Here is a 72,089-nt window from a genome sequence, read left to right on the forward strand (position 1 = left end):
GTGGTGAGGTGGTGACAGGAAAGTTTTATGAAACAAGCTCAGAACTGAAGTACTTCTTAGCAGGTATCTGAGGGGGGCACTCGTGTGAGTGCGTGTGTATGTGTATGTGTGTGTTCAGTGAATTTTGTATATTCCCTCAGGTCTTGATTCATGTAACTAGGTGGAGTCTTCTGCATTCACCTGGTGTTTTTCATGAACAGAGTAACACATAAGCAACATGAAATTTGCATTATGCTCAAATCATCCCTAATATACCAATCACGCTAGAACAAAACCATGTTTTTTTAAAACACATTATAGCTGAACTCTACACCCAGAAACATCATTTGAAACTCTTATTATATTTCTTAAGCACATACTTCATTTCCCCTGGTAGACTATATATACCTAGAAGATAATTTATTTATCATTCATAATTTTACTTCCTATGGCCTTTAGATTTTTAGGTAACTACATAGGTTCCTTTAATTAAAGCTGCTTACCTTTGTTCTGTGAGCCCTAATCTGGGTTGTAATAATTTCTTACTCTATATTTAATTATTCCTAAAATAATTACTTAACTAAATATTTCTAGATAAATAAGTAAATGAAAATGACAAATCCTACCTATATGAATCTTTTGGGGGGGGTTAAAAACATAAAAAAGCAGAGAGAATCCAAATAAAGTTATTATATAAATTCCCAAATTTCTTCACCTTAGATATCTAAGAACACTTAGGTAAAGATGTCTTTCATAGGGGTGCCTGGGTGACTCTGTGGTTTAGGCCTCTGCCTTCAGGTCAGGTCAAGATCTCAGGGTCCTGGGATTGAGCCCTGCATCGGGCTCTCTGCTCAGCAAGGAGTCTGCTTCCTCCTCTCTCTCTCTGCCTGCCTCTCTGTCTACCTGTGATCTCTATCTGTCAAATAAATAAATAAAATCTTTTAAAAAAAAGTCTTTTATATTACACTTTGACCTCCTTTTGTTCATTCTCATTCTAAGGATCTTCTTCAGTAAAACTTGTGCTGCCTTTATCCCAAACCATTCCCTGTGTCACTTCCTTAGACTAAATGCTTGCTAAAAATTGGAAGAAAAAAAAAAAAGTCTTAATCTATGCATGAAATCAAGTCAAAGTTTATTTTCTCTAAAACTTCTATTAAGGACCAAGTTCCTGAGGAAGTTTGTTATCTTCCCAACATAGGATTCTAGGTCTTTACAACCTGCGGATCTCTTCTCCCTCTATTTTCTTGGTAGGCCTGATTATTATTATTATTATTATTATTAAGATTTTATTTATTTATTTGACAGACAGATCACAAGTAGGCAGAGAGGCAGGCAGAGACAGAGGAGGAAGCAGGTTCCCTGCTGAGCAGAGAGCCCAATGAGGGGCTCGATCCCAGGACCCTGAGGACCCTACCCGAAGGCAGAGGCCTAAACCACGGAGCCACCCAGGAGCCTTTGATCATTATTTTAATAACATAAAATGATATACCATTTAATTTCCTCTTACAATTTTATTTTATGTAAACTTTACTTGAATAATGTGAGTTATAGTGGTTCTGTTCTAGAAAACAGTGAAAACTCAAAAAATTTATTAGGAAGAATATTTTTTAATAAAATTGACTTTTGTGTAATAATGTAATAACATATAGATGATTTCTAACGTTCTGCTTTTTTTCTGAGTTCTAAAGAACTTGATTATTAATATGATTGAACTAATTTGTTTGAGAAAACAGTATGAGAAAGCAAAAAGATTAATGTATTTTTTAAAGATTTCATTTATTTGACAGAGAGAAAGATCACAAGTAGACAGAGAGGCAGGCAGAGAGAGATAGGGAAGTGGGCTCCCTGCTGAGGGAGAGAGTGAGTATGGGCATATTGCTGAGCAGGGAGCCCAATGCAGGACTAGATCCCAGGACCCTGAGATCATGACCTGAGCCAAAGGCAGAGGCTGAACCACTGAGCCACCCAGGTGCCCCAAAAAAATTAATATTTTTTGAGGATTTATGAAGTACAAGCATGGGGTAGATGATCAATTACATGTATATGCTCAATTAATTTTCCCCCAAATCTCTAAAGGTAGGAATTTCTGTCTACAGTTTATAAAAATATCATATTTTACAGATAATGATCTGTTAAGGGACTTTATTTTCCAAACATAAGCTTGTGTCAAAGATCAGGTAGATTTGGGGTGGAGAGAAAGGAGGAAACCCACCTGTTTCTCTGCTGTCCCATGGGAAAAAAAAAAAAAAAAAAAAAAAAAAAACATATTCTTATAAACACATTACCTGGTTTCTTTGACAATGGTTGATATAATTATAAAACATGAATGCTTATATTCTTTTTGACATTAGGTATAGCTCATAAATCTTCATAAATGAAGCCTAGTGATAAATCTATAGAATATGCAAAGTTATCTTCTTAAAACAACAATGCTGGATTGTTTGATGAGCTGTGAACATTCATTTTCACACGAGGAACTGCATCAGTCAACAAAAGCATCCACGTATCAAGATACCTTAGGTTTGCAAGAAGTGTTCATTATTTACATTTCTAAGTATTCAGCTTCTTTGCAAGTGCCTGACAAGCCAAATAAGGGAGCTATTCCTCATGCAGGAGAGTATGCTGGCGTGGCTTTTGTTCTCTCAATTGCAAAAGATAAATGGAAAAAAAGGAGAAAAAAGTAAAAAAAGGAAAGCTTTGTTGAGGTGCAGATTTTATTTGATAATCAGACAGCATCTTAGCTGAATAGAAAAAAAATGTAAAGCACTTTGTATCATTTATGCAACCAGAATATTCTTGCCTTCCTCATCCTAAAATGACCAGTCAAGTTAATTAAGGAATTCATAAAGTTAATTAAGGAATTCATAAAAATAGAATGACATTAGCTTTTGATTTCATTTCCTTTACATTCAGCTGTAATAAATAATTCTCCCATACTGAACACTTTGTTCTTTTTAGTGGTGATCATTATTGATATTTATGTATGTTCTAAATGTTTATCTTTTCTCATGTTTGTTGGTTGGTTACAAGGACATGTTTTTGTCAGTGATCATAAGTTTATAGAGTACTGGGGACTAGGCTATATAATTTGGTTTATGGAATGCCAGCAGGGCACCACATATTTATAGAAGCTCAGTGTGCTGTTGTGTTGATGGATATTATGATGATGGTTGATGTCCTTTTTATTATTTATACAGCAATAATCATCTCTTAGTGCTTTAATCTCTCAAAGCAACAAAATGAATCTAACAGGAAACCATATGGAATGTACATGCTTGTTCAACACAAGTGTTCACTATACTTTATAGAATATGAGCAAAAATATTTATAAATTACATACAGGGCTTTGAAAAATAACAAAATAATAAATAGATCAGATAGTACACTGAAAATACGCTGCTAAAACCTACTTTTATGTTTTATGATATATTTATTAACAGAGTATCTGCCTCTTGGATCACTGAGAATCTGTTGTGATTAAATGGTAAGTGAAAGAAAATGAATAGCATGTAATTAGCTTTTTCAAATAAACCTAATTAGAAGTAAAATAGCCACAGAGTAATGCATATGAACATTGTAATTAAAAAGAATAGTGCAGATAATCCCACAAAAATTGCAGAGATTCGGGTAGAAATTTATCGTTGATGAGACAATAAGCCATGGCTCAATTTCAATTTGCAAGCTTAATAATGGCAGAATAATTCTATACAAAATATTTTTTAGCATTTAAGGAATCGTATGTACACAAAATGCTTAACAACAGTTCTAAAAATATTAATATTGATATTATTAGTAATTTTCTTTATTTGAATAGACATATAAAATGATCCTTATCAATTAGAGAAACAGACAAGTGATTTTGCAGATCAACTGATTTCATATCCAAGCTAGCATCCACTATTTTATACAATGAGTATTTACAAATATTTTTGCTCAGCTTTTTGGCACCACAGAGTCAATAACCTTTTGCCAACTAATCTTTTTGGAATTGTATTTCTGATACCCAGACACTGGTCTCTGAGAGCTAAAGTATGTGCAGGTAAGTTATTTTAGAATGACTAAAAGCTACCCTAAAATCATTATGTAGTATTTTTTACAATTTATTAAAAATTTATTTAAATTGAAATGGTGTTAAAGTTGCATTTAATTTTAGCCTGGGTCAGCTTTAAGAAGTGCTTGGGGTAGCAGACAGAGCAGCCCAAATGTCCTGGAAAGGATTAATTAACTCTTCTCGCCTCCTCCATCCCCACACCCACCCCAGCCCGTCCCAAACAATTTCTTACAATTCTAAATACACTGATTCAGCTTGGAAAAACATAAAAATAAGGGATGGAACATAAAGAACTTTCCCTTGAGCACCCCCAAACTGAGGACCTCATATACCGAGGAGCTATTTTTGATAACTTGGGGAAGAAATAAAGGGGGGGTGTGTGACCTGATTTCATCTGCAGAAACGTCTTCACTGTTGCCTCCAGGAGGGAGTACGGGCATATTGCTTTGGTCTCTATGCATCATGCCATTCATCGTAGAACTCAGTTTACTTGATCTGATTTTTAAATGTATAAACATAACTGTAGGTAATGCATTACACCTTACTCTTTTCCTTTTATATATTCATAGATCTAATATTTTCTGGTAATCTTGTTCTTCTGGTTCAGCTTTTAACTTCCTTTATTCTTTTATTCTTTTTCTTTGCATTGTGGTGAACGCACAATGTTACCTTAGTTTCAGGTGTACAACATAGTGATTTGACAAGTCTATACGAAATACTATGCTCACCACAAGTACCATCTGTCCAAACACTTTTACGATACCATTGATAGTCCCTAAGACTAAATCTGAATCTTTATTTTTTTAAGATTTTGTTTTTATTTATTTGACAGACAGAGATCACAAGTAGGTGGTGAGAGAGAGAGAGGAGGAAGCAGGCTCCCTTGAGGCTCAATCCCAGGACCCTGGGACCACAACCCGAGGGGAAGGCAGAGGCTTTAACCCACTGAGCCACCCAGGCGCCCTAAATCTGAATCTTTTATCTTCGTGATTTATTCATTCCATAACTGGAAGCCTATACTTCTCATGCCCTTTCACCTATTTATTCTTTTGTCTTTTATTGGTTTTTTATGTACATTTATGGTGAATTCGTATTACATATTTAATTTAAATATATATTTAATGTCTAATTTCATGAAGTAATAAAATTAACATGACTCATAATTAGTCTTATCAAATATAAAAAAGCTATGATTAAGAAAACAGTTCATAATATATTATTGAACACTACATCAAAAACTAATTTTATATATATATATATATATATGCGCTAATTGAACATAGTAAAAGAAAAAAAAAGAGAAAAAATAGTTCATATTCTCTATGAAAGAGATAGAGATTGCTCCTGCTCAAGGCCTGTGTCTAGCCTGTAAGTCATCTTTCTGTAAATTAGAAACAAACAGAACAAAACAAAACAAAAGTCCCCTTTCTGGATGGGTTCAGCCCTGCATCTGGATAACTTGGTGAAAAGACGGTACTTTGTGTACAGGAAAATGGTAGTAGGGGCACAGCCTGAATGCTGAGCAGAAGCTCTGTCTTGGTCAGGAACACCTGACGTGTAAATGTACATAACTATCCTGCTTACAAAATCTCCACCTACCCACCATAGCACAGCATTCATTTCTTCCTCAGAAACCTCACTCTCTACATATAATCTCAAAGTAAAAGCTAACAATAACATTAGGGAATTTCCTGGACTGTGAAATATATTCATTTCTCAGATCAAACTTTGTATCCTCCATCAGAAAGGACGAATACCCAACTTTTGTAGCAACATGGACGGGACTGGAAGAGATTATGCTGAGTGAAATAAGTCAAGCAGAGAGAGTCAAGTATCATATGGTTTCACTTACTTGTGGAGCATAACAAATAGCATGGAGGACAAGGGGAGGTGGAGAGGAGAAGGGAGTTGGGGGAAATTGGAAGGGGAGGTGAACCATGAGAGACTATGGACTCTGAAAAACAATCTAAGAGTTTTGAAGGGGCGGGGGGTGGGAGGTCGGGGTACCAGTTGGTGGGTATTATAGAGGGCACAGATTGCATGGAGCACTGGGTGTGGTGCAAAAATAATGAATACGGTTATGCTGAAAATAAATAAATAAATAAAAAAAAACCCCAACTTTGTACCCTCATTCAAGTTCTATATATGCTTTGCTGGACTTGCCTTCCCAACTGCAAGATAACTCAGTTTTTCTCTTGGTAGTAGCACCTCTGAGCTGTGAGAGCAATCTGGTCTCATTTACTGAACATCCTTTTAGGATATAAAGGAGCACTTATAACCTAAAATATAAGCTCTCTAAAAAGACACAAAGTGAAACAAAAAACAGATCTCTTCAAGAGGTGATTTCTCACTAGAAACACAACTGTGATCCATGCAAGCCATCGAATGGTTGAACCTACTGAGTAGGACTCGTAGGAGAAACGCAAAGGGTGTGATGTCATGGAAACTCAAATCTCCACTCTCGCAATTTTGTAGATTTCCCTCTTTCCTGCCCACTTTCCTTTCACCAATGAAAGAGTTCAGTTCACTTCTATCAAAACAGATTAAGCAAATAAACTTGCCTTGGACTTCACAAACCTTCTACAAACCTCTTCGAAAGTCTAAAATTTAAAATCTAAATAGGAAATCCCTCACGGCAGACATGTACCCTCTTACAGTGCATGTTCTTACACCTGGAATCCCAGAACTTTCTATCATCCTTACTGTTGACTTAATACCTTCCTCTCATACTGCTGGCCTTTCCCTACACTTTCATTGTCCTCTCAACACATTTCTTTCTTACTCTTCTAAGAACTTGCTGTATTTTCTGTCCTTCCCTCCACTGATGGACTTCAAAATCCCCTTTTCCTGTAGCTCCCTTTGTCAGAATGTATATTTTGGTTCACTAACATTTAGGGAGACCATGCAATGTAGAGGCCTTAGACCAAAGTCTCTTTGTAAACAACAAAAACAACATCATCAACAAAAAATACTACTGTTTACTTTTATCCTTCATGTAAGTGACACCCCACTTCCTTTGACCATACCAGACTTAATGGAAAGAGAAACACACTCTCCCCAAGTCTAGCTCCTTTGTACTCACAAAACTACATGTACAATAAAATCCACCTAATTCTCTGGTGTTATAGCCAGAGGTCACAATTCATCCCTTATGCGGTTCAATTGCTTGGAATCATTATTAAAAAATACCTCTTTTTTGAAAGGCTTTTCTTTCTTTTTTTTTTTTTTTAAGATTTTATTTATTTATTTGATAGACAGAGATGACAAGTAGGCAGAGAGGCAGGCAGAGAGACAGGAGGAGGCAGGCTCTCCAAGGAGCAGAGAGCCCGATGCGGGGCTCGATCCCAGGACCCTGGGATCATGACCTGAGCCGAAGGCAGAGGCTTTAACCCACTGAGCCACCCAGGCACCCCGAAAGGCTTTTCTTTATTGAGTTGTGGGGGGTTTTGTTTGTTTTTTATGAAGCTGGTCTCTCTCAGGTGTTTTGTTTATTTGTTTGCTTTTGTTTTGTTTTGTTTTTTGTTTTTGTATAATATATCTATACCATCTTACTCTCCAATAGGCCATTTTTGCCTTTGTTCATCCACGAAATAAAATATTTCCTTCATAAGTTTCCCCTTAGACCCTCCTCTCTTCAAAATGTGTTCTGTTTTTCATAAACCAGAAAGAATATCAGTAATCATGAAGCACAGAAAACCATATTCTCTCTTTACACATGTCAACAAAGAGAATAATCATGTTTTAGTATAATAAATTTGATTGTAGTGGCTAACATCTGGAAGTCTAATAAGAATCATGTAAAATAATTTCTTGCATATGTATGCCTTTAAGACTATATATAAGAATGATACCAATAATGAAGGTTTTATAAAAGGATTAAATGTCTCTAATTTTTAATGAGTTCTTGTCTTTCTTTCCAGTCTATTGGCAGGGACTAATTTTAATTCCCACATTAAAAATTAACTGTATATTTCAAAAAGGAAGTGCTTAGTATCTCAAATATTGGCCACTCACCCTTAGGTACAGATTTATTTTCTGCTTCTGCAGATTACGGAATTGGTTAATTACCTACAAAACACTGTGTCAAGAATTCATTTCTGTTAAAAGCTGATAATGTCTTAGTAGGAATAAGTGTTTATCTACAACATGTTTTTGTAGAATCAAAAATGCCCTGTATGTGTCTTTTCATAACAAACAGAAGAAAGGAATAAAAATCCCAAACAAAAGCTCCTAGTGGCAGTATTTCTTCTGTCCATAAGTGGCCTTGCTTATGACTGCGTGGGTTAACAATCGCTAAAGCCAGATGTGAACTGCATCTGATGAAATAAAGAAAGGGTGGTTTATTAGTATAAGAACATGAAAGTTGGTCGCTAACTGAATGGAATACTGCAGATAAGGGAGAATCACAAACTATTTGCTTTTTCTTTGCTTCAAGAAAAGGGGAAAATATTTTTTCATCCTAAAACAATTCCTCAAGACAATGATATTTGGGAAAACACACAAACAAACAAACATCTGCTTGGAAAAGGGAATAACATGTTGGTCAATGGCTAAATTATATTGCTTTTGGAATATTTTTGTAGGTTAAATAAATACTTATATGAAGCTTGAAGTTCACCTTTATGATAGCACTTTTAAAAGTGTATTTGAAGCGTGTGAGAACCGGAAGGATAGTGTCTTTTGTGGCTTATGTTTTCTTCTGAGCTAGGGAGGAAAATGAACACATTGTTGTTGTTTGTGCAGAAAGACTCAAATGAGTGTCTGTGTGGGGAAAGTTTTAGAAAATTTGACATGTTTTCCTTGAGTGGTAAGAATTTGTATTATTGGAATTTTTTACTTCCAAATGCAATTTAAGCTACAGATATATCTCTACATATTATAAGACCGATTTTAGCATAGTTGAACAAAACAGGAAATAAAGCAAAATTTATCAGGTAAGCAAGAAACAATATTATTCTTTCAAATGAAGTATGATAATATCCTCTTATTTTTTTTCTTTTTTTTAAGAGATAAGGGACTGGTATTTTATTTTATTTTATTTATTTATTTTTTTAAAATAAATTTTTATTTGTTTATCTAACAGGCAGAGATCACAAGTAGGAAGAGAGGCAGGCAGAGAGAGAAGAGGAAGCAAGCTCCCTGCCAAGCAGAGAGCGGGTCTTGATCCCAGGACCCTGGAATCATGACCCTAGCCTAAGGGAGGCTTTAACCCACTGAGCCACAAGCCACAAGGGTGCCTTGTCCTCTAATTTTTAAGTGACTAAAACAGTTACTGTAATATACAGTGCCTACATGATTGTTTCTATCACTTCATTATCTGGTGGGACGTTTATAGCTTAAAAATATTGAAATTTGATAATATAGAACAGTTACACTTGTCCCTTTATTTTAGGCCAGTGTTGAATCATTAAGAGGTCAATGGTATAATATAATATGATATGATGTGAAATACTACAATATAGCATATATAATCCAATGTAATATGTGATACCATATCACATAATGTCATAACATATCATATCTCTTGTTCCACATTTTGGGTTAATTATAGAATTTGAGCTAAGAAGTGAAAAAAATATTAAACATGTGTCAAAATGCTTGAAACAGAGCTATATGGCCTACTAAGGAAGAGAGCTAAATAAAATTCAGGGACCATGTCAGGCATCCTAGGATGAGATACTGCAGATATGGCAGAATGAGAGTAGGATTTATGACATATTGGAATTAAACACACATAAATAGCATATATATATATAACTATGTTGAAGCATATTATTTTGAATTCTGTGTATATGATGAAAAACCAACAGTACACAGTGTGACTTGCACATATGAGACCACTTTTCTTTATCCCATGATCTCCTTTATGGACTTTTCAGTCTGAACAACTTCATATTCCTTTGAACACAAACTCCCTTAGATTTTAGGTAGCACACAGGGTATGTATTAACTAAGCTTGGTGACTAGATATAGACACAAATACCACACACAGAGCTAAAACTTTATAGAAGAAAAAATGTACAGTATTTGGCATTATGTGGATCTAAATATGAATTTAGCTCCACCAGTTACTAACTTTATGTTTTTTTTTTAATCTACAATATTACACATTACAATTTTACACATTAACCTGCTTCTTAAAATACCAAGTATTTTATCAGAACCACAGTATGCCTCCCCTGTAGACCAAGCAACTCACAGTTCTGCCCTGGTAATCCTCCGAAAACTTTGTGTCTGCCTACATGAGTCACCACCATGAACTACCAGTGTGCCAGGTCTAATTGGACAATTACATTGTCAGATCTATTATGTATTATATACAATGCCTTGTATATAACAGACATTTAGTATTTCCAAATGAGATACTTACATCAAAATAGTATTTAAGTCAGTCTTTTCTTTAATATCGCTAAGTATCCTATCATGTGTTACAGAAGTCACTGAGAAGTACCATAAAATATGTCTGGAAGGAGTTTTAGGTTTACAAAAGTGAGGAACCCATTTTTTAAAAAATTACCACCTAATATTGTATGTACGGATGAATCACTAAATTCTACAGCTGAAACTAATATTGCACTGAATATTAACTGGCTGCAATTTAAACAAAACCTTGGAAAAAATACATAAAATAAAATTGACTACCCAAAACAAGAGTGATACTAAAGAACAAATCTATCATCTTTTGTTCCTTGGTAATTATTATATTCAGCGCTAATATCTAACTATTTCTCCAAAGACTAAAGTTCCATCTTCTCAGCAAACATGTTGAATGAAGTTGCTATTGTCCCTGATCCTGGAATCATATATTTCTGCAAAGATATGTCTCAATGCAATTAAAAGTGATAGAGAATAGGGACCACTGGAAGCGATGTTGCCTTTTCTGACAAAATGATTGAATGGAGATCAGTGAACCTCACCAAACTAGTTTTCAGTGCTTAATGTCTGAGTAACTGCAGATCTGACAATGCAGTTGTCCAATTAGACCTGGAGCACTGGTAGTTCATGGTGGTGACTCAGGTAGGAAGACACAAAATTTTTGGAGGAGTACCAGGGCAAAATTGTGAGTTGCTTGGTCTACAGGGGAGGCATACTGTGGTTCTGACAAAAATGAACAGAAACACAAAAGTCTATCTTGGGAAAACACTTATTCATGCTGTCATCATCATACTAGCTTCCTTTGATGACTCCCAGCTCAAATTCTAAAGATGTAAAGACTACCACTAGTTTGGATATGCTCAGCATCATCAGTGAGCCAAATACCACTAACAACACTTATGCTTGGGTAGCAAAAATAATGTCTTATATTTGATATATACATTCTCACTATTAAAAGTTTTTTAAAGTCAAACGTATGGCCAGAGACATCCACAATGACGTAGAAACTTTCAGCACATGAGGCTCCTTCTTCATCACCAAATACAAATCAAGCCCACAAACACAACAGTGAAAACACTGGTAGTGTCTCCTCTACATGTCTTGTAAATTCGTTAAGCTCGCCACTTTCTTTATTTAAGATTTATTTTTAAGTAAATAAATCTTTATTTAAGATTTATTTATTTATTTATTTGAGAGAGGGAGAGAGAGCACAAACAGGGGGAGCAGCAGAGGGAGAAGGAGAAGCAGAAGTGGGCCTGGATCCCAAGACCCTGGGATCATGAGTTGAGCCAAAGGCAGACACTTAACCCACTGGGCCACCATGAAACCCCTAAGCTCACCACTTCTTAAAGGCAAAATTGCTACTGAGCCTCTGTGAATAGATTTATTTCTATTGTTTTATCATTCTAGCCCTAATATAATACACTTTTGAAACTTCCTCTCGGTATATAGATAAAAATAGGCTAGCTTTGGCAGCAATTTCACTTTCGTAAAGAAAATACAATATTCAGTTCCCTTGTACTCTAAAAACAGGCTGCATGAAAATAACTTCACATACTAGAAGCATCAAACAAAACTCATATTTTGTTTTGAATTAGCCCATTATTTTCTATAGCTGTCAAATAAGAATGTTGAGAAATACAGTTTTATAATCAGATATCCATGAAAAAATGCGGTATGTTTTTCCCATAGAAATATACTACACCCTAAACCCAGATACAGCATCAGCATTGAATACAAACACATGATAGAACTAATAAAAGTAAATACAACAATGAGGAGCAAAAGTTAAGGAGAAACTCTTCCACAATGGTGTGTTGTTGGTGGGGAGAGGGGCACAGGATATCCTTTCTGGGCCTGTACCGAGCTAATCCATTGCCATATGGTTTTATGACACCAACTTTTTTTTTTTTTTAAGATTTTATTTTTTATTCATTTGACAGAGAGAGAGAAATCACAAGTAGGCAGAGAGGCAGGCAGAGAGAGAGGGGGGAGAAAACAGGTTCCCTGTGGAGCAGAGAGCCCGACGCGGGGCTCGATCCCAGAACCCTGGGATCATGACCTGAGCCGGAGGCAGAGGCTTTAACTCACTGAGCCACCCAGGCGCCCCTATGACACCAACTTTATATGAAATTTCCTTTTTATCAAGGCGAATTCTTTGACATACTGCCTAAAATAACTACTAACCTCCAAACATTTTCAACTCCTTCACATTCATTGGTAGGGCTAAAAAATATGGGGAAGGTTTTTTTTTTTCTTTTTTAATGTTCTTTATGGCTTATTTGGTTATTATGATCCAAAATACTCCACTATGATATGACAAAATTGAAAATTTGCTATGTTAGAATCCTTTTTTTCCAAATTCATTGATCAGGCTTTGCCAAACCTCTTTATATTCAATTGTTATCTAAATATAGGTAAGTAATTTACCTGTAGGTAATTCATATTTCTGAATATAGTGGAACATCCTGAAACATCAGTGTTCACAAGGAGGCTTGAATTTCAGAGATTTTTCTAAGGCATTCTCGAATTAAAATTTAAATATATATATATATATATATATATATATATATATATAGCGCCTATTGTCCAGAAGAACATGTTTATCTACTTTCCTAAACTGAAAATATCTGCTAGTCTGAAACTAAACTAGCTTGCTACTAAGCAATCTAGGACATTCTGTACACAGAATTTAAATAAATCAATCTTTTGTGATAATCTGCACACATATTAATTTTCTCTAATTTTTTCTGCTCTACCACAATTCACAATTAACATGAGCTTGGTACTTTGAGATAATGCTATTAATTAGTAATTCTTTAATCAAGTTCTTCAAATAATTGACTTTCCTTGACAGAAATAATTACTACAGAACAACTGTCCAATAATTGTGGGGCCTCACAAATATTAGATATAACTACCACTCTAGCATAGCCTATATAATATTGTAATAATAAAGAATAAAAATGGCCCTCAGCTAAAATTTTGTAGACACTATAAAATCATAAGAGTTAAAGTGGTTCAGATCAGTCCCTTTGTCTTTTACCTGTAAGGCGTAATCAGCTGGTGGAAGAGAGAAATGGCCTCTTCCCGCCTGCAGCCTTCATCTTGGTTTCCGAGCATGCACCAGATGTGTAGTTCAGTCTAAAGTAGTTACCAATTACTGGGTTATAGCACATCATAGTGGACTGAAACTTTGAATGGGGTGATGCTAGTCCATTAAATCTGGCTACTTTTGGTAGACTTGTAGGATTGAGTCATAAAACAGTGCAATGCTCACACATTTTCTCCCCTCCAAATCTACTCTAGGGAATGACCAGTTTGCTATAACCTACCCTATAAATAGACGGACCTCTCTTTTTAACTTTTATGTTTCCTGTTCTATCAGATTATGCAACGGAATGGACACACAACGTACTCATTTTCTTTAGGGGCTCCATAAAGCATTTTTGTAAGGTGGTTCTAGGTTTTCCTTTATCCTAATTATTTGGGGATAAACTGAGACCATAGCAACTGCACAATCTCTAAACAATTTCACTTCTTTAAAATTTTATTAGAACCTGAACTCCTCTACCTGCAGAGAATTTCTCATTTGGACAATTTTTCCTTTCCTAATATTACTTCATTCTCTCCACACACTCTAATCTTTCATTTTTTTCCTATTTCAATATTTTAATCTCTTATTTAAATAAAACAAAATAAAAAACAAAACAAAGAAAAAAATCTTGCTGAATGTTCTTAAGAACTCAGCAAAGTCCAAGATTCTTTATTGGTCTTATAAATTATACAGGAATGGCAATCCTCCATAAATTTCCTTTTGACAGATTCTGCTCCCAGAGAGAAGGAAATAGTAACTTTAGTCCCAGAGGTGTACAAGCACAAAAAACTTCTGAGCTGCAGTTTGCTATTTTTCTCAACTAACTGAAAGAGTCAAATGCATTTATCACTACTAAGCTACTTTTTGGGTCAAGTTCTTCAAGGATTCACAAACAAAATATGATTTATACCTCACTTGTTACATAATATTAAGCTTTTCCCAAAATATAAATTAATAAAGACCTTCACCCTTTCCACCAAGATCACATAGAAAGACGGTGTACTAATTGGTCATCTCTACTTATAAAATTTTCTTTTGGATTGCAAGTTGTTGGTGAGGGAAGAGAATGGGAAAGTTCAAAAAGATTCATACTGTATTCCTAAGGGAGGGGGATATTAGTGACCACAGCAGGGGTCACTGGGATGGAAAACCAAAAGCATGTCTTTATTCATAGGTAAGCATCTATTATGTCAGTATTTTACACTTGCTAAAGGTTAACAAAAAATAGCCAACAACTAGCCGACAGCAGCTCAAGTTCAGAATGTTTTTTCAAACAAGTGAATTTTTCCATTTTCCTTGACTCTATCTAGCTTACTTATTATATATTTTTTTCTATCCTGCTGTGTGTCAGGACTCAAAATTAATAGATGTTCTCAAATGTAATTTCTCTGACTAAAGAGAGGGCATCGTATTTTAGTTTACACAGGAATTCAACACTATGAAGTTTGAAAACAACTAAACATGTGAATGTGGGCTGTGTTCTGAATGAAAGATATTGAATTCGGTCACTGGATTCTGTCCAAACTAACTGTGAGGTCATTAACCCACTAACAGAGTTCTTAAGGGAGATGAAGCTGCTAAGCAGGTTCAATATGTAGAAGAGAAACAATTATTAGTGTTTTTTAATTAAACCATTTTGTTTTCCAAAGGAGTTATTTTCTATTACATTTGCATTGCTATTTTTTTTAAAGATGTATTTATTTATTTTAGAGAGAGAAAAAGGGTGAGCAGGTAGTGGCAAAGGGCAGAGGAGAGAGAGAATCCTAAAGCAGACTCCCCACTGAGGACGGAAGCAGGATCCCAGGACCCTGAGTTCATGACCTGAGCCAAAACCAAGAGTCTGCCACACAATCACTTGAGCTACCCAGGCACCCCATATACACATTACTGTTTAAGTTATTTCAATACCTTATAACTCAAATTCTTTCTTCTCTGGGAATACATTTTAACCACAGAGTATCCTTAGGAGGCAAATAATAAACACAAATACAGTAGCTTAGCTTTAGTTAAAACAAACAACTACTTAACACATATTTTAAGCTAGATGTGTAAATAAGATAATAACTCATACGCTTTATAGTGTATGAGTTATTATCTTACTTTAAGTTATTACTTTACTTACACATACTTTAAGCTAGTTGTGCAAATAAGATAACTGATATGTTTTGTCATCCATCTGCTTTTATCATTGTAGATGCATTATATGTATAAACAGATATATAGTCTATTTATAATAAAAATATATATGTATATATACACACATATATACTTCTCTCTGCTAGTTTCCTTTTATATTTCTGTCATAGTAAAAATATTTATGTTCATTAGTTATTAAGGGTGACATAATGATAGTGGAAATTAACAGAACTAGAACTCAAAATCAAATGCATACATTACTTTTGATAACATTGTTTTCCATGCAGACAGGAATTAGCAATTCTGAAACTACTAAACATGTATACTGGAATTAAACAATTAAGTAAATGAATGGCGATCAACAGGGGCCAGGTTCTTCACTGTTGAAGAGGGAGGTGAAGACAAGCAAGGGGAAGAGGACAGAATGATCCTTGTGGTAATGGAGGACAGTTGGAGACATTAGTATGAACTCATCTTTAGGTTTATATAGATACAGATGGTTATACATAGAAATATTTGTAGATAAGTATATATATTTGGGTTACTATACATTCATGTAAACTCTTAGTCTTTGCTGTGTCAGCTAAGATTCCTAGATGCAATGATATCCCAATAACAGTGAATGAATCTGGCACCCAGATCTTGGTTTCCAGTACCATTCTCTAATGCTGTATATAATCTACTACCATCACCCAAATGAACAGAACGCATCACCTTTTATTATTTATTACTTTTTTTTTCACATCACCTTTTAAAATCACGCTATTTAAAAGATTAAACTTCACTACCTCGAATGCAAATTATGTCAATGCTATGTGGTATGTTTGTTTGAGTGGTGCGTGGTAACTAGAGCAAAATAGCCAAGAATAGTTCTGTATTAACTTAATATAAAGCAGAGTTAGTGTGTATGGAGGGTAGGGAAGAAGGGAGATTGAATTCTCCTTCAAAATATACAAACTTAGGAAGTCAACAGAAAACTTCAGTGAGACCTTGGAGTATCATAAGGTAGAAACAGGATCTTCAATCAGCTTCATGTGGATCTCCACCGACTGATATCAGATTTACCAGATCTACTGAGAAAAACAAAAACAACTAAATGATGATAAGAATAAATAAAAAGAATTCAAAATAATTAAAATAGTAATGTTAACTACGGAAGAAGAACAATGGGTTTATTTAAACTTGTCCTTTGTTATAAAAATGAGAAGCCAAAATTTCTCATACAAGTAAAATATAAAGTGGCCAATGAAGGACAACTATAACTGTCCCTCAGGACACATACTGCTTAAAATATAACCTATGAGAAATTATACTAGTTACCAAACATGCTTAGATATAGCCTTAAGAAAAATATGTACTGGCAACAGGCCTCTGGGGGAGAGGACGATATACATCCTTGAAGAGGAGCAGCTGGGGATGCCGGGCTTGCTCAGGGCAGAATGCCGCTTGCTTCATTTTCCCCCTATTTGCCATTCCCAGGAGCATCAGCAGACAGTCGGACAATGCTTTCATTTGGCTTGCTCACTCTAGGTCAGGTACTACGTGGCCAGACATATTTTGCCTTTCTTCTTATGTATCTACAAGACTCATGGTCAATGTGTAATCTACTCTGGCTTCTTTGTTGGTCATTACTTACTTTCTAATCAATATGAGATTGAGAAGTTGTTCTGCGCTACAGTCTTCTGCTGTCGCCCCCTGTTCCCATTCTCTTGCAGCTGACTTGTTTGTGCCTCATTCTTCTCCCGCGTGCCCTCAGGAGGCAACAGACAATTAGGAATTATAATAAAAATACATTATTTTGGAAACAGAGGGACAGAATTGTTGCGAAGACCTAGAAATGAGGAAAAGTATGTTGCATATAAATAACTATGAAGAACTGATGTTTAGAAACAAACATTCCAAATGTGTTAAAACAATGAAATAGCAATGAAAGGTATGAGACACAATTTTTTATGATCCTATGAGTTTTATAATTGAATTTATGTTTCTGTGCTGAAAAATTATAAAAAATAAAAGCAATAAGAGTAAATTATTTCTAGAAAATACTAAAATAAAATTAAGCCACAGCCAATATGCAAAGAATATGGAAAAAAAATAAAATAAGAACTATCTTATCATCTAGCAATCTCATTTTTGGATATATAGCCAAAAGAAGTGAATAAGGATCTTGAAGAGATCTATATTCCCATGTTCATTCCAACATTATTCACAATAGCCAAGATATGGAATCAGTCTTGGTATATACATACCATCCACATATATACAATAGAATATAATTCAGCCATGAAAAAGAAGGAAGTTCTGCCATATGTGTCAACACAGGTGAACCTGGAGGACATTGCGCTAAGTGAAATAAATCAGACACAGAATGACAAAAACTGCACTATCTCACTTCTATGTAAAATCTAAAACAGTAAAACTCATAGAAATAGAGAATAGACTAATGGCTACGAAGGGCAGGAGGAGTGGGAAATGGGGAGATGTTGGTCAAGGGCTACCAAGTTTCAGTTATAGAAAATGAAAAATTCTGGAGATCTAATGTATGAAAATGTGACTAGTTAACGTAATTTGTATATTTGAAATTTGCTAAAAGAACAGGACTTAAGAGTTATTTATCATCACACAAAAAAAGTAAAGAAATTGGTAACTATGTGAGGTGATAGATATGTTAATTACCTTGATTGTGGTCATATTTCACAATATATCGGTATCACAGATTGTCAAGTTGTAAACATTAAATATATATAATTTTTAGTTGTCAATCATAATTTGATAAATCTAGAGGGGAAAAAAGGAAATGAAACTCTGCTCACATTCTAAGATGTCACTATATATATCACTATATATATAATACACATACACAAGAATTAAACAATTAGGTTATATATTTATATACAAATTTCTTTATACCACTTATGTATACATACATGCATGCCATTTGTATATAATTTACATATAAATGTTATAAATGATTTATACATAAATGGTATGAAGACATTTGTCAAGAAAGGTGTAGAAACCAAAATCTATACAATGCAAGATAATTATACGTGGTCAGAGAGTTAACACAATTCCTTCCTCTTCTACATGTACAGCTGATCTTTGGTTTACTTTTTAGCTCTGTTCCTCTGATACCTTGATGAACTGCTATGTGATCTAAGAAATCACTGTCCCTGTAAAAAGACATTTGATGGGAATATTGCATCTGGCCTGGGAAAATAGCAAATACCTTTTAGTTACCCACCGCTTTGAGTTTCTCTCAATGTGGTGATCCTTATTACTGGCTCTCTTGTGAAAGCCTGAAACTGTTTTCAGACCTAGGGACTTCTTTCAAAAATAAAACATCCAGAGTTCAAGTGTAACGGACAATAAAACACAATGGCTGAATAAATGGGTTTTGATTGTCTTGGAAATAAATAAATAAAACATCTAAGCAAGTGCTATTCCTGAGAAATATTCACTATAAATGTTGAAATGAATATTGGAAAACATGATGAACTTAGTTATCACATACTTATCATTCAATTATTTATAAAAAATACAAAGTATGTATATTTGAATTCCACAAAAAGAAGCTGTACGAACAATTGTAAACAAGCTTCCAACAAATATTTATTGAATTTCTGTGTCATGCACTAGAGGAAAGATAGATACATTAATACTTATAATATATATTTAGGATTTAGAAAAGAAAAGCAATATTTTTTCCAAGACAACAACTGATATTTACAATCATAGGTCACTTACTTCATTCTTACACATCAGAATTGTACTATAATTTTGCACACCAGGATATCATGAAACTACTAACATTATTACTGCAATTATTTCACAGCATGAGGAATTATTTAGTTAAAAAATAGACAAATATTTATTTTTAAATTGGATATACACATATTGATATGTTCATTAAAAACAATAAATAAAAAACAATAAATGGAAATACAGCATTGTGTCAGCAATATTATTCTCTGGTTAGTGGGGTTAAAAAAGTGCTTTTATTTTTTCTTGTATTTATAAGATAATATGTGCAAAATTATTAAAAATAAATTCATTTTAATATACAATATATTAGTAAATATTAGAGTTGTATAGTTTAGAGTTAAACATACGACAGAAATTACATATATTTGCCAATGGTAGATAGAAAACTGAGTAATTCTCCATTTTATTCTTATTTAGGGTCTTTCACAAGAGGTGTTTATAGTTTAATTCAGTTCTGTAGAATACAAGGACAAGGAGTTGCCTCCAGAGGACAGTAAAAACTTACACATGAATTCAAACATAATCTTAGAAATAATTTGAGCCTGAGTTCAGAATATTAAAATTTCACAAAATATCAAGCTGTTTTAGAACTGTCTTTTTAAGTTCTTTGTATTTTGAATCATTAAAAAATACTGTAATAAAATCAACACATCAATAAAAACAGCTTAAACATTCAAAATCTCATCTGAACAAAAATTTATGGTGTTTTGGATTGGAAACAGAACATCTGTCAGTCATAATACTTTAAGAGATAATTGTACTACATAGTATGTCCATTAGCTTGTTATAAATTCACTGAGATTTATCATGGAGATTTAACATCATGACCCTCAATATAAAGTCATTCAGGTATTTAGGCTTACTATGTGTTCCAGAGATTATTAATTATAAAAAAGGATAGTTAAATTTAATGCTTTGTTCATAGATTGTTAGTACCTATCCCCTTGTATATCATTAAATCAATGATCACATGAATAAATAACTTATTTTACTCCTTTCTGAAAAAGTGAATTACTACACAGGATAAAAGAAGACAGTGGCTTCTCTCTTTTTTGTCTACATTTTTCTAGGCATACCTCATTTTTTAATTTTTTTGTTTGTTCAGCTTATGAACATCTCAGATGGAGAAGGAGGGTTTATTTTCTTTTTGTCCTCTTTCTGTCCTACAAGAAAGGTGGTGAACCTTCATCCACATCAAGATACGCTTAGAGTCCTTGCTTTCACAATGATAAAACAAACACATAACTAAAATAACCTTCTCAAAACCGATAGCAATTTCTGTTGTTTGAAGAAGTCAATGGATCGCTGCTTCAAAACAAAGTAAACTCATATCTGTTTCACATGTGGAATAGAACACACGATTGTGAGTTGTCACAAGCACTCCATGAAGGCACACACACGGGTTGTGTCTTTCCATAGTGTCAGCTTTATTCGATCATAAAGCAAAGTTAAATCACAATTATAGAGTGGGTTGAGGATTCCAAACTCAATGGCAGTTCACCATGTGATTAAATTGGGCTTCTAACACAAAACTGGACAAAGCACACAAAACAGGACAGAACACAAGCCATACAACAAACAAGTTAACAGAAGGGGTGCAATAAGTGAATGAACCAAACGCACTGGGGTGGGCAGTTGAGATGAGGCCTAGGTCTGGTCTCGGGCAGATCTCAGCACTTGCAGTTTCTGATGTGCAAGCAGGGAGGGCTCTTGCTTCTGTTCAGAGATCAATGGGGCACAGCCTTTAGCAGCAGTTGCCTTTTTTAAGTGGTCAGACATAGAGAGGTCAGGTCTGAAGAGTCTGACAGTTTACTGCTCAATTCCTAACCTTTTTAAAGGGATTTAATCAGTTTTGGGTCTCTACAGGCCTCTGGTTTTATTCCTTATCTGTTCTGGACCAGCTAATGCTGGTCCCGGCCATGCTTCCTAGCTGCAGTACCTTAACTGCTAGTGTCATTGCTGGACACAGGCTCCTGCCTGACATGAGAGACTCCATTTTACTCTCCACATTGGTCAAAGATGAAGCTGCAACCTGTGGAGCATTCACACCATATACAGAGAGTGGTAGCTTGGAGTTAGACATCAGGAAACAAGACACCTGACAGGTACCAAGACTATTAGACTTACAGTAAAATTAGAGCCTGGAAGAGCTGACTGTCACATTGTATATAAAATAGTGTGTTTATGGACAGAGATGATAGGAAGAAAAAGAAACTAAATAGACTTGAGTCTAACCATCAAGCTCTGTAATTACAATATAATTGCAGGGTAGGAATTTTGAGCTACTGATAGAAACCATGGCTCTGAATTGGGTCTTAAGGAGACAAAGGGAAGGGAAGCAATAAACACACACATAAATTATGAAAACAATGAAAACATCCCCAAACAATGTACAAATTATGTACATAACAATGCCATATCTTATTAAAATATATATATATATGTAAATCCTTGAGAACTTTCTCAAAGATAAAGATGGCAAATGCTCTCGAAAAAAGTGATACTAAAATGACACAATGGAATAATTAGACTATGAACTCATTGTCAAAGAAATCAAGTATTGGCTGTAGTGCAAAATGAAATTTTTAAAAGATTTTATTTATTTAATTATTTATTTGAGAGAGAGGGGGACACAGTGAGGGAGGGAACACATGTAGGGAGAGTGGGAGAGGGAGAAGCAGGCTTCCCTCCAAGCAGGGAGCCGGATGTGGGACTCAATCCCAGGACCTTGGGATCATGACCTGAGCTGAAGGCAGATGCTTCATTACTGAGCCACCCAGGTGCCCCTCAAAATGAATTTTTTAAAGATGCTTTATGTTTTGAAAGATGTAAAGAAATAGCCTATACAATAAAAAAATTATTAATAAGAACATAGGAATATTAGACAAGAATGCACACACACAAAATATTAGACAGTAACAAAAAAGTCCATATACATTTATTAAATAGAAGACAAACAAAATCCAATGTATTAGATAGTAAAATTTATCTATTGGACATTTTGGGGGGAGGAAATTTTAAGGCAGTGCCTATAAAACACCGATAAATGAGCACAGAGGATAAAACAATTATAATATGAAGTTAAGAGATACACATTGATTGACTTTAACATATACCTAGTAGCATTTCAAAAAGAACTCTGAAAGAATGGTGAAGATGTAATAATTTGAGACACTAAGACTGAGAAGTCTGTTTCTACATCTCTGGAGACCAGAAGTCCAAGACCAAGCTTTTGGATGATTTTGTTTCCAGCAGGAGCTCTCTTTCTAATTTGTGGAAAGTCATCCTCTCAAGATGACCTCTCCTCAGTGGACATATCAAAAAGAACAATTTGGTGCTTTGGTGTCTCTTCCTAGGACAGTAAGCCCATTGACAGGGTTCTACCCTTATGACCATATTTAACCTTAACTGCTTCCTTATATGCCCAATCTCTAATTATAGCCACAGCTAGTGTCAGAGCTTCAGCATATGAATTTGAGGGACATAAATATTAAGACCATAACATTTTTTTATTTAAAGAAGGGTTAAAATGAAAACAGTGGCCATACAGAAATAAAATGAACAGTAAGAGAGAGAGACAATATAGTTTAGTAGGGAATAAGTCTTGATAAAATTCTTCTCTTAGAAGCTGAGAGTGAATAGAAAATGTTAAATATTAAATAAATTTGGACTTACATAAAATTAAATAAACATAGATAAATATTCTGTTTCCGTATCAGGAGCCACAGGGCTGATGAGTTAAAAATTAACAGTAGTAAAAAAGATAAACAGAAATATCACAATAGCAATAACAACAAAAGAAAAACATAACATCTATGAGAATTAAATGCATATACATTTTCTTCAGCAAATCAAAAATTAAAGAGAAAATAATAATGCAGTTTTGAAATATTTAAACTGGATTGCATGTAAAAAATACTGCATATAAAAATTTGTGGGATGAAAGTAAAAAGTATTTTAGGAAAAATGCATAGCTTTAGGTACTTTTATTCAAATAAATGTTAAAGCGCCGGGGTAGCTCAGTCAGTTAAGCACCTTAATTTGGTCCAGGTCATGATCCCACGGTCCTGGGACAGAGTCCCTCAGTGGGCTTCCTGCTCAGCGGGGAGTCTGCTTCTCCCTTTTTCTCTACCCCTCCATGCAGCTCATGCTTTCTCTCTCAAATACATAAATAAAATATTTAAAATAAAATAATATCCCTGACTTGTAATAAAAAAAAAGGTAAACAAATACATAGGACATATTAAACAACATTTTAAAACTTGGAAAAGAAAATGAAAAATAAGTAACATTAAGGTAGGAAATTTTTTTTAAGAAGAAACAGAATATATGAATAACCAAAGATTAGCAAATTGTATTATATCAAAAGTAAAATTTATAAAACTGAATACTATATAAGTACAAAAAAAAAACAGCTTAAGAAAAGTTTAAAGTGTCAGTAACAGAATAAAAATATATTTAAAAACCTCCAATAGAAGGGAATTTTAGAATATATGCAAAAGCTATTAATAATACATTCCCAAAGAAAGAACTGTAAGAGGTCAATAGATATGAGGAACGACAGCAATCATAGAAACACAACATAAAACCTTGACATAAAGAGAGGATATAGAGAAATGGGAATTTTCACACACTCTTGGTGAACCAACACATCAAGCAATTTGGTCAAGTAAAAAAAAAAATGTTTAAATAAATATAATACTGTTATAAAATACACATAGGCAATATACTATATTGCTCAGAAAAATTGTTTTGAGAATGCAAGGAATTGATAAAAATAATTTTTGTGCAGTAATTAAAAACACGAGAGCCTTTCCAAGTGCTAAGAGCTAAAACCCCTTGCATCCACATAACAATGAAGATGAAGAACTGAAGTTGTTTGTGTCAATGTAACTTAATTTTTAGTTCTAGGAAATCCCTATCCTAGAAGATAAAACCATAAATCAATAAATAATTACACTCTTTGCTTCACAAAATTCTGCAAGCCCATCTATCTTAGAGTTTGTTCATTTGGGTAAAATCTCTTCTGCTCAAACAGCTCTCTTAGACAACATTTTACTTATAGACTTCTTTAAGAGTGTAGTTCCTCTGTGTCCATTAATCCTACATAATTATGTCATAAATTTTGCCCTATACCAATCAATTCTCCACCTTAAAAAATCCACTCAATAAATCAGAACATCTAAAGGTGTGGCTCCGAGGACATTAGTTGTTAAAGCATACTTAATTATTCTGAATGCAACTGCTCAAAAGATACTAGAATTAAAAGGAATTCCTTACTTCCATAAATGTATAACTTGAGAGTAAACTACAACACGTAGAGTACTCGAAGAGGAATTATGTAGACACGAAACATGATGTGAATGCCATGGGTGAAGCGTCCCAATTTATCATATCTTTGAATTATTCTCGAATCCTATTTACCTTGACTTGCTAATTAGTGGTTCTCCATGCTTCATGTTAGTTGGTAGTTCCAAAAGATACCTATGGTGATGCATATCCCCAGAGTAACAGTTGGAATAGAATCACATTTTTGTTTGATTTTCTATCTCAAGCTATGAATTCTTTGAGGAAGGAGGACTCTTGCCAAATTCATCATCCCTACGAGCCTCATGTTTGGCACATCATACATGATTCCTATTCATTAAGTGAATGGACATGAATGAAAAATGTGCTCTTGTGTTTTTAATTACTGCACAAAGGTAATATGACCTAATAGTCATATTTTGTAAATGGTTTATGTTTATTTACCTTAAAGGTTAACTTTAAAATGATTCATATGCTTTAGTGATTTTCATTTCTTAGCTGTGGAAAATCAGGTAACTAAAACAGTCTTCAAAGAAGATAGCTATAGAAGTTTTCAAAAAAGAGATACTTCAGGGGCGCCTGGGTGGCTCAGTGGGTTAAAGCCTCTGCCTTCGGCTCAGGTCATGATCCCAGGGTCCTGGGATCGAGCCCTGCATTGGGCTCCCTGCTCAGTGGGGAGCCTGCTTCCCCCTCTCTCTCTTTGCCTGACTTTCTACCTACTTGTGATCTCTGTCTGTCAAATAAATAAATAAATAAACTCTTTAAACAAAAGAGAGAGAGAGATACTTCATTATAGTATCATTTTAAAATGTCAGGTAAAATTTCTTGCCCTTTTGAATGACAAGAAGCATCATTATTCAATGGCAACTGCCTTTCTATAACATTTAATAATGAAATAAGATTCCAGATATGTTTGATTCCAGTTTCCAAGGGATTATTTTGCTGCTTTGTATTTCGAGAAATGATTCTCAAGAAAGGATGGGTGAGTTTATTTCACAATACCTCAATGTGGGCTCTAACATAATTTTTAAAAATCTTTGTCTTAATTACTTAATTAAATAAATATGTGTAGCAAACAGTGTTTGGCAAATGGGAATCATTTTTAGGTATTAGTGCAGATTGTAACAGTAATAATATTTATCACAGTTCAGACAACAATACAGGTTGGTTGAGTTTTAAAGGGCAATGCTCAATTTTTGTCTATATTGCAAAATTATATACGATGCATTTATCTTCCTATTACATTCAATTATAAAAGTAAATGACAACCAAAGCAATCAATGCAAAGATTTATGTTTGAAAAAATATTCTATATTTTATTTATTTTACAGAAATGTTATTTATTTATTTGAGAGGGAAAGCATGAGAGGGGGAAAGTCAGAGGGAGAACCAGATTCCTTGCTCAGCAGGGAGCCCAATGCAGGACTCAATCCCAGGACTCTGAAATCCTGACCTGAGCCAAAGGCAGTCACTTAACCAACTGAGCCACCCAGGCACCCCTGACTATGTATTAATGAAAGAATATAACACCCTTCTCAAATGACACATGACCGTATCTATAAATTAGGTGCATTCTAAAATATTCTTTTCTCTCGCTCTTGTAGCTTTGTTAATGAGAAAAGGAAATGGTACATCAAATGGTCTCACGGTAACTTAGATGTTTATTTTATTGCAAGTTATTTGAGTGATAATTTGATATTTATTTGATGAACCTCCAAAATTAACATCAATCATCTTAAGAAAACTTTCTAAAGGCTTTATATGGCATTTTCTGTTAACTGTTCTTTGCTTAGTAGAAGCTCAATAAATTTTATCAAATAAATCATCTGTGGACTCAAGATATTTTATACAAATGCTATGAAATGTAACAATTTCAGTGCTAGATTGTCCCTCTTCCTTTTACTAGAAACAGATTAGAAGTCAATCACATATTGGTCAGGAAATACGTAACACAAAAGAACAAATCAAGGCAAATGAGAACATGACCCATTATCCATTTTATTTTGCAACTAGTTTTTAAAACTGTCTTTTTCTCTACACTTTATTATGTAATTTCTTTAGATGAAATTTTACTATTTGGAAATATATCACATGGGGCAAATGATTTCTGGAACTTTAATTTATATATATAAACTAAAAGGAAAATCATTTTCTCCTGTTACAGTTAGGAATCTGATGGCAATCAATTTCTCTTGAAATATGTGATCAATAATTTCTAATTGTCAAATTCAAAGTTATTATCCATACATTTGTTACTTTAGATGGTAATTCCTTTAAAACTTTCTCCTTTCTTGAATTTTTAAAACAATACTATTTTTTTCATCCTACCAACTATTCCTGTAACTCAGTCCCTTTTGGATTTTATACTTATTACCCAATGTTTAATTAATATTCATATTGTTTAAAGTTTATATTGGGTCTTTATATTTTCTTGTTCTCCCATTTTTCCTTTAATACCATGTGATCTCATTGATTTATATAAATATAACAACTCTTCTAAACCTGATCTCTTGTATATATGTGTAGTTGAGAACTCCTGTCCTCCTATGAATGATGAAATCCATCTTAGACAGGAATTTAAATAAAATAATGTTAACAGGGGCACCTGGGTGGCTCAGTGGGTTAGGCCGCAGCCTTCGGCTCAGGTCATGATCTCAGGGTCCTGGGATCTGGTCCCACATCAGGCTCTCTGCTCAGCAGGGAGCCTGCTTCCCTCTCTCTCTCTCTGCCTGCCTCTCTGCCTACTTGTGATCTCTCTCTGTCAAATAAATAAATAAAATCTTTTAAAAAAATAATAATGTTAACAATTTACCAAGACATAAGAATATATTAAGAAAGTCTCTGCTACTCAACATGTTTAGTAAATAGTCAATAATAATCGTTGATGGTGATCACGGTAGGCACTGTCAGAAAAGACTAGTACATATATAAATTTACTATTGTTCTGCATCATTAGGTCCATCCACATGATCTACGCTGGTCAAAATTCCTTGCCAAATGTACACCTGAATTAAAAATCAATAGATCTACTCCCCAAATACAAGAATGATAGGCCTAAGACATCAGTAAGTTCCTTTCAAAAGGAAGAAAATGAAAGGAAAAAGAGCCATCAGTTTCAAGCAAATTCAAAATTTAACTGTATGCACCCTGTTGAATTTCAAGGATTAGGAGTAGTCCATTTGGCTTTAGGCTCTACCCTCTGATGCCTCCTCTCCGTGTCAGAACTCTCAGTTCTACCTTATGAGTCAGGCTTCTTTTTTAAATGAAAGGTAGCTTGTACTTGCAGCTGAGTGGTTTTATCAATCCGTCTCCTGCCAGTAGAATTTTGGGAGTTTGATAGCCTTTTGTCATTTCTCCTTTGGTCCAAGCCAGTGACATTTCTGCTGATACTACATTTTCAGGAACCTTATGGATCTCCTGTGTATATCCAGAGGAGTCACTCCATTAGACAGTAGACTTCTGCACAGGTCTTTCCTAGATAACCTCAAACTTATTTTTGGTTTCCACTAAAGTGGCTGAATGGATCCAGGAGTCAAATGCCTGATATCTTCAAAGAATATTCTGTGTCACTAAGTGATGTGCATCTTTCTTCCTTCTGGGCCATTAGGGACACCTGTAGCTTTCTCTTAAGTTAATACTTTCCTTACAGTGAACCTCCTAATTTTAGTTCTTTTGCAAAATGGATAGGTTAAAAGTTTCCCAGATGAAGCCCTGATTATCTTTGTTTGACACAACTACTTTCAGTTTATCTTCTTTCCTCCTGCATTTTACTATAAATGGCATTACGAAACCAAGTTTTACCTTCAACACTGCTGAGAAGTCTCAGCAAAATATCCAAGTTCATCACTTACAAATTCTGCTTCTTATACAACTGTAGGACTCAATCAACCAAGCTTTCTTTCACTGTATAATGACAATTCACTTTGCTCACATACTTAATCGCATGTTCCTGACTTCCTTCTGATTCCTAATTAACAGTGCCTGTAATGTTCACATTTCTAACAATCTTCTCAAAATTCATTCTGCCTTTACTCATTACCCAATTCCAAATCCACTTCCACATTTTTACATGTTTGTTACATTAAAATCCCATTCTTGTACTAGTACTACTTATACTCATACCAAATCTGTACTAGTTTCCTATTGCTGCTATGACAAATGAACAGAAACTTAGTGGCTTAAAAAACCTAAGTTTATTATCTTACTATTATAGAAGTCAGAATTTAAAGTCTGAGCTAAAGTAAAGATCTCAGCAGAGCTAGTGCCTTCTGGAGAGGTCAATCCATTTCCTTGTTTAGCCAGCTTCTAGAGGCTGTCCTCATCCTTTGCTTGTGGACATGCATCAGGTCACCTCTGCTCCCTCTCCTTCCTTCCATCAACACATTGTCTTCTTTCTCTGCCTCTCACGTAACTGCCCCATTCTTATAAGGCCACTTATGACTACATGGTCCCCACATGGATAATATGGCATATCTCCCCATCTCAAGGTCTTTAACTTAATCACATCTGCAAAATCCTTTTCCCATGTAAGGTAACAAATTCACAGGTCTGAAGATTAGGATATGCATGCCTTGAGATAGGGGAGACATTATGCAACCTATCATATCATATTTCAAATATGATGTATCCATTAAGAGAAATAAGGATGTAAGTTATGATCCATTAGATACATATAATGATTATATGTATATGTTAAAAGTATGAGCATATATAGATAAAATGAGAATCATTTCTGTTATATAATAATTATGATTATCAAGTGGTAACTATAGGAAATTTAATTATATTCCCTCCAAATCTTCTTGATGTTAAATAGTTCTATTTGCATTGAACTTCCAGAAATTATTCTTGTATTTTTCCCCAAAATGTTCCATGTATTTTCCAATGAAAGTTCTATGGATATTACAAGGACTGTAAAAACTCATAATTTGACAAAGATTATTAATTTTGGCTTTATAAAATGAAGGAAATGGTGTTTCAAATGCTCTAGACATTAATTTTGATTGTTTAAAACTGTTGACAAAATTCTTTTATTCAGTTATTAGATAGTCTACTTTAATTACTGTCATTTTGTAGTTTGCTATGCATAGCTTTATTATTTTAGTTGTGAAATTATCTGCACACTTTCCATTAGGTCAGTTAATGAATTTACATTTTCTAGAATTTAAGCATATGTTTCTTAGTGAAATTGTTTCAATTATACTGATGATCATTTTCAAAGCTTTGCATAAGCAGCTTGCTTTAAAGCATTAAAAAAGTGACTTTCTGTCCATGAAATAATTAATCCCTTTACCACTCCAGCAGATCTCTTGATGTTTCATTAATTTATCCAAAATTGATTAAAAATAGAGGACATAGCTTATAAACTACATTTATTGATTCTACTACAGAACTAGGAACTAATATTTCTGTTAAAAAATATTTCTTAGGGTTGCAACTACAATGAAATAGGGGAAACTCTCACAGCCCTCAATATCACTAATCATCAAGGAAATGAAAATCAAAACCACAGTGAGATATCACCTCACACCTATTAGGATTATTTTCAAAAAGACAAAAGATAACAAATTTTGGCAAGAATGTAGAGAAAAGGGAACCCTTGCACAGTCTTGGTAGGATTGTAAAAATTGTGCACCTGCTTTGGAAAATAGTGAGGAGGTTCTTCAAAAGTTTAAAAATTGAACTACCTCATGATCCAGCAATCCTTCTTGTGGCATATACCCAAAGGACATGAAATCAGAACCTTGAAATGATATCTGTGCCCCCATGTTCACTGCGGCATTATTCACAATAATGGAAACACCTAAGTTTCCATCAACATATGAATGGATAAAGAAAATGTGGTGTACATGTACAATAGAATGTTATTCACCCCAAAAAAGAAACTACTATTTATTTAAACAACACTGTGCTTAAGAACACTGTGCTAAGAGAAATAAGTCAGAGACAGAAAGAAAAAAATCACATGATCTCATTCATGTGTAGAATCTAAAAATGCCAAATATGCAGCTGTAGAGAATAGAACATTAGTTACCAGCGGCAGAGAAGTAGGGGAATAGGAGATATTGATCAAAGAGCACACAATTATATTTATGTACAATGAATAAGTCAGAAATTTAATGTACAACATAATGACTATTGTCAATAATGCTGATCTGAATACTGGAAATTTGCTAAAAGAATAGATTTTAGGTGCTCTCACCACAATAACAATAAAAAAGAGTACTATGTGAAGAGATAGAAATATTAATTCATTATATATATGTACATCAAATCATCACATGTGTATGTATGTACTTTCACTGTATATGTACATCAAACCATCATGTGCACGCCTTAAATATACATAATTTTTACTAAAAATGTCCTACTTTGCAAAAGTTATTATTTTAATTGAACATTTTGAGTATATAATGGATTTCTATTTTTAAGAAATCAATGATTTATATGTGTTTTAAAATTTATTGTATATGAACAGATAGCATATGCTTACAGAGAAAAAATCTCTGGCTTTAATTTCTTCTACTTTGTTTAAATACTACTATTATCTTGTCTTCTATTTTATTCATTTCTAAAGATACAAACCAATTATCTAATTGAATGTTGAAAAAGATATGATAAAACTTCTAGTTCTCCTATCATGTAATAATATGCATGTAGAAAGTAAATTTTTTTTTTAAGATTTTATTTATTTGTTTGCCAGAGAGATAGAACACAAGCAAGGCGAGCAGCAGGCAGAGGGAGAAGCAGGTACCTTGCCAAGCAAGGAGCCCAGCATAGGACTCAATGCCAGGAGGACCTGAGCCAAAGGCAGATGCTTAACCAATTGAGTTACCCAGGTAAGATTTTATTTATTCATTTGAGAGAGAGGAAGAGAGCACAGAAGGAAAGTGAGAGGGAGAAGCAGGCTCCCCGCTGAGCAGGAAGCCTGATAAAGGGCTCCATCCCAGGACCCTGAGACCATGACCTGAGCAGTAGTCAGATACTTAGCCAACTGAGCCACCCAGGCACCCCTATAAAAGTGACTTAAACAAAATATTTGGAAAATACCAGTCATAAGAAAAGTACACAGAAAAATCTGTGTGAATTGACCAAATCTATACTTGTAATTCCATTACTTAAACAATAAAAATACACTAATCATTTCACTCAAAAAGCTGAAAGATACAACAACAAAGCAAATCTAGGAAAAGGAGAAAATGTAATGTAGACAAAATTAGAAGAAAATAAGAAAACAGGGGCACCTGGGTGGCTCAGTGGGTTAAAGCCTCTGCCTTCAGCTCAGGTCATGATCCCAGGGTCCTGGGATCCAGCCCCGCATCGGGCTCTCTGCTCAGCGGGGAGCCTGCTTCCTCCTCTCTCTCTGCCTGCTTCTCTGCCTACTTGTGATCTCTGTCAGTCAAATAAATAAATAAAATGTTTAAAAAAAAAAAAAAGAAAATAGGAAAACAAAAGTCAGAGAACAGACAGGGGAAAAATTCGTGTTCTTCTTTTAATTGAATGCAACCCATGCTAATATTTTAAAAAATTATATGCAGTATAATACTGAAAGCCTTCCATGAATCACTGTAATATGCTGCTCTGAGATGGGGAGAGAGGTTCCCAGAAAAGAGATTCCAACTTCTCTGTGGCTGGCCCATGTGGTCCATTTTGAACTTTTATGGGCTATCCATAAGGTTTGTCAGAATTCCTCTGTTTTCTTCCCGAGATAGGTCATTGTTATTAACACAAGGAAATTATTTTGAACTCTTGCTAACTTTTCCTGATTCGTTCATTTAGTACTACACCCAGCCAAATTATTTGAATTCCTTGGAGGATATATTTTGCTCTAACTTTTAACTAAAGTGGTTTGGTTATCATTGGTCTTTTGTGTTTATTAATAAGTAGTGGTGAATATGAAATCTTTTCCTCATGCTGTTTGGTGCTGTCCTTCTCAGGAAAACCTACACTGTGAATTTAGTAAAACTGATTATACAGTTGGGACGCCTGAGTGGCTCAGTTCGTTAAGTGGCTGCCTTCGGCTCAGGTCATGATCCCAGCGTCCTGGGATCGAGTCCCACATTGGGCTCCTTGTTCCGTGGGGAGCCTGCTTCTCCCTCTGCCACTCTGTCTGTGCTCTCTTTCTCTCTCTCTCTGACAAATAAATAAATAAAATCTTTTAAAAAAATGATTATGCAATTTAGGAAAAAGAAGACTCTGACTTCGAAATTAGTATAATTGGACTACGAACTCATCCTTAAATCCACAGACACTCAAGTTCCATCAATCCCCAAACATTGTTCAAGTCACCTCCAACTTGTATGTCTGATGCATCTTCATTTTTCTCTCTGCACAATTTTAGTAAAGTCATTATTATGTGCTTGTTTAGGTGAGGACCTTGGCTTCCTATCTGGCTTCCCTCCTTTCTTTCTTCAGTCTCTCCACTTAGCAGACAGAGAAATCTTTCTTACAAATGGAATTACACTATCCCCAGCTTAAAGTCAGTGATTTTTCATTATGCTTAGAAAGTATTTGAAGCCCTTTCCCAGAACCTATAAATCCTTCCTAGTCCACTTTGCTGACCTCATCTCTGAGAACTCATTCACTCTCTCATTATGATCACAATAGCTTTCGGCAATTACAAGAGCGAACATACCCCATTCTCCGTATTGCAAAACTGTTGCATTTATTATTCACTATTTTCCCGTTACCTGGCATTCCTGAAGCCTAGTCTCCTGAGGGTCTCAGCTGAAGATCCTCAGTGAGAGTATCATGTTCCTTGTTTCTTTGCATCGCAAAATCACAGCATTTCCTTCATAGCACTTAAATAACCTATACTTATTTGAGTCATTTGTTGTATTATTTTCTGTTTCCTACACTAAAGTACACCTCTATTACAGCAGGTATCTTGTTTGTCCTGCTCAATAAATTACCCAGAGGGTGGAACATCAAGTCTGCTGGTTATATAAATGTTGAATAAGTAAGTGAAATGTGATGAGATGTTAAGTTTTTGTTTGTTTGTTTTGCACTTTGCAATATATCTTATACTGGAAAGTACATGTCTCTTTTAGGTATAAAAGAGAGATGAGCCATTAGGCAGGAAGCAACTTAAAAATATTTCGAATCTGGAGCAGAATCCCAGAGACAGTAACAAAATCAGTAAAAGATAGAAAGCAAACAAACAAGCTTCTCCTTTCCCATTTGGGTGCAATAAATTTATTTTATGGCCAAATGTGACCTAGGAGTGTTTGAAAATGATTATATATTTTTAGACTATCAAAAATTTTAATAAGATGAATACACAACTTTTGTAGCAACATGGACGGGACTGGAAGAGATTATGCTGAGTGAAATAAGTCAAGCAGAGAGAGTCAAGTATCATATAGTTTCACTTACTTGTGGAACATAAGGAATAACACGGAGGACACTGGGAGATGGAGAGGAGAAGTGAGTTGGGAGAAATTGAAGGGGGAGAGGAACTATGAGAGACTGTGGACTCTGAGAAACAAACTGAAGGTTTTGGAGGGGAGAGGGGAGGAGGCTGGGTAGGCCCCGTGGTGGGTATTATGGACGGCCCATATTGCATGGAGCCCTGGGTGTGGTGCATAAACAATGAATTCTGGAACACTGAAAAGAAATTTTAAAAAACAATAATAAGATGAAAAGTTGGGAAAAAAAGTTTTAATAAAACTTGTTCAGCAGATTTATGCAGATATTAGATAGGCATTAAATTACAAAGTTCCCAATATGTTAATAACCACTATATTAGTCTTAAGCATATTCTTTTGTAGATGAGACAAAAATTTCCCTTCACCCTCTTAGAGTTTTTCAGCCCAGCCTGAAAATTAAACTGATATGAAGTAGATAAACAGGAGAAAGGCATACAAATGTATTTAAGTTCTACATGAAATGAGAGCCTCCATACAGAATGAAAACCCAGTGGCTTTTATACTTGTCTGAACAGAACAAGCATTTGTAGGAAAGTAACTGAAATATAGGGGAGGCTAAAGAAAATTAAGAAATATTTTAACAAAATCTGTTGTGCAGAACTTCTCAGTTTCAACTCCCTGCCAAAGACATACATACATACATACATATATATATATATATATATTTTTTTTTTTTTTCCCCTCCCTCAAACAGGGAAGGCATCTTTCACCTAGGAGTTTTCAGGAAGAAAAGGGATGATTAGAATGTCATTCCTGTATTTGGTGTTTTTAAAGTGCCTTTAGCTCAAAATGATCCTTATGCCAAAGTGGCATTTTTGGGGGTAGAATGTGCCACCATTCACTATTCTTGGCTGCTTTCCCCTTTACTTGAAAATATAACTTCCAGGAGCTTTGCATATTATAGTCCCTCAACAAATGTTAGTTATAGGAAATGAATTTATTAACTGCCAGAGTTAAACACAAACCTGATTTCATTATTCCAGTATTTAATACTAATAATTGACTAATTATAGTCAATTCCAGTATTTTTTTGCAATACTGGAATTGACTATACTGCAATACCAATGTAATTGACTATACTGTAATACCGGTATAATATATGACTATAATGCAATACCAGTATAAATAATTCCAGTATTTAATACTAATTAATTGACTAATATCTAAACCTCCCTGATAGTACTACCTTATAGTTGAGCTGTGATTACCTTTTAAATACCTTATACTGATTTATTTCTGTTTCTTTGCCCCTCAAACACATTTTATCTTAACTACAATGTCCTTCTGCAAACTTTCTGCTCATGAGTTGAGATTTAGCACATGTATGACCTGTTTTGTCCAACCTTCTTATAACTATTTAGGTACCTTAGGCACTGCTCCCCTGAACTCTCAATCGCATTTTGAATTCCACTCCATTCTTATCATTCCAGGGTTTTTTGTTTGTTTGTTTTTGTTTTTGTTTTTGTTTTAATATTTCTCTCTTTATAATACATTTGCTAAGCTATTTCAAAACAGGCCAATTTTTTTTTTTGCTATGTTTGCATAATACTTTAAAAAGCATGTGTTGTACAAAAAGTTTTAGAGTCTCAAAATATTGAAATGGCTTAAATTGCAAACTAGCTTCAGTGCAAAGAGAGGAGCTCCTACAGCCAAGAAGCTGAAATAAAGGAGGGTTACTGAGACACTTGCCATTAGCCTAGACTTGCCATTGCTGGCTGAAAAACATCATTCTTTCTGTTTTGCTCTAGATCCTTCCAGATATGCTAACTCATTTCCATTTGAAGGAGTAGTGATTTAGTTGAAAATGCACTATATCTGACTTAAGTAGTTGTTTTTAAGACTTTATTTATTTGAGAGAGATTTTGAGCAGGTGGAGGGGCAGAGGGAGAAAGAGAAGTAGGATCCTCCCTGAGAAGGGACCCAGCAAAGGGTTCTATCCCAGGACCCCTGAATCATGACCTGAGCCAAAGGCAGACACTTAACTGACTGAGCCACACAGGTATCCCCTGACTTAAGTTCCTATTGCTGTTCTGGTTTAATAATTTTTCAATGTCTGCCTTATCTGCAGATATAAATACTTATATCACCTTAACTTCTAAACACGTCAGCTTTTAAATATGGTATCTATATTGTAAGTTTTTGTTACATTTTAAGCAGTCAATCAATGTGAACATTGATATGTTGACAGTCATATGGCATTATGGGCAATAAATGAAAATCAGTTAATGCAAAACTAAAAAATTGCCTAAATATCACTGATTGAAAGTACACCTCAAAAGCTTAAGATAAAATGTTTTATCTGAAAAATTATAATTAATAATAATGATGACATGAATTTTAACATCAAAAAGACACAAACTCATGAAGTCATTTTGTTTTTAAATTATATAGAAAAAATTTTAGTTAGAAAATTTTAGTCAATGAGACATGCATTAAAAATATAAAATCATAGTGTTATACCTAAATGTATCATATATTCCTTTTTCTGAGAAATATTTTTACAACTAGATTAAAACAGTAGAAATAAACGATAAATTGCCTACCCTTGTAAGCACTTATTCATAACCAGTAATTTATTTGAGAACTTATTTTAACTTATTTCTGGACTTTCAATACAATTAAAATTATATTCTCGTTCAGACATTATAATTTTAATGAGATATAACTGACTTGTAACATTATATTAGTTTCTGATATAAAATATAATGATTCAATATTTGTATGTATTGTGAAATGGTAACCACACTAAGTCAACATCCTTCCCATACAGAGTACAAAATATTTATTCTTGTAATGAGGATTTTTAAGATCTATTTTCATGGCAATGTTCAAATATTCAATACAATATATATTTTTAAGATTTTATTTATTTATTTGTCAAAGAAAGCACAGGCAGAGGGAGCAGCAGGCAGAGAGAGAGGAAGAAGTCATCTCCCTCCTGAGCAAGGAGCTTGACTCAAGACTCTATCCCAGGACTCTGGGATCGTGACCTGAGCTGAAGGCAGAAGCTTAACTGACTGAGCCACCCAGGTGCCCTTAATTACAGTATTATTAACTGTAGTCACCATGCTGCATGTTATATATCCATGACTTTTTGATTTATGTTTAAATTTATAAAACAGGTATAATTTTCTAGTTTGAATATAAGTAATTCATAATAGTAGTTATACTAGATTCACATTCAACTTAACTTCAGTTTTTCCATCAAAGGTGCTGTATTTTTATCCAGTTATTGGCAAAAGGCATTACCTATTTTTCTAGAATATATCTCTATGTTGTATTTAATTAGCAGGAGGGATTTTTTTCCCCTTGAAAATGACATTTGAATAACCTATTTATAGCATAAACTACAAAATCCTCCTCATTTCATATACTTCCCTCTTTTTTTTTTTTTTTTTTTTCCTATCTCATATACAATAGCATGATTCTCCCGTTTGGGACAATTCATTGTTCTTTCTAAACTTTACTCCATTATCTGATTATGAAGACAAGTGATCACCACACTGGTTCAGAGGTAAAAGTTTATAATGAATGTGTGTATTCTCAGATGGTTTTGATTTCTAAAGGATCTGTGTAGACTTTAGTTACATTAACAGAGTGATCATCTTTAGCTATTCATTTAAAGTCCTAACATCAAACCATTTTCTCAGACCTCAAAAAAATGTTAAAAGTATAGTCATTTATATGTTAAATTCTCTCTCTTCTGTTTAATCCTTTACTGGCTGATAGAACTCACCTTGTTGAACAGCCAAATACTTTTTTTTTTTAATAAAAATCAAGCAGTTTAAAGAGCTCAAAGGCTTAGTAAAACCAGAGACTTGCTAATTTATTTTTAAATATGTTTTTAATGTTTTTTAAAGGAATAGACACCCTTTGGGTTTTTCTCGTTAAATTAACACTATTTCAATAAAAGACCAAATGAAAAAAGAAATTTGTAAACATTTATGATATAAAAAACATGAAGAGTAATAGAAATTAAAGTCGGTAATTAAAAGAACAAGGTAGGCAGAAATATGACATTTTACTCCCCATTTTGAAGTTTCCTGTCAGGTATGCAAGATAGTTATAGATGATATGTGAATGAAAAAAAATAGGCAATAGAATACTAGAGGGAGTTGGGAATGGTAGGTACCAGATAACAGACTTCTGATATTCCATTTATGTCTGATGGCTTTGCAGTTATAATTTGAAAGGAGAAATTACTAACTCATGCATCTCAGATTCAATCTTGCTTTAAATCAGGATAATATCTGTGTAGTCTTTGAGGAAAGAATGTTAAGAAAATCTTATATTTTCAAAATTACTATACTGGTATCTTTTATAGTCTCTGGTAAAGGAACAGAATAAACAAATTACTTCTATTTTACAAGATTTATAAGAGCAAGATTTGTAAAGAATGTATGTCAGAGGACCTTCCAGTGATACAAATGTATTAATGGAAATGTATTGTATGCAAGCTCATTCTCCTACATTGTACATTTAGAAGACAGAAGAAACTTCTTGAGTTTAAAATTAATCGCAATTTTTAAAATATATCTAGTTAGAAGAATAAACCTTTAGCATTTAAAGTTTGCATCACTTATTTAATATATCTAATTTTTGGTTTTGTTTTTGTTGTTTTAGAAAATAAAATGTTTTCAGGGGCGTCTGGGTCGCTCAGTGGGTGAAAGCGTCTGCCTTTGGCTCAGATCATGATCCCCGGGTCCTGGGATCAAGCCCCGCTTTGGGCGCTCTGCTCCGTGGAGAGCCTGCTTCCTCCTCTCAGCCTGCCTCTCTGCCTACTTGTGATCTCTGTCTGTCAAATAAATAAATAAAATCTTTAAAAAAAAAAACAAAAACAAACAAAAAAAATGTTTTCTTCCAATCTGTAAAGGTATTCACTACCTCTTTCAAATGATGCCACCATTTATTGATGATAAATCCTTGGAGTTATTCTTAAATTATCTCTTTGCATCAAGACCCCTACCTAGTTTATCAGTGAAGCATATTTGCTCTACTTTGAAACACAGATTTTACCATGTATCATAAGAAAGAGGTAACGTGAGGTTGTATCTGGCATATACTTTAAGGTTTTTTTTACATTCAAACTAGAAAACTAAATCTCTTTTATATTGAGTTTTTTTTTTAAGATTTTATTTATTTATTTGACAATCAGAGATCACAAGTAGGCAGAGAGGCAGGCAGAGAGAGAGAGGAGGAAGCAGGCTCCCTGCTGAGCAGAGAGCCCGACGCAGGACTCGATCCCAGGACCCTGAGATCATGACCTGAGCCGAAGGCAGCGGTTTAACCCACTGAGCCACCCAGGTGCCCCTATATTGAGTTTTTAAAAACTCTACCTCAAGAAGTAAGAACATTGTGATTGTCTGGAAGAGAATATAATATTAATCGCACTGGAAATCCAGAAATAATCCATCTTGTTAAAATCACCATCATTTCTCCCACAGACTACAGAAATAACTTTAAAAGTATTCTCATTGCTATCAGTTTTGCACACAAGCTTCTCCCTTGCTCCAGCTGATTTTCAAGGAGAGCAAGAATGATACAGAAAATAATAATCACTATGCATTTGTTAAAACTCATAGAACCTATACATTATAAAGAGTGAAATTTACTAATATATTTTTTTTTTAATCTACCCAAATATCGAGGGACCTCCAGGAAGAAATGCAAACTGTGACAACTGAATCTAGCTGTGTTACAAATGTATGGCATAATTGCACCAAAGGAGGGGGGGGAGGAAAAAGGGAGCTAACTTAAAGAACTTTGGAAAAGAACATTTTGAATATTGTACAATTAAGAACAAAATACGTAAGGACTATACCTCAATTGGTTAATTTGTTTCTACAGGTGTAGGGATTAACAATTTTACAACTTGTTTACTTAAATATTGGAGTTGAAGAACTAAATTGTTGACACTAGGAGCCCTGTTTTTCTCTGTCCAAAAAAGAAGTTATAAATATTAAAGGAGGCTAGATAAATGCAGGTGCATGAATCCTACGGTGCTGGATTAAGCTTTGGAGTATCAGTGGGAGCTTATGTTTCTTTTCTATAGGCATAGACAGATAGAAGAGGAAGTAACTATACCCATGTGTGTTGACATGGAGTCATACGCTCTGTGTCCCAAGATGGCCTAGAAACAGCACAAGTCCAACGGCAGTGAGCATACCTAGCATTCTTATCTCAATGTCTGAAACCAGTTCTTCAAGAAAAGGAACCTGGGATCGCCGGAAAAATGGCTGATTCTAAGGCTGTGGTAGGAGAAATAGAAGATGAACGTATGGCACATTGTATTGGCAGAAAAGTAAGAGAGACAGGGCCATGTTGAAGGGACACAGGAACCAAACAGAAAACTCTCCTGGCAGCTAAGTCTGGAATCATTTGAACAATGATTTAAATAATAGTAGTAATGGACTATAACCCGAAGAATAAAATACGTATCTATGAACCCATCTAGATAAATAAATGACTTAATAGATAAATAAAGGCAGGAGAAGGCACAGATTTTCCTTAAGGAATTCCAAACAATAAATTTAGAAGAAATGTGGAAATAGAAAATTATCCTTAGAGTGACATAGTAATAATTTCCAAAGGCAACATCTATAGGTATGTGCTAATACTGGCAGGCAAAACTTGAAGGAACAACAGCATCTTGGCATAACCTTGAAATATCACCCCCAAATCCTTTATTAAACATTGTGGTGGTTTAAAAATATCTAGAAATTCTTTGATACTCCCTCCAGAGTGGTGTAGTTCAATGTTATTTCCTTTTGGTAAGGAGCAGATTTAGTTACTCATGTCTAATAACTAGAGTACAGAAAGGGGAAGAAATATCATACAGAAACCTGACACCAGCTTCTTCTTGGGATCAAGGTTTACATCACCAGTGCTAAGTCGTGTTGATACCATGCCATCCTTCTCCAGATGATACTATGAGAGGGCCACTTCATTTCTCTGATATTCATTCTCCCCCCAAATCCATAAACCCAGTCCAATCATGACAAACTATCACAGAAACCCTATCCAAGAAATATTTTTCATGATACTCGAGCAGTCATGAGCATCGAAGGAAGACTAAGAAACTGTCAGGAACCAAGGAAGGATTAGGATACGTGATGACATGACATCCCAACAGAAAAGAACATAAGTGGAAAAACTGTTGAACCCAGAAAATCATTTAATAGTATTGCAATTTTGTTTGTTTCTTAATTTTGTTCAATGTAGCATGGTTACGTATGATGTTAGTAGGAGAAATTACATGAAGGACATATGGGAAGTCCCTGAACTATCTTTATAGCTTTTCAGTACATCAAATATTATTTCAAATTTAAAAAGTTAAAATAATATTAATAATTTTTGCAATGCTTCCCGCTGAAACTCCGCCATAGCAACCCACTACATTCACAGTGACTTCTAACCTCACTGTCCTGGTCTATAGAGTTAGTTTCTGGCCCTTGTACTAGGAGATGTATCTCCTTCTCTTCTTCACTCCTGCATATTTTGGTTGCAAGCACCTTCTTTGCTCTTTGTTCCTATCTTAAGGCTTTGAAAATCCTTGTTCTTGAACATAAATTCCCTGCTGAGTACCTTGCCTTATGACAATATTAATATATTTCCTTCTCTATCCCTTCAGCTTTGTTTCAATCTTTTTTAAGTGATAAAATCACATAATGAACTAACTGAATTTTTAAAAATCAGTCGGATTTTTCATTATCTTGGTATTAGATTGCGCCTCTTAATTTGTCATTTGCACACAAAGGTTAGTATATAATCAATTTAATTAAAATATATTTTTCACTTTTAATGTCAAAAAACATAGAGTGTGATTATGACTTATAAAACTATTTCAAAACACAACCGAATTGATTATAAGTGCCTTTTGTAACAGCCTACAAAGCTACTCAACTATATGACGTAAAGTAGATTTTTTTTAAATAGATAAAATGTAGCTCAGTCTAGTAGGGGCTCTTTATTTTACAGACAAAGAAACAGATGCCCAAAGAAGAGTTTGTGGTAGTTTGCAAGAGTCCCAGGGCTTCCATTTAGCTCCCTACATTGTCAAGCTAGTTTTTGATTCAAAAATTCCCCTAGCTTCTTTTAGATATCATCTTCTTTACAAGTATAAACTATACTGTATACAAACTTTGCATTTTGGGGGATCAGAAATGAAAAATTATTAACAGAGCAAAAGCTATAGTAGTTTATGTTTCACAAAGAGGTAGAACTAATCTATATCAGGAACTTTTTTTTTTTGAGATAAATGAATATAAGTAGTTCAGCCAAGAAGTTCACTGAAGTAAGATATCCCTTTCCATGAACACTTAAAAGTATTCATGAAATACTAGAAATGATAAAATTGACAAGTATATGATGAAAACTTAGTATTGATTGAACACAGAAGCAACGACTGTTTCTTTCAAATATTAATAACTCCTTTATTGCACATTAAAATCCCATCACATGAATTTATTATTTAAAACTCCAGTAAATTTAATATTATCTCTAAAGCAACTATTATAGAGACTTAATGGATTTCTTAATTAGGATATAGCATTAATGGTTCTAGAACTCTAATTAAAATGGAGGGGTTGAGAAACAGCCAAAGTCTGAAGTAATTATTCAAGCCCTGATTTTATTAAAAAAAGAAAAGTGGACAGAAGCTTTATTCAAAATGTTAAAAGGAAATGTACAAATCATATACTTCATTTAGTCATTATAATGTTTTCCATGAGGATTAATATGTATTGTTCCCTTCTAAATATAGATTCTATTTTACTTTAATATCCTGTAAGTTATTTAATTCATCTTGCTGTTTAATTGGAGTTTATTGATTTTACAGAGAAATTAAAATGCATCTTCTATTGATACTTGGCAAATTCTTTTGTACCTCTGAAATTTCTTTCATAATTTTACTTACTTGAATATAGATTTTTTTTTTAAAGATTTTATTTATTTATTTGACAGAGATCACGAGTAGGCAGAGAGGCAGAGAGGAGGAAGCAGGCTCCTGCTGAGCAGACAGCCTGATGCGGGACTCGATCCCAGGACCCCGAGATCATGACCTAAGCCGAAGGCAGCAGCTTAACCCACTGAGCCACCCAGGTGCCCTGAATATAGATTTTTTTAAAAAAGTTTTTTATTTATTTATCTGACAGAGAGAAATCACAAGTAGGCAGAGAGGCAGAGCGAGAGAGAGGAGGAAGCAGGCTCCCCGGTGAGCAGAGAGCGTGATGCAGGGCTTCATCCCAGGACCTTGGGATCATGAGCCAAAGGCAGAGTCTCTAACCTGCTGAGCCACCCAGGCGCCCCTAGATTTTCATTCTAAATGTATCACTACATTAAGAAGTCATCCGAATAGAAACACCTGGGTGACTCAGTCCTTAAGTGTCTGCCTTCAGCTCAGGTCATGATCCCAGAGACCTGGGATCCAGCCCAACATTGCGCTTCCTGCCCAGAGGGAAGCCAGCTTCTCCCTCTTCCACTCCCCTTTGCTTGTGTTCCCTCTCTTGCTCTTACCATCAAATTAAAAAAAAAAATTATCTGAATAAATTTATTTAGGAAATGTTATCTGTGACTGTTAAGAGTTGATGTGATCAAAATTATTTAAATGATTTGAAATTTAGTAATAAAGTTTAATATTTGACTTCAAATAACATAATTTGATTCAAATAAACATTATCTACAGCTATTTTTAATCCATTATTATGCATGTTAATAATACACTAATTAGTTTTAGGATGCTTTATTAGATAACAATTCTTCCCATATCCTTTACTAATCTCTGGATAGTTAAGATGCTTTGTTCTGAGTAACAGCAAATCATTCTTAAAGAGCAGAAGCAGAAAATGAAATTGAGGACAGGGGATCACAAGTATCTTAGGGAACCAAAGACCAAGAAATGCCACCAGGATTCTTATGGATTGGCACATTGGAAGAGGGGAATATTCAGGAATTTGAGAGACATTTATTCAGTGTCTGACTTGCTTATGTTTAACTTACATGGACTTACATCTCTGCTTTTTTGTGTCTCTAATTCATTCCCCTCTGTAAGCTGAATTTTTATCTCTTTAAAATTCCCATTGAAAACATGACAACTTCATCATTCCAGAATTCCATGACCTCAAGTAAATAAAAATGATTAAAATGAATTATTTTTCCAAATTCCAAATTCTGGAAAAGGAATCTGATCGTCCTGACCTGATTAGTGTCCATTTCTGATACAATTAATTATGGTCTGAGGTTTAGAGGCTATAGTATAAATGAATGAGTCAATGTCCAGTCCTGTCTAAGGCAAGTATAAGATAAGGAAAGTAGAAGTCACAGAAATCTTCAAAAGGTATAAACCACATGGAAAGAATTAACTATCTCTCATAAGTGAAACCATGAACATATTTATGTTTACTAGACTTAATTCTTCATCAGTGTTGACACTATAAAATTTAAATAGTATAAAATAATGGTATAATTTTAGTGATTTATACTTAACATATTTAAGTTCTCATAACAGGATATAACCGGAATGATTTCCAGTGGAGGCTAGAATTACTTTGGATGGAGCCTAAATTCAACACAATATTTTTAAATGTTTAGTTAATACATTCCTACATCTGCTAGAATATATACTAATTCTGAAAGACTAGTCAGTTTATCTCTTATTTCTAGATAAATAAGAAATCACCTCCAACATTTTTCATCAAGTTTTTTGGCTACTGAACAACATATTTTAAAATCATCAGTTAATCAAAGTACTTACTAAATAGGCACAATAAGCCACATCTAAGATATATTTATAAAAAATAAATTAATTAATTGAAATAAAATAAATAAAAAAACTAAGACAGTCCCAATATCCCTATTTTTGTGGTGATTTTTTGTTTCTTTATGTATTTTAACTATCCTACCTAAGGTGAACAGGGCAAGACAGTGAGGTGCCTCAGGTGCGGCACCTGGTTGGGCGTGGGAATTCCAGCTGCCTGAGGGCAAGAGGATCTCCAGGGTCAGGGTAACCAGGGCGAGGCAACAAGGGGGCGGGGCCATCGACTGTCGGGATGTGGTACCCACGTCAGATATTTTCAGAGTTGCTTGATAAAGCATATATTCTCTGGTAGAATGCCCTCCCACACAATAAAAACCCAAGCTAAAATAGCCCCATAGCATTCCAGCAAATATTGAACTAACTGCTATTATGGATGGCTTGCATCCTGTCCAGACACAGAAATCGCCACAGTAATATATTGTAAGAAATTCCAAAATGAACAAATTGCCTCTGAATATCTCTAGAGTAGCCTAACCATCTATATTTTCGAAGTATAATGTCATTCCTGGCACACAGAAAATACTCAATAAATTTCATCGAATAGATGGACGAGTAAATGAATAGAGGGAAAAAGCTAGATTTTAAATCAGACTAGGGATTAAATCAGTCATTAGGGAAGGCACTTGAGCTTCAGTTTCATTAAGGGGAATAATCATATTTATAGAGTTGATCTGTGAATAAAATCAAATCGTATTTTTAAACACTACAGTTCTTTCTGACACAAGTTGTTTCAAGCTGACTTAATTTTTTTTTTTAATTCAAACATCTGCTTTGAAATCAGCCATTTCTCCAATGAGTCCAGCTCATCATAATGGATAATGGGATTTAGAAGACAAGATGGCTTGCTAGATTTGCAATTTTTCAAAATTGAAAATAGGGGAACAAAATTGTATCAGGTGTATTAAAGAGTTTTCATAGCAGATGAGACTGAAGGAACCATAAATGGTATTGATTCTTACAAATTACTATTATTTGCAATATACACGCACCATGTATATGGAATATAGTTAATTCCTAATTCACAGAAAAAATATTGAAACAAAAATATTTGAAGTGTCCAGTGCAGCAGGGATTTGAAATATTAGTGGTGAAGTAATTGATTATTTAAAGATTTTAAAGTTGTAGGTTTTGTAAGCATGTATCATATGAAAAAATAAGCTCTTCTTTTTGCATTAGAAAAATTGACATGGTCAGTAACTTCCAGTCCACCTCCACTCTTATCTCCCATGATAAAAACTAACACAAATGCAAACAAACACTGACACCTAGATATCAGGTGTTCCTTCAGTCTTGGTCCCCTAGAGCAGACCTAAACTGAGTCCTGGGTCCAATTTAATCCATAGTAGCCCAAAATGAGATTTCCCAAATCTTAGCCAATCTGTAAAGACATAAGTGTAACCTAAACATTTATTGTTGGAAGCCACTGAGATTTTCCTGGTTGTTTTATGCAATGTTATCCAGAGGGAGGGAAAAAACTTGATGAAATCCCAAATGTCCATCAACTGCAGAATGTATATGTAAAATATGCTATATTCATATAATGGAATGATGTGCAACACACTGTGGACAGATCTTACAACTATAATATAGAGAAAGGATATATGCTTTTTACGACACAAAGAAATCAGGAAAATTTTTAGTAAAAAAAGCCAAGTATGAATTACATCTCTTGTAAAGAATCATTAACAGTACCCCCCATTCTTTCTATATGTATATGTACATGTAGATATCGGATAAGTAGCAGATTATAGAGTTCATGAACAGAAAGTATTTTAGAAAGTGTGATGAAATACTTATTAATTCAAAATGCAATATATTACACTAAGTTTTACTTAAATTTACCATAAAGAAAACAGATGCAAAGGAAAGGATATCTGTTAATTTTTAGTAAATATTTCTTTATAGCAAGAGATAATACTTTCTAAAATCTATTTAAACTTCAGAAAATGTATGAAGACAAATATAAAGTGATTGGAATACATTTGATTTTTACATAATTCAACAATATCTAGCAACTCCTTAGTGCAAAAAAATCCAAACTCTAGTACTCATCTTCTCATTTCCTATGGCTGTATCATTAATGTTACAGTGTCAACTTTTATAATATTTATACATGTTATGTTACCATGAGCCCTACAGCTAAAAACAATTCAACTTATTTTGGTGAACTTCATAACACTACTCCTTTAATACCTTTATTTATTTATTTATTTGTTTGTTTGTTTTCGCATTGTTATTTCTGTGAGAACTTTGTCTACTATCTGTTTGTTTCTAGGAAACTTGGAACAAGCCTGGGTGCTGTGCTCTCAAGAGTTCTTGAAGTTTGTGTATAATACCTTAGAGGAAGCTTATGTTTTGCTGAGGATCTGTTAAATCCCTTTATACATTATCTAATGTATTGTACAGAAGGTGCCTTTATGTTGGTATTTTGTTAAATCCATTCAAACGTTAGGAAATAGGTGTTCAGATGGAGAAACTGTTCATGGTGGCCAATCTACTAACGAGGGATAGAACTTGAACCTGAAAATTCCCAGACGATGGATCCTCATCCGTGACTATTAACAAATGCCACATACCACCATTTAGCAGGTGACTGCTTTGGGTTTGATGCCCACATTCTTGGGTGAATAAACTAGAAAATATTCTTGTTGAAATAAGTCCTCTTTGAATATTATTTTTCCTCCTTCTCAGCAGTTTTAGTCCTTCTTTCTCAGGTTTGTTCTGTCTTTGTGAATACTTTTTTTTCCCCATTTTAATTGTTCTCCCTTTTATTTCCAGGAACATATTACTCACACACCGTATATTCTATCTTCTATCTCATCTTTCCCACAATCAGTTTTAGAATTTTGTTTTTCTCATCTCCTTTTTGTGTGATTTCCTCAATGCTGTTTCCCACGTCTTCGATGGATTTCATATAATGTTTATTCTACTTCTATTAGTTCTAAAAGAACTTCTAACTCTGTATTTTATTTCCCAATGCATTGAATTCTGAACTTGCTAGATATATGGCCTGTAATTTTTTGAACCTATGGTGCACTGTCTAAACTCAGTTTTCTTGGGACATACTTCATTTAATATTCTTTATTCATTGTCTGGTATCTTAATTGTTACAAATAAGACCAATATTAATTTCTTTTTAATTATTATTACTTATCCTTGAAATACAGTTTGGGGAGAGTGGACAATGAAAACCTCAGCTATCACTTCTATTACTGTTTCAATGTTGGGAAATTCATTCATTCATTCATTCATTCATTCACTATTCTATTGCCTTGGGGTTTGACTATTCCTTATTTCCGAAAAACATTTTTTAAAATATTCCCCACATGTCATGCCATATTATCTCTTTGTGCTTTTTTTTTTTTTTTCATTTTTATGGTGAAAATAATCCCTTTGTTCCACTATTTTCAATTGGAGATTTCCTTTATCACAAAATTTAACCTTTTGTAAGATTTTATTTAAAACAAGCATTTCTGTTATTGTATTTCATTTTTATATTAACTTGAATATTCTTTCTCAATATGATATTATATAACTTTCTAAAGTCTTCTTGAAAAATATATTTTATAGTTACACAATTAATTAATTAGGCTTTTTAGCAGCTTTTGTGATAGGCCTTTAATTTTTTACTGTGTGCCAAATTAATAACCAAGGCCTCCACATTACTTCATTATCACTTTGGGCTGGTTTATATGTACTTGTAGCATAATCTTTGTGCAATGTGAAACCACTGGATTTCAAGTGAGGACATGGCCTTGTCTAATTCACAAGTAGAGGGATAGGCAGGCAGAGAGAGAAGAGGAAGCAGGCTCCCCGCCAAGCAGAGAGCCCAATGAGGGGCTCGATCCCAGGACCCTAAGACCGTGACCTGAGACAAAGGCAGAGGCTTTAACCCACTGAGCCACCCAGGCACCCCAGGATTTTGTTTTATTTGCAATAAACATGGTTGAGGTATTCTGATTTTGATTATATTTTGAAGTATTACCCTAAAGAGAAATTGCCAATAGACTGGCTGCAATTAAGGAAGAAGAGAGGAATAATAAATGACTCCAAGGTATTTGGTCTGAACCTAACATACATGACAGAATATGATATATCCCTGGCAATTCTTTTTTTTTTTTTAAGATTTCATTTATTTATTTCACAGAGAGAGAGATCACAAGTAGGCAGAGAGGCAGGCAGAGAGAGAGGGAGAAGCAGGCTCCCTGCTGAGCAGAGAGCCCGATGCGGGGCTCCATCCCAGGACCCTGAGATCAAGACCCGAGCTAAAGGCAGAGGCTTAACCCACTGAGCCACCCAGGTGCCCTAAAGTCAATATAATTTTAAAGCAAAACATACGGTATAAAATTATGTGTGATGTGACCAGCATCATGTATATTGTTTTGTAATTAAGTGAAATCTGAAATGTACATTAAAAATGTTAACACAAGCAATCTATGGAGTATGATATTGGGAATGAATTGGTTTAGTTATTTTTCATTAATCAATTGCTATTTTTTTAGAAGATTTTATATATTTATTTGACAGAGAGAGATCACAAATAGGCAGAGAGGTAGCAGAGAGAGAGGAGGAAGCAGGCCCCTTGCCAAGCAGAGAGCCCAACTCGGGACTCGATCCCAGGACCCTGAGATCATGACCTGAGCTGAAGGCTCAGGTGTCCTCAATTGCTACTTTTAAAATACTGTATACCTAATACTATGTATTAGACAGACATATCAGATGTATATTGTAAAAAGTATGTTTGTCTCATTACTCTTCACTACCCAAAGACATGTTTTAATACAATCAAAGAGAAATAGAAAACTGCCTCTGCATTTTTCTGAAAGAAAACTTTTTGAATATCAGTGATGTTAAATGCAACCTCTGGGGAAAAAAGAAAAAACACAACTTTTCTTTCATTAAGTGCAGAAAAAAATGGTAAGTTCAGCTTAAACTACTTTGTGGCCATAAGCCCTGAATTCATGTCTAGTGTACCTGACAGAATCAGAGCTTTCTTTTGTATTTTGAAGCAAAGTGCTGAGGTATGGAAAACTGCATTCTGATACAAAGTGTAGGATAACAAAATGAACCCAGAATACCTAAAGCAATCTTATCCCTATTCATCTATACCATTGACTTACATGAAATAAATCCATTTAGAATATACACTAAATATACTATTTTTTTCACACACAAGTTCTTAGCTTATTAATCCTCTCATGACAAATGTGCACAATCACCACAGATGATGTCACTGCAGAATCTTCACTCCTGTTGTCCATCCTCCAGCTAACTTGTTGCCGGCCCCAATATTGGCTTTTGTGGTCTCCTTGACTTTCTTCATGCTGTTTCTGCATTCCTTTCACTCTCTCTTCGAGGAATTTTTCTTCTCATATGGGCCATGTCTTGAAAGTCTATATCAGAGTTCATTTTTCTTTGCATTGTACAAAGAATCATAAATCATGCCAAAGCCAGTTTTCTTGTCCCCACCAAAATGGGTTCTGAATCCAAATACAAAGATGAAAACTGGAGCAGTCTTGTGCATTTTGGCTAGTTTTCCCTGAATCTCTGTCTTATGTAGTCACCTTCCCAGGGTGGGAATAACTATTATATCTGCTGAAATAGTTGTTGGTCGTGAACTTCCCAGTCCAGATAGTTACTGTTCAGATGGTTTATGATGGCAGCCAAGCTTCAAGCAGCCAGAGAGGAAAAGAGCTAAATACACTATCTAAAGTGTAAATTATTTTTAATAGCAATATTTTTCATAAAATCATAAGCCCAGGGTTAAGAAATGATGAGAATGAAAAAGGAAATTTGTTGGGTCATGCAATTTTAAGAAAGAGACATTCAAGCCAGTGAGGACATGAACACCAATAGCGGTGATAATAATATGACCTAATCTGTATTAAGTACTTACCGTATGCCTTTCATTGCTCTGATTTTCCACAATTTCTATTAATACTTAAACTTAAGAAGTTGGTACTATCAGTTTTTAAATGTTGATTTTTTTACTGTTTTTTCTTCATTTTACTTCTATTTCTGAAATAGTTTTGTAATATTTGTAATAGGGCAATATAGGATGAACCGTTATAGAAATACAAGCAGACAACCACGGTGTTTGTGCTACAATTGTCCACAATGATTCTGTGACTAAAAGAAAAAAAAAATGTTTGAAGGTCACTGTCATAGGCAATGGGAGATATTAAAATTCTTAAACAAGATAATGGTTTGTATTTTAGAATTTTCCAATTTCATGGTCTTTCTTATGTTGTCATTTTGTTCATCACAACATTTCTTTTATAAAAGAAAGATCCATGGATCTGAAATATCTTCTGGCTTAATAGTAACATGTAGTTCCATGAGTCTAATTTCTACATATGTATTAATAGTATAAATATACTTGCCTTCTCAAAATTAGTATTATTGTTATTATTATTATTTTGCAACTTGAAGAAGTGCTGAAGTCAATTTGCTTTATATTTATTTTAATAGTTTTCAAGGTTGATACAGCTCATAAAACATGTGGTTTCAAATGGCAGATTTAACTGTAGGCTTGAGCACAAGTTCAGTTAAAGGGAGATAAAATAATACATAAAACAATTTAATCCATCATATCTAAACTGTAATACATCCCAACACATTGAAAGGAAATGGATATGGGAAGAAAATCTCTTCTCTGAGGATATATTACACACTATACTGTGATAGATGGGCCAAATGAAAGATACTTTATCCACTTACGCATAAGACATAATAATGAAGCATCTTTCTCTCCCTCCCCCTCTTTCTGTCTCTCTCTCTCTCCATCTCTCTCTCACTTTCTCTCTCTCTCTCTCTCTCTCTCACACACACACGCACACACACTTTCTCTCCTCTCAAAAACTGAGCAGAATTTTAATACGGTCTTCTTATCTCATTTATCACCGTTTCATCGTGGGCAATGCACCAGGTACACACATTTCACATTGGATTCCATCCATAAAAAATGAAGCTTAAAGTTTATTGGGCATAAGATGAAGGGGTTTGTTAAAATTTAACAAGCCCCTCAGGTGGCTTTGATATAGATGGTCTCTGGGCTACAGAAAATCACATTCTGAGATTAAAGCCATCCACTTGAGTTCAATGCAATCTGCCAACAAGTTACTGTTTCTGGCCCCCTTTCCAACCTTTCTCTTTTATAACTTATTATCTGCAGTTCACTCACGACCATTCTTTCTCACATCTGCCTTTTTTTTTTTAGCTGTATTATTTCCTTTTCACTTTAATTTTTTTTCTTTTTCTTTTAAATTTATTTATTTATTATTATTATTTTTTATAAACTATAATGTATTTTTATCCCCAGGGGTACAAGTCTGTGAATCACCAGGTTTATACACTTCACAGCACTCACCATAACACATATCCTACCCAGTGTCCATAACCCCACCCCCCTCTCCCGACCTCCCCTTCCCCCAACAACCCTCAGTTTTTTTGTGAGATTAAGAGTCACTTATGGTTTGTCTCCCTCCTGATGCCATCTTCTTTCATTTATTCTTCTTCTACCCCTAAACCCCCCATGTTGCATCTCTACTTCATCATATCAGGGAGATCATGTGATAGTTGTCTTTCTCCGATTGACTTATTTCACTAAGCATGATACCCTCTAGTTCCATCCACATCATCACAAACGGCAAGATTTCATTTCTTTTGATGGCTGCATAGTATTCCATTGTGTATATATACCACATCTTCTTGATCCATTCATCTGTTGATGGACATCTAGGTTCTTTCCATAGTTTGGCTATTGTAGACATTGCTGCTATGAACATTCGGGTGCACATGCTGCTTAGAATCACTACGTTTGTATCTTTAGGGTAAATACCCAGTAGTGCAATTACTGGGTCATAAGGTAGTTCTCCATGCTTTTTTCCAGAGTGGCTGCACCAGCTTGCATTCCCACCAATAGTGCAAGAAGGTTTGCCTTTCTCCACATCCTCACCAGCATCTGTCATTTCCTGACTTGTTAATTTTAGCCATTCTGACTGGTGTGAGGTGATATCTCATTGTGGTTTTAATTTGTATTTCCCTGATGCCGAGTGATGTGGAGCACTTTTTCATGTGTTTGTTGGCCATCTGGATGTCTTCTTTGCAGAAATGTCTGTTCATGTCCTCTGCCCATTTCTTGATTGGATTATTTGTTCTTTGGGTGTTGAGTTTGCTAAATTCTTTATAGATTTTGGACAATAGCCCTTTATCTGACATGTTGTTTGCAAATATCTTCTCCCATTCTGTCAGTTGTCTTTTGGTTTTGTTAACTGTTTCCTTTGCTGTGCAAAAGCTTTTGATCTTGATGAAATCCCAATAGTTCATTTTTGCCCTTGCTTCCCTTGCCTTTGGCGATGTTCCTAGGAAGATGTTGCTGGGGCTGAGGTTGAAGAGGTTGCTGCCTGTGTTCTCCTCAACGATTTTGATGGATTCTTTTCTCACATTGAGGTCCTTCATCCATTTTGAGTCTATTTTCATGTGTGGTGTAAGGAAATGGTCCAATTTCAATTTTCTGCATGTGGTTGTCCAATTTTTCCAACACCATTTATTGAAGAGGCTGTCTTTTTTCCATTGGACATTCTTTCCTGCTTTGTCAAAGATTAGTTGACCATAGAGTTGAGGGTCTATTTCTGGGCTCTCAATTCTGTTCCATTGATCTATGTGTCTGTTTTTGTGCCAGTACCATGCTGTCTTGATGATGACAGCTTTGTAATAGAGCTTGAAGTCTGGAATTGTGATGCCACCAACTTTGGCTTTCTTTTTCAATATTCCTTTGGCTATTCAAGGTCTTTTCTGGTTCCATAAAAATATTAGGATTATTTGTTCCATTTCTTTGAAAAAAAATGGGTGGGATTTTGATAGGGATTGCATTAAATGTGTAGATTGCTTTAGGTAGCATAGACATTTTCACAATATTTTTTCTTCCAATCCAGGAGCATGGAACATTTTTCCATTTCTTTGTGTCTTCCTCAATTTCTTTCATGAGTACTTTATAGTTTTCTGAGTGCAGATTCTTAGTCTCTTTGGTTAGGTTTATTCCTAGATATCTTGTAGTTTTGGGTGCAATTATAAATGGGATTGACTCCCTAATTTCTCTTTCTTCTGTGTTGTTGTTAGTGTAGAGAAATGCAACTGATTTCTGAGCATTGATTTTATATCAGGACACTTTACTAAATTTCTGTACAAGTGTTAGCAGTTTTGGAGTGGAGTCCTTTGGGTTTTCCACATATAGTATCATACCATATGTGAAGAGTGATAGTTTGACTTCTTTTTTGCCGATTTGGATGCCTTTAATTTCTTTCTTTTGTCTGATTGCTGAGGCTAGGACTTCTAGTACTATGTTGAATAGCAGTGGTGATAATGGACATCCCTGCCGTGTTCCTGACCTTAGCAGAAAAGCTTTAAGTTTTTCTCCATTGAGAATGATATTTGTGGTGGGTTTTTCATAAATGGCTTTGATAATATTGAGGTATGTGCCCTCTATCCCGACACTTTGAAGAGTTTTGATCAGGAAAGGGTGATGTACTTTGTCAAATGCTTTTTCAGCATCTATCGAGAGTATCATATGGTTCTTGTTATTTCTTTTATTAATGTGTTGTATCACATTGATTGATTTGTGGATGTTGAAGCAACCTTGCAGCCCTGGAATAAATCCCACTTGGTCGTGGTGAATAATCCTTTTAATGTACTGTTGAATCCTATTGACTAGTATTTTGGTGAGAATTTTCGCATCTGTGTTCATCAAGGATATTGGTCTTTAGTTCTCTTTTTTGATGGGATCTTCATCTGGTTTTGGGATCAAGGTGATTCTGGCCTCATAAGATGAGTTTGGAAGTTTTCCTTCCATTTCTATTTTTTGGAACAGTTTCAGGAGAATAGGAATTAGTTATTCTTTAAATGTTTGGTAGAATTCCCCTGGAAGCCATCTGGCCCTGGGCTTTTGTTTTTTTGGAGATTTTTGATGACTGTTTCAATCTCCTTACTGGTTATGGGTCTGTTCAGACTTTCTATTTCTTCCTGGTTCAGTTGTGGTAGTTTATATGTCTCTAGAAATGCATCCATTTCTTCTAGATTGTCAAATTTGTTTGCCTAGAGTTGTTCATAGTATGTTCTTATAATTGTTTGTATTTCTTTGGTGTTGGTTGTGATCTCTCCTCTTTCATTCATGATTTTATTTATTTGGGTCCTTTCTTTCTCTCTCTCTCTCTTTCTTTTATTTATTTATTTATTTTTGATAAGTCTGGCCAGGGGTTTATCAATCTTATTAATTCTTTCAAAGAACCAGCTCCTAGTTTCGTTGATTTGTTCTATTGTTTTTTTTTTTTTTTTTGGTTGCTATTTCATTGATTTCTGCTGTGATCTTTATTATTTCTCTTCTCCTGATGGGTTTAGGCTTTCTTTCTTGTTCTTTCCCCACTCCTTAAGTTGTAGGGTTAAGTTGTGTATTTGAGACCTTTCTTGTTTCTTGAGAAAGCCTTGTACTGCTATATATTTTCCTCTCAGGACTGCCTTTGCTGTGCCCCACAGGTTTTGAACCATTGTGTTTTCATTATCAATTGTTTCCATGAATTTTTTCAATTCTTCTTTCATTTCCTGTTGACCCATTCATTCTTTAGAAGGATGCTGTTTAGTCTCTATGTATTTGTGTTCTTTCCAAATTTCCTCTAGCTTCAGAGCATTGTGGTCTAAAAATATGCAGGGGATGATCCCAATCATTTAATACCGGTTGAGACCTGATTTACGACCCAGGATGTGATCTGTTCTGGACAAAGTTCCATGTGCACTAGAGAAGAATGTGTATTCTGTTGCTTTGGATGAAATGTTCTGAATGTATCTGTGATGTCCATCTGGTCCAGCGTGTCATTTAAGCCCTTTATTTCCTTGTAGATCTTTTGCTTGGATGATCTGTCCATTTCAGTGAGGAAGTGTTATTATTGTATTATTATTGATGTGTTTCTTTGATTTTGTGATTAATTGGTTTATATAGTTGGCTCTTCCCACATTAGGGGCAGAGATATTTAAAATTGTTAGATCTTCTTATTGGACAGAAGCTTTGAGTATGATATAGTGTCCTTCCTCATCTCTTATTATTGTCTTTGGCTTAAGATCTAATTGATCTGATATAAGGATTGCCACCCCAGCTTTCTTCTGAGGTCCATTAGCATGGTTAATTTTTTTCCACTTCCTCCCTTTAAATCTGGAGGTGTCTTCAGGTCTCAAATGAGTTTCTTTTAGGCAACATATAGATGGGTTTTGGTTTTTTATCCATTCTGATACCCTGTGTCTTTTGATTGGGGCATTTACCCCATTAACATTCAGGGTAACTTTTGAGAGATATGAATTTAGTGCCATTGTATTGCCTGTAAGGTGACTGTTACTGTATATTGTCTCTGTTCCTTTCTGATCTACTACTTTTAGGCTCTCTCTTTGCTTAGAGGACCCCTTTCAATATTTCCTATAGAGCTGGTTTGGTGTTTGCAAATTCTTTCAGTTTTTATTTGTCCTGGAAGCTTTTTAATCTCTCCTTCTATTTACAATTATAGCCTAGTTGAATATAGTATTCTTAGCTGCGTGTTTTTCTCATTTATGCTCTGAATATATCATGCCACTTCTTTCTGGTCTGCCAGGTGTCTGGATAAGTCTGCAGCCAATCTAATATTTTTACCATTGTATGTTACAGACTTCTTTTCCCGGGCTGCTTTCAGGATTTTCTCTTTGTCACTAAGACTTGTAAATTTTACTATTGGGTGATGGGGTGTGGACCTATCTTGTTGATTTTGAGGGGAGTTCTCTGTACCTCCTGGTTTGATGCTTATTCCCTTTTCCATATTAGGGAAATTCTCTCCAATAATTCTCTCCAATATACCTTCTGCTCCCCTTTCTCTTCTTCTTCTGGAATCCCAATTATTCTAATCTTGTTTTGTCTTATGGTGTCACTTATCTCTCAAATTCTCCCCTCGTGGTCCAGTAGCTGTTTGTCCCTCTTTTGCTCAGCTTCTTTATTCTCTGTGATTTAGTCTTCTATAGCACTAATTCTTTCTTCTGCCTCACTTATCCTAGCACTAAGAGCCTCCATTTTTGTTTGCACCTCATTAATAGCTTCTTTTTTTGATTTCAACTTGGTTAGATTTTAGTTCTTTTATTTCTTCATAAAGGGCTTTTATCTCTCCAGAGAGGGTTTCTCTAATATCTTCCATGCCTTTTTCGAGCCCGGCTAGAACCTTTAGAATCGTCATTCTGAACTCTATAGCTGACATATTACGAATGTTTGTATTGATTAGGTCCCTAGCCTTTGGTACTGCCTCTTGTTTGTTTGTTTTTGTTTTTTTTGTTGTTGTTGTTGTGAGTTTTTCTGCCTTGTCATTTTGTCCAGGTAAGAGTATATGAAGTAGCAAATAAAATACTATAAAGGTGGCAAAGACCCCAGGAAAATGTGCTTTAACCAAATCAAAAGAGACCCCAAATCATGGGAGGGAGAAAGGGGATAAAAAGAAGTTCAGAAAAAAAAAATTAAAAAAAGAAAACAAATAAAGAAAAAAATATTAAAAAGAAGAAAATATATATATATATATGATAAACTAGTTAAAAAAAGTTAAAAAAGAAAAGGTTAAAAGTTAAAAAAAATTAGCAGAAGAAAAAAAATTAAAAGAATTTTAAGTTAACCACAAGACTAAAGAATTGTGGGGAGAAAGCCATAAGTTCTGTGCTTTGTTTTCTCCTCCTCTGGAATTCTGCTTCTCTCCTTGGTAGGTGAACTTGGTCTTAGCTGAGTTTCTTGTTGATCTTCTGGGGGAAGGGCCTGTTGTAGTGATTCTCTAGTGTCTTTGCCCGAAGTGGAATTGCACTGCCCTTACCAGGGGCTGGGCTAAGTAATTGGCTCGGGTTTGCTTTCGGGAGCTTTTGTCCCCTGAATGCTTTCTGTAGAGTTCCAGAGGATGGGAATGAAAATGGCGGCCTCCCAGTCTCCAGCCTGGAGGAGCCAAGAGCTGGGGGCCGCACTCCTCAGTGCGCCTTCAGAATAAAGAGCTCAATCACTCTGTCTCCCTGGCCTCTGGCCATGCTCCGAGCTCACCCAGCTTGTGACCAGTTCAAGGTAACCTAGAACTGAGAGTTCACTCATGAGTTCTCTCTCTGTAGCCAGCTTCCCTGCTCTAATAGCTGTGAGCTCTGAGACACTCAGACTCCCCCGATCCTTCCGTGACTCTGCAGGACCTGGGGCCATGCTGATCCAGATGGGCTTCACCCCAGTTTAGCCTCTGGAGCGATGTCCTTCCGTGGAGCAAACTTTTAAAGGTCCTAATTTTGTGCTCTGTTGCTCCACCGCTTACCGGGAGCAGGCCCTTCCCCCCCGCGGTCTATCTTCCCATCGCTTTGGATTCAGTTCTCTGCTGGTCCTACCTTTCAGAAAGTGATCGATTTTCTGTTTCGAGAATTGCTGTTCTTCTTGTCTTCAATCTCCCATTGGATTTGTAAGTGTTTGCAATGGTTTGATAAGCTATCTAGCTGATCTCCTGCTACCTGAAGTAGTCTCAGCCTGCTACTTCTCTGTCATCTTGACTCCTCTCCTCACATCTGCCTTTGACTTTTATGTTCCCTTTACTGGAATATTCTTTTTATTTATTTATTTTTTTAAGGATTGATTTATTTGAGAGAGAGAAAGAGAGTGTGCATGCATGTGCCTGTGAGAAGGGGGAGGGGTAGAGGGAGAGAGAATCCTCAAGTAGACTCCCTGCTGAGCCTGGAGTCTGAAGCAGAACTCCATCCCAGGACCCTGAGATGATCACCTGAATCAAAATCAAGAGCCAAATGCCTAGCTAACTGAACCACCCAGGCACCCCCTGGAATAGTCTTACTTTACTTATCTAGTAAACCCACTCAGTCTCCCAACACCAACTCAAATGAAGATGAATGGTGATTCTTTGCATTCAAACAAAACTTCCTTTATATTGCTCTATAATTTGGAATGCCTATCCTTCTAGGCTAAGTTCTTTATATCCTCATATAAAAGTAAGATGTTCAATAGATGCTGTCATGTTCACAAGAAACACTTAAATTATCAAAAACCGTATTATGACAATAATAATGACTCAGTGTAGAAAAAGTATATGAGGAAGTACAGATTTTCAGATTCCCAAGTTATTTTCCCTAAAGATCTTCTACATTAAGGTTTTGTTTTGTTTTTTTTCTTTTGCCGTTGTGCTTAAAGTGGACAGTTTGGTTTATGCAGCAGCACTGAACCAATCCAGAATTTGATCCTATCTAGATTTACCCAAGAGTAATGTCCTGTCTTTTCTTATCACAACTATTAGCAGCACACAACTTCTTATTAGCCTTATCACCCATTGTTATGATAAACGAAGCACTAAACCATTCAACCAAATCTGCCTTCTTTAGAGGGTAATAGCTTCTTTATCTACTTGCAGCAAGAATCCTGACTTTTGTTAGTTGAAGACTAAAAATTTATTTTAACTACTAGGCAAGTGCGACAGTGTTCTTTAATTTTTTTGAACCACCAAATTCTCTCAAGAAAACTCATTTTGTAAAAGAAATGCCAATATTAAAAATACTTAATACTTTTGGATGTGGAATACTAAAACCTTCCTCAAACATTTGAACTGTCTATATATTGCACTTATTTTGCTCATGTTTTTGTGTGACTGATTGTGTCCTTTAATGAAATTGATTGAAAAATAAACACCTAGTTAGCTCCTCTTGACCTAAGAGTGTAATGTATAAACTTTTGATTCGCTATGTTGTTCACCTGAAACTAATGTAACATTTTGTCCAATATACTCAAATAAGAAAAAGAAGAAAGAAAAAAAGGAAACAAAGAAAGAAAGAAGAAGAAAGGAGGGAGGAGGGAAGGGGAAAGAAGCAAAAAAGTGAGGAAGGAAGGAAGGAATAAATGGTCAAAGGAATACACTGTTATTAAAGGAAATTGTAAAACTGAAATTAAGATCTTTATTTGCTGTATCCATAACTGGATATGCATTTACATATGTTTATTTTAATATATTCATTTATAATCTAAATTGTTTCAAACTAATTTTTTGAAATGGGAATATCCTTAATTTTTTTTTAAATCCTTTTTTTTTAAAGATTTTGTTTATTTATTTGACAGACAGAGATCACAAGTAGGCAGAGAGGCAGGCAGAGAGAGAGAGAGGAGGAAGCAGGCTCCCCATGGAGGAGAGAGCCCTATGTGGGGCTCGATCTCAGGACCCTGGGATCATGACCTGAGCCAAAGGCCAAGGCTTTAACCCACTGAGCCACCCAGGCGCCCTAGGAATAATTTAATTTTAAATATAAAAGTATCATTTTTAAGACCACAGAGACAATACCTAAGGTAATATTCAAAGAAAGAAAATTTTATCCTTTCCTTACATATCAAAAATATAGAACTAAAATGACAAGGCACAACATAAAGATGCAAGATATTTGAGTGATTGCTTTACTCTTCTAATGGTATATTTCATTTGAATTGATAAAGATTTTAGTAAGAAAAAATGTGTTATAAGATAGACTAAATGCTAATAACTTACAAAGCACTCTAAGATATCAATGATAACTCACATTTTAAATATCAACATTTTATTTTCTGTCTGAAATGGTAACAAAATGTAGTTGAAGAACTATAAGGTAATCTCCAGTTTTGGAAAATAAGCATATATACCTATGAAGGTGTAGAACACAATGTTTACAGCTTTTATAGAGACGAAAATAGTAAAGGCAATAGTTTTACACAGAAAAAAGCCTATTTCTTAGTGATTAATGATGGAAAGTGGGAAAAGGTGGATCAGGAAATGGAAAAAAAAAGGGATTTTAATAAATATTTGTTCGTTATTTCTAAAAATTTTTGGTGATTTTTTTTAACAATACAAAGCCTGACACATAGTAGCTCTGAAATAAAAATGTGCTTTCCCTCTTCCTTTCCAGTGTTTCTGAGAGGAATAGTTATGAAGAAACCAGCTAATATTAGATAATACATACAATAATACAGAGCTGGAAATTTTCCTCATTCAGCTTATGAAAAAAGATATACTGCATTAGATCTGCAAATATGCCTGTAATTCTAAAACTTTTTTTTGCAACATGATCTTAGAACCCATTTCTGTTTTTACATTTTTATTTAATATTGTGCACATATAAAGTTATAACATAAATGTAACTTTTGATTCACTATGTTGTCCACCTGAAACTAATTTTAATAATATATTAATTAATAATATATATTATATTATATATTATTATATTATTATATAATATATATTAATAATATCTATTTATATATATATAGCTATATACATTTATAACATAAATGTAATAGATAGGGAAAAATAAAGTGAACACTCGTAAACCCAGAAGTGATTATTTTGAAGGTATACTTATAACACGTATATTTTTTTCTTGGGGAAGTATCTGTGCTTTAAGAACTTATAGCTCTCTTGTGTCACCTGGGTGGCTCAGTGGGTTAAGCCTCTGCCTTCAGCTCGGGTCATGATCCTAGAGTCCTTGGATGGAGGCCCACATCAGGCTCTCTGCTCAGCAGGGAGACTGCTTCCTCTTTTCTCTGTTGGCTTCTTGGCCTACTTGTGATCTCTGTCTGTCAAATAAATAAATAAAATCTTTTAAAAAAAAAAAGAACTTAAAACTCTCATAATGTTTGACTTTACTAATAGTAACTGGTTTTTCTAGTGAAAAGAAATTTTTATTTTGTATTCCAAAACTTAAAAAAAAGTGGTTAAAGCATTTCTACACTGTCTTCAGAAAATCTGAAAAGAAATACACCATAAAATATAATAACCAGTATCCTACATAAGATGTAAAAGCACTGTATTTATGCTATATGTCAATCATTTGAACTATGCAATTTGTTAACTTAATAGATAAAATAGATATAACAAAAGATATGCCAACTAAAGAAGTCAGTATCTGGAATTACAGACTGCTTTTTGGTATTTTGTTGGGTCCACTTTGCTGACCAGACCAGTAGATTCCATTTATTACTCTCTTATACTACATACCAGTGTATCATGTTAATATGGTCCAGGGCTTAAGCTTTTTCATATTCCTCTAAAATAACACATATATAGCTATCTGCTAAACACCTATTTTACTTTAGGCATTTATATATGACATATGTCTTGCAGCTTTAAATAAATTGACTTCATCTTGAATTATGACACCTGTTAAAAAGCCTCTGATGCCTTCAAGCAGAGCAAGTCATCACCTTGGACAGCACATGCCCAAGCATCAGTTTACATCTATGAGAAAGGAAAGTGCCTTGATTTTCATGTTACTAATCACCAGAGTATCAGAAGATGGTGATAGAGAGACAGTGCTGAGATGTATACCACACCCATTTAGAGTATGATACACGAAGTCAATCTTACTTTCCTTGCATTGGTTTTCTCACCTAGTGCCTTGCCTAAATATAAAGCAATCCATAACTCAGAAGATATATCATAAAGAATCACATGGTTACTGAACAATGAGATAGTTCAGGGGTGTAGTGATCTCTGACTCTTTTCAATTTTAATTCTGTATCCAAATGGAGCATTATGAGCAACTTTACCTTGGAAAGACTGAAGAAGGGGATTGATTTGTTGCTTGGAAGCATATTTTGTCAGCTTCAGAGATAAACTGAAAAGGGAGAAGTAAGCTTAAAATTATTATGATCAAAGATAAAAACTGCCAGTAGAGACAACAAAGGTGGGGATTTCTGCAGCACAGGCCTGTGTGAATCCATACCCTACTCATCTGTTCATAGCCCTGCAAGACAAAACCTCTGCAAAAGACAGTTTTTGTAGGCACTGGCAACGCCGTTTGAAGCAAGGAGGAAAAGGTCCTGGGGCATAGAGAAGAAATATCTAACAAATTGTAAGTGATAGAAAACAGGATGACAGTTATTTCTTAAAAAGTGCATTGATATCTCAGGATTTCTGGGCAGGTAGAAGAAAGTTTAGAAACAGCTGTACGATCTACTAGCATGTTGCTAATCTAGATATTAAGACAAAACATACTTAGTTTCGCTACAACGTGGCAGGAAAATTTAAAGGAATTAAAAACAAGTAAAGGAAATAGAAAACAAAGTAAAACACCAAGAATGAATATCTGTCGAAAACTACTCAAAATACTCAATTAGAAACATACAAACAATTGAGAGAAACAACCATGGTAATCGAGTAATTTACAAATAGGACACATTGGAAGAACTAAAACTCATCGGAAGATCTTATTATTGTCTCAAATTAGGCTGTGCTGCAAAATTCAAACTCTGTTTATCAGAATGTATGCTATAATTGAATTCAGATCTGTTGTTTAGGAAAGTATGGTGTATTTGTGAAAAACTTTTGCTTCCACATACTACAAGCTTGGATAAGAGCATAGCTCCATCACTTACTAGGCTGGCACTAGAATCACTGAGCTATATTCATATTCACATTCATATTCAACTACAATTTGTAACTTTCTAATAATATTCCTTAGATTCAGATCTATTCATTTATTTATTTCATTTGTTTAAACAATATTTATTGAATTCTTACTACAGCCCAGTTACTATTCTGAGCGGTGAGCATAAAGTGTGGACAAGACCAGTAAGGATGAAAGACAATCCCACATGGATGAATTTTACATTCTATTTAGGAAAAAAAATACATGGACATGCCAATGTATTTATACACACATATGCATATATGAAATGTTGAATAGTGTTCAATGTATATGAAGAAAGTATAAAATTACTTAAAGAGAAGTCTTGATAAGATTTGACTAAAGTGAGTGAGTAACCTTTGGGAACAACTGACAGATGAATTTACCTGAGAGACCAATAAGCAAAATGCCCTGAGATGGGAATATGCTTGGCATAATGGGTGGCCTGTACGGCTGAAGTGGATGCGAGGCCTAATGGGCAGTAGGAAGTGAAGCCAGTGACTTAACAACAGGACAGATTCTATGGCATCTTTAAGCCTTGGGAAGGATTTGGTTTTAATCGAGTTGTAGAATAATATTGACAGAAAGCATCGATGTCTGACTCATTTCCCATCACAAAAACTAACATAACAGTGTAAAAATAATTTTAGGAAATCCTGAAAAAGTAGAATAAACATCTGTAATTTGGTCTCGTAAGGGTTAAAGATAAGACTATTGGGAAGATAGGCTATTTTAAATTGGATCCAGTTATAGTGCTGTAATATAGCCCATATAGTGCTGTATTACTGTGATACTGGACCCAAGAGATCCAACACAAGCATACTATGCAAAATTTCCAGGTGTGGAGGGAGCTTTCCACACCTGGATTCTCACATCATGGTAGGTACTTTTCACCAGCAGAGGCGCTATGTAGGAGACAACAGGGGCTAAGGTGCAACGAGAAATTTTTCATTTAGAAATAATTTTGTGCCAGGTTAAAGTCAACTGGACTTGAGACGGAAGAAATTAAATGTCACCCCACAGCAGAAGGCAGCAGTCAACCTAACTTTTCTTTGATAAAGATTCTGAACATAGAAGGGACATCACTTTCCTGAGTTATGACCATGCTGCAAATTACAGAGCAAAGCACTATAACATTCCCAAGTGATCAAAATAAATCAGATTTTACAGCTGAGTTGCAGAAAACAGTTTCTTGATGCAGCAATTTGTGTGTGTGTGTATGTGTATGTGTGTATTCATGGTTTACTTTCAGCAATTATAAAAGAGTAGTCATAGTAATTCTGAAGCCTATTTCCATATTTATTGAACATTTATCATGTGTTAATGTCAACCAGGGCCACAATAGAGGAGTGTGGTAAATGATACAAGCAGAGAAAAGTTTAATTATTTCATCATGATTTTTTTTTATAGCTTCCAAAACCTTACATAGACCTTGAATCACTTAGTTAATGAGAACACATATACTGATAGTATGAGATTATGAGACCAAGGACTATTGAAAAAAAAAATGAGAAACTCCAGCATTTGGGAGATCTCAAAGTAGACTCTGGGTATAAAACCAATTTACAGGGAACAGAGTTAAATAATAGATTCTGGTCTTATAATTAGAACAATTTTCACTTGCACTGAACACTTGAGTTATGAGTGCTAAACAAATAAACAATTTTTTTTTTGTTTGAAAAGTTTGGTGTTCAATTGCTACTCTGCTTATAATGGAAAGATTAATAACTGTTACTATGTTAATGAAATATTTGGGAATGAATGAATGAGCTCTAGCATTGTTTTTTTTTTTCTTTATCTTGCACCTCAATATATATGGTGGCATATGTTGAGCAAAAGCAATGTAATTTTGGAAATTAGACCTGATGATATATATGAATTTTCTGGCAAGTATGGAAATGATTACTACAAATCCATAATCTCTTTGATCTCAGTTTAGGAACTTACTACAATTGTATTTTATCAGAAACATACAATGATAATCTTTTTGATAAAATAATCTAAAACTGTATTGAAAATACCCTCAAATATGAAGTACAGAAAGTTAGGAACTATTTACATTCCAGGGGCCACAGGTAGAATATGAAGGAAGAAACCATTCCAGTGGGAGAGAAGCATTATTTAAGGTTAAATACTTAAGTGCTCATACTGGGTATTTACCTAAAGTTACAAATGCAGTGATCCGAAGGGGCACGTGCCCCTGAATGTTTATAACAGCAATGTCCACAATAGCCAAACTATGGAAAGAGCCTACATGTCCATCAACAGAAGAATGGATAAAGAAGATGTGTGATATACATGTGTACACACACACATACATAAATGCTCAAATACCATGCAACCATCAAAAATCGAAATCTTGCAATGACATGAATGGAACTAGAAGGTATTATGCTAAGCAAAATAAGTCAATCAGAGAGACAATGATTATATGATCTCTCTGATAGGAAGAATTTGAGAGGCAAGGTGGAGGTACATGGGGGGAAGGGAAGGAAAAATGAAATAAGATGGGACAGGGGATGGTTGCAAACCATAAAAGACTCTTAATCTCAGGAAACAAACTGAGGGTTGCCGGAGAGGATAGTTGGGGGAGGGATAGGGTGGCTGGGTGATGGACATTGGGAAGGGCATGTGCTATGGTGAGGGCTGTGAATTGTGTAAGACTGATGATTCACAGACTTGTACCCCTGAAACAATCAATACATTATATGTTTGTTTGTTTGTTTTTGTTTTTGTTTTTAAAGATTTTATTTATTTTATTTGACAGACAGAGATCACAAGTAGGCAGAGAGACAGGCAGAGAAAGAGAGGAGGAAGCAGGCTCCCTGATGAGCAAAGAGCCTGATGCGGGGCTCCATCCGAGGACTCTGGGATCATGACCTGAGCGGAAGGCAGAGGCCCCAACCCACTGAGCCACCCAGGCGCCCCCATCAATACATTATATGTTAACCAAAAAACAAAATAAAACAAAACATTAAAAAATAGATAATTAAGTACTCTCTCTAATTATGGTTGAGCTCTTTATATTTCTCAGATTAACTATAAACTTCTGTTTAAACTCCCAAGTGTGTAATGCTTTTCAGAAAGAATAGTAATCACAGAACTAATAAAATCTAATTGCACAAGATTTTTTATTAGATTGGACCAAGTGAAGTTTCTAAATCTAAACTTTTTTTAAAAAAACAAATTGGTAATTCAATATGTTTTAATCAGATTATTTTTTAAAGTTAGCCATGGAATGCAGTTGTTTGATGTAGATGAGTTTTCTTATTTAAGAGGTAAAGGATTGCACTATTTTTGCAAATTTTAAAATTTGTATGTACACATGTGCACAAGTGTGGATTGCTCTCTCTTACAACTACAGTAAAAAGTTAATGAACTTGCCTCTAAGTTATCTAAATAAACATAAAGCAAAATTTGGGAGAGCATTAATAAAGATATATATTTTTAAATGTCATGTAAGATATGGAATGAATTGTAATGTCTAGAAAAATCAATGCATTCTTAAATATTCTTTAAATATTTATTAAATTCATTAATAAATGTACTATTAAAATATTAAAAATTTTAGTATGTAGTAGATATCTTCAAACTGTATCCCTAGGAACCATAAAGTGTTAAAAGAAAGATGGACTCACTAAGAGGAAAAAAAATATTAACAAATACTTTTGTATTATTACATAAACTATCAAGGCCATATAATATTCAAGAATACACCAATATGGCTTTAATAACTACTAAGTATTTTGTTGTTTGACCAAAAAGTCCCATAATTTTATTGAAGTATAGATTATATCCTCATAACTCATATTTCTCTGGTATACAGAACATAGGTAAAGTAATATAAAATACACAGTGTATGTATGTACTTAATAAATATAAAGCATAGCTTCATGATTACACAAATAACTATTTTAACCGGTAAAATTTTGCAAAGTAATCAAGTTAGAAGATTTATGTTGTTAGCTTTCTCGAAGTCAAGACATTAAAAAAACTTGAAAAGATGTTTAGTTCTCATTTTTGTTATAAATAAAAGTGTTTTAGTGTTTTTCTTATATTTACTTGTTTAGTATTTTACTTTAAGTGACTTTTTATTTTGTAAAGACAATATTTTCCTAGCATTGAATCCTTTTAAAAATGTAGCACATGGATTATTTTATAAAAATCATAAAGTAACATAATAAACATTCTCCTCAATTTTATTTCTGCAGTGCATGCATAAAATACACATGTTTTATAATGAATTTCATCAATTCAAATGCATATTATATGGAAGGTAGCCATGCCAACAGATCACTATTGGAAGCTAGAGAGTTTTAAACCAAGTATAGAGTTTAGGAGATTTAACTTGATAGATATATAATAGTTAAAAACATTAAAAAATGTAAAAATGTCCTTTTTATGATCTCTTATGTCTTGTAGGTAGTTTTAAGTAGATTTAAGAGTTGTAACAATGCAATTTTAACTCTACCTTACGTATTTGCATAGGCTAATTATGTTTATCATGTCACTTTAACAGCAGTATAGAGAAAATTAAAAGGAAAATAGATATTTACTATAGTTCTGGCTCCTTCCTTTCCTATCCCAAGCCAGAGGCCCCTGTATTTTTATGTACATTCATGTCACTTTTAGAAGGGAAGTATGTGTCAATGTATGCATAATTTGTTACTGTTATTAAATCATTAACTTTTATGATTCCCTCTTACAACATCTCATCAGGAAATAAAATAGGCCAATTTATTCATAGGAAATGAACAAGTCAAGATAATTTTCTAGTTGCTGATAATTCCATCTCTTATACAATAATCTTGCTCATCTCTTACCTTCTTAGTTTTTTTGTAAAATAGATTTAATTTTAAGAGCTACTAAGTTTCTTTAGTAGCTCTAAAGAGAAAAGAATTAATTTTGTTTCATATATTTTGACCTATCATAAAAATATATGGGAAATAACTTTCTACAATAGATTATATTTAAGAAGATATGTTAAACAGGAAAGTGATGGAGATATAAATAGTCTTTACTGTAGGCTGACAGAGTTATATATGCTTAAAAAATAAATGATCAACGCTCAAGGTTATAATCTACTGAAAGCTAAGAATGCTGACTTAAGTCTTTGTTTTGGTGAACACTCAACATATCTTCTCTGGGATATAAACAAATATTTCTTTAAAAAACAATAAAAGTATGTGTATCTGCTGAAGAAATAATACTCATTTGAAATCTGCAACTAAATTCAATCTGGAAAAACTAAATAATAGAAACTATAGTCTTCACTATTAAACTTAAATTATAGGGTTTTGAATAGTATTATCAACATTTTAGACTAGGGTGAAAAATAGATTTTCATGTATGTTGAATCTGGACATAAACTCTTTATGTTTTAAATTAATGTCTAATAACATTTAACAGTATCCACATAATTTTTTTAAATATTGTGAATGTGATACTTAAAATATGTTACCCAATACATTTGTAAAATTATCAGTCCTCTAATTTATCCAATTATATAAATAATAAATATGAACTTACTGGGTTGTCTGTATTCCACACTTCTTGTATTAGAGAACAGGCCAAAATAACCCTGATAATTTGGGGAGACCTCCCCCTAGGAACTAAAGAAAAGAAAGTAATTGAAATTTATTGAATGCATACTTTCCTATTATTTTTATTTCATTGAATGCGTGCACCCAATGAATGGTGTCTTTTAATACAGTGACTTTACATTTTTTATTACAATTGGTCATTTGCAAAAGCTGACCCAAGGATGGAATAGGCAAGGGCAAAGCTCCCCACTGCTGTAAGACAAATGTTCAAAATAGATTCAAGTGATTTCAGGTGACCCTTGAGAATGTCAATTTTACATCCTCCTGTGTTACAATATATCCTCAGGACCCAAGTAAGTATAAGGATAGCTCACACTGCTGAATTTTCTTGACTTCTTAGCTTTGTGCATTTTTGAGAGTGTTATTTGTCATTCTCTCTGTCATCAGTATGTCAGCTGTTATCTTTAATTACTGTCAGTGTGATATCCCATTATAAATTTTCCTATTCACATTTGATGTACATGGTCTTGAAGACTAAATAACCAGGTTTGTTTATATATATATGTGCAATTTTGAAATACTTCATATACACAGCATAATGTATATAAATGCTAAAACAGTCCTCATGCATTCTAAAGTTTAAAATTTTCTTACTAAATTAAATAAACACAAAGAATTTTAAAGGCTAACATCTGGGATTTTATTAATTTCTTCTTCTTTTTTGTTCATTTGTTTGTCTGCTATATAGTAGTGCCTTTGGGATAACATCCTCAGACCTAAGTAAACGGAGAATGTAGAGAAAATTCTAGAATATTTCTCCTGGATGGAAAGTTTTTGCTTTTTGTTTTTAAAGATTTTATTTATTTGACAGCGAGAGAGAGAGCCATCACAAGTACGCAGAGAGGCAGGCAGAGAAAGAGAAGGGAGAAAGCAGGCTCCCTGCAGAGCAGAGAGACCTCCGAGGGGCTTGATCCCAGAACCCTGGGATCATGACCTAAGCCGAAGGCAGAGGCTTTAACCCACTGAGCCACCCAGGCGCCCCCTGGATGGAAGGTTTTATTAAGAATATGCTCTCAAAAACAAACTGAGGGTTGTTGGGGGGAGGGGGTTTGGGAGAAGGGGGTGGTATTATGGACATTGGGGAGGGTATGTGTTTTGGTGAGTGCTGTGAAGTGTGTAAACCTGGTGATTCACAGACCTGTACCCCTGGGGATAAAAATATATGTTTATAAAAAATAAAAAATTATATTAAAAAACAAAAAACAAACAAACAAAAAAAAACAAAAATTAAGAATAGCCAGGTATTTACTATAGCATCTCAACTTTAAAACTGTAATGAAATTTGCTACAAATTTGGATCCTTCATTTTTTTTTTTTTTAATGTAGAATAGTGCTAGTCTATGGTAAGATTAACTTAATTAGCCTTTTTAATGGTGGGCCCACAGGAGGCACCACCAGGTGGAGGAACTCCACCATGGGGTAATATATAACCCTCTTAAACTCTGGGGGTTGACAATGGTGTGGTTGCAGACTTCCCAGCTCCTGCTGTTGATGTCCCTTCTCTGAAGTCTGATTCTTACCAAGCCAGTTGATAATTTCCTTACATTTGTCAAGAATCTTCTCTTTGTCCACATCATTGATCTTGTCTTCAACAGTTGTTTTCATATTGAATGCATAGTGTTCAAGCAAATTCTTTTAAAACACCTTGTCTCATTACTTTTCATCTTCAGCTCTGTACTTCTCAGCTTCCTAGACCATATGCTTGATTCTTCCTTGCTGTTGTATGTATACATATATGTATATATGTCTATGTATTATCTTTGTTGAAGTACATGTTGGAAAAACACACATATGTAGTCATATATTCATTTATGTATTTGTTGAAAAGCCATAAAGTGAAATACTATGTGAATTAAACAATGGTTTTTTTTTTGAGATTTTATTTATTTTTTTGACAGAGAGAGATACACCGGGGCGGGGGGGGGGGGCAGAAGGAGGGGGAGTGGAAGAGGGAGAGGCCGGCTTTCTGCTGAGCGGGGAGCCTGATGTGGTGCCCGATCCCGGGATGCTGGGATTGTGATCTGAGTCTAAGGTAGATGCTTGATGACTGAGCCACCCAGGCACCCCACTAATCTGGTTTTGATAATAATCATGATCTATAAGATACTTACTAAATACATAATAAAAGGGCCGCAGAAATAAGGAGAGAAAAAGAATAGATTTTAAAAGCATGCATAATGAGAGTGCGTGGGTGGCTCAACGGGTTAAATATCTATCTTTGGCTCAGGTCACGATCCTGGGGTCCTGGGATCAAACCCTACATCGGGCTCCTTGCTCGGCAGGGAGTCTGCTTCTCCCTCTCAGTCTTTGTGTCACTCCCCTTGCTTATGGTCTCTCTCATTCACTCTGTCAAATAAATAAATAAAACCATTAAAAAAAAAAAGCTTCCATACTCATCTACTTTCATGAAATCTTTGAAGAAAAATTATGTATTAACTTTGACAAATCTTAGTGAGGCATACATGGATTCACTTATATTTCATTCTATATTTATTATTATTGTTATTATTAATTTCCAAAGTATAAAAATAAAATTACTTTGAAAGACAACAAAACAAAACCAAAAAAAAAAAAAAGAATATGCTCTCATCATTATTTCCAATTAAGTTTATCTTTTCATAGGATTATAGAATATAGTAGAGAAAGGGATAAAATGGGCAGTCTATCTAAAAAGACAGTCTTTCGTATAGGATACATTTTCATAGAAGTGACTATGTGTATATACACACATACCTAGGTATGGAAAGTAATTTATGTAATAGAGTAAATACCTCATAGTGCAATGCTGGGTCATAGGATCGTTCAATTTTTGATTGATGTCCCTCAATTGATGTCCCTTTGATTGAGGATCCTCCATACTGTCTTCCAGAATGACTACACCATTTTGCATTCCTACCAACAGCGTGAAGAAGGTTCCTTTTGCCCCTGCATCCTTGGTAACACCTGTTTTTCCTGTGTTGCTAATTTTAGACATTCTGACAGGTGTGAGGTGGTATCTCATGATAGTTTTGATTTGTGTTTCCCTGGTGATGACTGATATTGAGCATCTCTTCAGGTGTCCATTAGCCATCTGTATGTTTTTTTTTTTTTTGAAAGA

Source organism: Mustela putorius, unplaced genomic scaffold (assembly GCF_011764305.1).
Source record: "Mustela putorius furo isolate JIRA1106 unplaced genomic scaffold, ASM1176430v1.1 tig00003974_pilon_pilon_pilon, whole genome shotgun sequence".
NCBI classification, from domain to species: Eukaryota; Metazoa; Chordata; class Mammalia; order Carnivora; family Mustelidae; genus Mustela; species Mustela putorius.